General features: G+C 42.1%; 3 protein-coding genes across 14 annotated transcripts in view; 1 reads left to right on the top strand and 2 right to left on the bottom strand.

Annotated features, from left to right (window-relative positions):
- Window positions 1-617, bottom strand: part of LOC113020889 (zona pellucida sperm-binding protein 3-like) — a 2536-nt gene extending 1919 nt beyond the window's left edge. Inside the window, exons 1-2 of the mRNA XM_026165182.1 lie at window positions 155-617; window positions 1-77 (exon numbers count right to left, since the gene is read on the bottom strand). The exon at window positions 1-77 is cut by the window's left edge and continues 39 nt beyond it. Of these exons, the coding sequence (XP_026020967.1) occupies window positions 1-77; window positions 155-535 (458 nt within the window). The 5' untranslated portion in view covers window positions 536-617. The remainder of the gene's footprint in view (window positions 78-154) is intronic.
- Window positions 618-6156: 5539 nt separating this feature from the next.
- LOC113020888 (uncharacterized) lies at window positions 6157-10128 on the top strand. The gene is made up of 4 exons (XM_026165181.1): window positions 6157-6457; window positions 6751-7107; window positions 7178-7284; window positions 7929-10128. The coding sequence occupies exons 1-4, from the start codon at window positions 6409-6411 to the stop codon at window positions 8145-8147; spliced, it is 732 nt and encodes a 243-aa protein (XP_026020966.1). The 5' UTR covers window positions 6157-6408; the 3' UTR covers window positions 8148-10128.
- A 5277-nt stretch (window positions 10129-15405) lies between these two features.
- LOC113020886 (trinucleotide repeat-containing gene 6C protein-like) lies at window positions 15406-56059 on the bottom strand. Of its 12 annotated transcripts, none has more exons than XM_026165168.1 (21): window positions 55929-56059; window positions 47444-47545; window positions 46390-46411; window positions 37439-37795; window positions 25145-27565; window positions 23467-23661; window positions 22156-22322; window positions 21967-22044; window positions 21569-21787; window positions 21187-21327; window positions 20798-20917; window positions 20544-20627; window positions 20223-20463; window positions 19987-20139; window positions 19522-19698; window positions 19143-19307; window positions 18667-18777; window positions 17726-17944; window positions 17033-17106; window positions 16794-16933; window positions 15406-16695 (listed from the first exon to the last, which is right to left on the bottom strand). In XM_026165168.1, the coding sequence occupies exons 2-21, from the start codon at window positions 47504-47506 to the stop codon at window positions 16296-16298; spliced, it is 5547 nt and encodes a 1848-aa protein (XP_026020953.1). In that variant the 5' UTR covers window positions 47507-47545; window positions 55929-56059; the 3' UTR covers window positions 15406-16295. The 12 variants fall into 12 exon arrangements, with proteins under 12 accessions (XP_026020953.1, XP_026020954.1, XP_026020956.1 ...); XM_026165169.1 differs by having other exon boundaries at window positions 17033-17103; XM_026165171.1 differs by having other exon boundaries at window positions 19158-19307.
- Between the last annotated feature and the right edge of the window lie 16030 nt (window positions 56060-72089).

Raw genomic sequence — 72089 nt, 5'->3', positions numbered from 1 at the left:
ATTCGGATTACGCCATGAGGAGAGGCCACAGGAGCGTAAATGAGGAGGTTTGTGTAGACTAGACATCCTTCAGTCATCTGTGGAGAGCAGGTGTGTTTATAAGTAGACGATGTAAGATTTAATACGTGTATAAGCTGCAGCACAGATTAGTTACCATGTGTTTGGTGCCGCAGTCCGCGAGGCCAGCGTGGATCCTGTACTCATCCTCAGAGGCCGCTGCGGCTCTGCAGTCGTCGCTGCCCTCCACTCCAAGGCGGAGGTCGTCGCTGTTAACAGGAGCTCCAATAGCAAACATGTCTGCCTTGATCACGACCTCCAGAGAGTCCGGGTGGCAGATCACGCCAACGGTGTTCACGTGCTCCCGTTCTTTTTGCTCCTGGTGCGCGCTGTGAGTGTGGCTGTGGCTCCACGAACGCGGAGCCCTCTGGAAGAAAGCATGAAGCGGTGGCGGCGGGAAAACTAAAGATGACTGAACGCAGAGTCCCGACAGGAAGAGCCCAACGAGGAGGTCAACCCAAAAATGTAAAGGCTCCATAAAGAAAACAAAACGAGGCAACCAGCTTCGGACCGCGAGCGCTCCTGTCTGACCCACGAGACAGCGCTCTAGGCTGACACGAGGAGCGTTTTAAGCTTCAACCAATCAGCCTCGTCAGCGTACCCCGCACACCTGAGTCCACTCAAACACTAATGAGCTTCTACCTGCATCCACGCAGTCTCGGGGTTCCTCTTGCCTGCTTTCCTAAACTCCCTTCCTTCACAGAAACCTCATTGAGATTAAGAAAAAGTGGGTAGGAAAGACGGGTAGGAGGCTTCATATGGATTTGGGAAAAGATATAACTACGTACTTCATGCAGATCGTGTTAACGAGAGCAGTCTGTGAGAAATTGTTGGAACTGTACAAAGATCTAACACCGAAAAAGGGTGCTTTGTGTACCTCGTGGTTGTAGTAGTTGCTTCTATGTGAGTAATTTACTTGTAGGGGAGACCGGGGATAGTTGTAACGTGGGTCAGTTGTAACACTTCCAATTTCTCCAATCAGGGCTAAGTTTCAAATGATGTGATTCATCCTGTGCATGCCCAATTCAGTTCTGCTATCACATGTGAAAAATCAGCACATTTTGTCAAACACAGACAATTTAACATGAAAAAAAGTAATTTGTATGCCAAAAAGTAAGTTTTTCTACTTTATTTCAATTTGTAATAGCATTATCTGCTTTGCAGTTAAACTCATCAAACTTAAATTATGTTATTTGTATGTCTGTGGGGATATATTCTGTGTAGGTCTTTAGTGCTAATGTTTTAGCCGTTGGCTGTAATGTTAGCGAGTTCATGGCTATAGGAGTCTGGGTCAGTTGTAACAGCAACAGTCTGGGTTAGTTGTAACAATAATGCAGATGTTACAACTTACCACACTATTACTTTAACTTATATTAAACAAGTTGGGGCAACGACATCAGCAGAGAGGTTCACTGGTCGCATTTGTATATGCGGTAATGCCATTGGCAACACAATTCCTCCACTGTTTGTGTTCCCACACATACATTATGCAGACCACTGTGTCAGAGATGGACCAGTAGGAAGTACTGGTAGTGGAAATAAGTCAGAATGGGTGCAAGAAACAGATTTCCTCATCTTTCTGAAGCACTTTGCAAACCACACCAAGGTAAGCCATGATAAAAAGTAATGGAATTGCGATGCTGGTGAACAACTACATTTTTTCAGCTTCATTGTTATGTTCAAAATTGGTGCAAGAGTTGTAGGTTATAATGCCCACTGAGCCAATGAGGCCAAACTCAAGGAAGACCAACCAAAATTAATGAAATATTCAGTTGCAGAAAATTCCATAATTTGTCTTTTTTGGGGGGTTGGAATATGTTCAAAAGCTAGATTTCTGCATTCTGTCACACACACACAGAGCTACATAAATGGATGTAAGTGCATTCATGTGTTGAATAAACAAAGATTACATGTTAATGTTTTGTTAGTACCCTTATTTCATTGTGTTACATTTCACCCCAGGATATGTTACAACTAACCCAGACTATGGGGTTAATTGTAACATTTCACTCTTCGTGTTTGAGACCATACCATGCAATGGGTAATTGTGCTGCAGAGAAAATAACTGCACTATTTAATAGCAGAGACATGTAAATACTTTGCATTACATTTTGAATCCACTACCTTAAAAGAGCTCCAATTTACAGACAGAAATGTCAAAAATGTTACAACTATCCCCGGTCTCCCCTACTGAGAGGGAGCGAACGAGCGCGTAACTGGCACATTGGATGAGTGGCTCAAAGCTGTGAGCGAGGTGCCCACATGGCTCTGTCGTGAAACTCTTCTTCAGTGTTCACGATGAGTGTTTAGAGCTGATGCCCACTCACTGATGCTCAACGACGACACTGCTCAGATCAGGTGCGATTCTAGGATTAGAGCTTTGGGGGTGCTGAGCACCCAGAGAGCTGCCCAGCCAGGCAAAATAAACTTTACACGTCTTCCCTGTCTCTGTCAGTCCCTGCATCCTTAAATGTCTCCAGTTGTCCCAAGTTCTCTATGACTGTCTCCTTGGTGCATTTAAACCCCTGTTCCTCCCTGTCCTCGTCATCTGTTGTCTTCGTCTCTGTTATCAGTCATCATAATTTTACCATCTTTGTGCAAGTCTGCAAATTTCTTTATTAAATCATAAGATTCTTAAATTCATCAAGTCTCTCTGTGCCTGGATCCTCGTCACAAAACACAACATCACTGTTTTTGTTACTGTACATTTTAACACAATTTAATCCCCAAATTTTGAAAAGTCTGTAACAAAACCATCAAATCTGATAAAGTTTATTTAAATGCTGCAAAAGATGAATGGATTGGAATAGAAAAAAATACACATCCTAACCTTAATTACTGGGGGAGAATAATGAATGATGCTCATAGTGAGTAAAAAGTAAACTGAGTGCATTTTTGGACAGAGATTCACTTTTAATGAGTATGTATAATATAATACAGATACATACAAAAATACTCCCAAAACAGAATAAATTATTACAAAATATTAATAAAAAAAAATAAAAATGGAGGCAACTTTGCCTGTGGTAGAATGTATACAATGTATGAAAAATCTTTACTGCAGACACTAATTTGACTAATTTAATAATACTAATTTTGTGTTGTAAGATTTATGAGTTTCATGCTTTCATAGTGGTACTTGGGAGAGCTTGACATTTTCTCAGGTGGTACACACTGTAAAAAGTTTGAGAAACACTGATAAGTGTATGTGTGCTATTGGAAAACATTTAAAGCTGTAGTACAGAATCTTTGAAACAAGCTTAAAACATTTTTAGAATATAAACAGAGCATCTGCTTCTCTTTACAGCTCCTCACTCCACCAGGGCTGTTTGGCACTTTCTGATAGTGTGCAAATGTGATGTATGTACTGTGGCAGTCATACAGACGACTGGACGGTCCAAAAGTTGGCCTACCTATTACTGGCTGAGGTTTTAGTAGAGTTGTGGCTGAACCACATAAAAATATATCATTAATTTTAATCTCCCAAATCAATGATAATGTTATGTTGGAATGTTGTTAAAGAGGGTCAAAATGTTTCAACCCAGTTTGTTTAGCAGATTCTGTATAGCAGCTTTAATATAGGGAGAACACAACTTCCTGATTGTGTGAGTAAATTTTTTTTTCTTTGTCAGTTTAAACAGTTTCTGTTGTGCCTGTCACTGTTCCCTGTCTGTTTTCTTACCTGGCTCTTCCTGACCTTGTACTTTCTCATGTTCCCCTCTTTCCTCTCTCCCTCTTTGGACTGACAATCATACACAAATAGATTGTATTCAATTAGATGAAAAAATTAAATTAATATGAAAAAAATACTATTAAGATCGCTAACAAAAAGTCCTCTTTCAGTGTACTTTCAACCAAAAGGCAAATAACCAAACCACATGAACATCTAATAAAAGATATAAATATTGAAACACTGATCCAACATTATCTTTTATTGACGGATCATTTGGTACACAGGTACACTTTTACCTGAATGTTGCTCCTTTTTTTGAAAAAAACTTCCTTATATCCATTATGAACCTGGCTGTCTCTCTGTACACACACACACACACACACACACACACACACACACACACACACACACACACACACACACACACACACACCAGGAGTTATAATGTTAATGGGCATTCAGTCAGTTAGCTAGTTAGTATCCATTTCAAACAGGACAGTGGTAACAACACCAGGCTACGGACAATTTTAAGTTTTACATTTTAAATATGCTATATAAAATTCAACGGGAGCAACAGGACGGTCAAATGTCACTGATTCTACTACAGAGTAGGACGGATTGTAGGGTAGCAAACATCGTCGGAAAACACGTTTTCAACACTGCAGGTTACCTGGTGTAATGGTTTTCAGCTAAACAGAAACATGGTCTGACTCCTACCCAACTATATAAAGAGTAACTGCAGGTTAAATGCAGCTAACATGTCCTGTTTTCAGCCAGGCACTTACACCTCCGCTCCGCTGCGTCTCACAGTAGGGGAGAGACGAGCTGGAACAAACCATTTTTTTTGGGGGGGGGGGGGGGGGGGGGGGTAGCTATACTTTTGTTGTTGAAATGTTACGTACTGTATGCTTTTTATATTTTTAGTAATGTGTCACAAAAACAGCAAATATTGTCAAAAAAGTAAGAAATCTTTGGGGGTGCTTCAGCCCAAAAATGGGCTAAAATCGCCCCTGGCTCAGATCGTCATGAAACGGGGCAGAAATCAGCTGATTTGCGCTGTCTTTATCTGAGCAGTGCGCAGATTTCACTGTACTGATTTAGTAACGATGTTAGAGATTGAGGAAATGTTTGTTAGATGTTCATGTGTGAATATTGCAATGTGCAACAAAGAGACAAAACAAAACAAAAAAAACCCGAAAGCAAAAGAGATGAGCGCATTTACGCACGTGGCCCAGTAGCACAGTAACCTTCATTGTTAACAAAGGCAGAGCTGATAGTGAATAATATAATACAGGTCAACTGTTACACCCAGAGATGAGAAATATGATGCATTCAAATAAAATGCATCATATTTCTTTTTTACTAATGATTTATTATTTACATTCTTTGTTTATGTATAAGGTAGTTCTCTGGTGCTGTGTGTGGGTCCTATAGAACATAATTCCTATTTTGTCTTTCTTTGCTTTAGTTTCATTTACATACACTTTTAGGTGATATTTTATTTCTGAGGCTTTCTAATGAATGGCCCTTACTGAAAAAAACTTACTGAACAAATTCATTAAATGAATCACATCATATATATTTCCATGTACATGATGTTTTAAGTTATTTTTCTGTGTGTGGGTAAAGAGAATGAAAAGGAACTCTTGGAGACGAGTGTCAGGGATGATTTTGTTACAGAAGGGTGGCAGCAAGACTGAAAGGGAAGGTTTACAAGATGGTAGTGAGACCTGCTATTATGTACAGTTTTGAGACAGTAGTACTGACAAAAAGACAGGAGGCTGAGCTGAAGATGTTAAGATTTTAATTGGGAGTGATGATAATGGACAGGATTAGGAATGAGTACATCACACGGACAACTCAGGTTTGGAGACAAAGTTAGAGAGGTGAGGCTGAAATAGTTTGGGCATGTGCAGAGAAGGGACAGCTGGATGTTGAAGATGAAGCTGCCAGGAAGGAGGAAAAAAGGAAGACCTCAGAATGAAACAAATTTCCCACGTGTGGGACTAATAAAGGTTATCTTATCTTATCTTATGTAGTGAAGGGGGACATGCAGAGGGCTGCTGAGGTGACCCCTGAAGGGAGAAGCCAGAAGATAATTTTCCTGTGAGTATGTAAGTAACGTTCACAGATTTATGTTCTGTATTGTTTTACGTATGTTAGATCTTTCTGTGTTAAGGAAGCTATAAAACCACCTCCCACACTCTGCTCCACCAAGCATGGCCTCCTGACTGCAGGAACTTCACACAGTCACACAGAAACAAACTAGTTTTCTTATTTAATCTGTGTTTAGTTGATAATGTTGTAACCTGACTGTTGGAGGCAGTCAGAAGATTCGCATGTTAGAACTCTATATTTGTTTTTACTTGACTAATTAAAAAAAAAAAACTTCTTGAGGATGTTGAGGATTCATTTTCACTGTAGTTTTTTACTCAGAGGGGTGTGCACCCAGCACGTGACAACCTTTACAAGTCAGAAAATCTCAGCGTGGAGCTCGGAGACCAAGGGGAGGATTTTAACAGCTGCTCTCGCTTTGAAGTCGTCTTCCTGCTTCGAGGTGAAGAACAATAAATAGGGTGAGGCTGTCCACAGAGACTCACAAGAGTGTGAAACAAAGAGGAAAGACACATTATGACTGAGCTGCGGTGGATCTCAGAGCTTCTGTAACTGAACGGACAATGAAGGCGAGGCCGGCCTGGATTCTTATTTTCTTTCAGCTGTTCGAAGGTAAGAAATACGGACATTTGAATCATATTAATAATAATGTGTGTGTGTGTAGACTTAAACTAAAAGTTTGTGAGAGAAGGTTTGAAATCATAAACCTTGGTAATGAATAAAAGGAACATTTGATCTCATGATGGGGGAAACAAATCAACCTCCACAACGAGATGTAAAGAAAGTGGAAAATCTGATGGCTCCTTCTCCAGCTGTTTGGACATGTGATAGACAGAAGGGTTAATCCTCAGGGATGTTGAGACATATTTCCGTGTGGAGTTAACGTCTATCATTCCCTCCTTCAGCCAACGCAGAGGTGATCTTAAAACGTCTGACGGAGGGTCAGGCTGTGGTGATCTCCTGCTCCCCTTGGCAGGCCCACGGAGGCCTGACGGGCCTCCACCTGTACCACCGCGGTGTCCAGAGCCAGACAACCCTGGTGTCCGTGACTGAGGCCGGTGAGGTCACGGTCGCCACGGATCACAGAGCTCGCCTGGTGCTCCGTGGAGACCTGAGCTCCATGAAGGTCAACGTGACCATTTCTCGCTTAGAGCTGAGCGACACAGGGCTGTACATGTGGGATCTGAGCTACAGAGACACTAACAGCTCTGATCAGATGATCCTCTGCGCTCAGAAGACCTTCGTGCTGGTTGAGGTGGCAGGTATGTGGTTACACCACCTCACAGTGCAGGATTCAAGCTTGTTGAGATTTAACTGTTGTTTGTGCTGCAGGGAGGCCGTGCCACTGCTCTCCTGGTTACGCCCCTCTACTCTGGACCATCTTCACAGCAGCAGGGCTTCTTCTGCTGACCCTCACCTGGCTGGCCATCCAGAAATGTGTGAGTAGTTACCTCAGAGATGCAGCTTTAACTGTGCTCTGATAGTTTGGTTGCATAACTCCATCAAAATAACGGCTACAGCTGCACGAGTGAGTTACACGAGGCTAATTATCGATTAATGTGTCGGCTATGATCCTGGTCTGACAGTCATCTGTTTTTTTTTGAGGGAATCTTCTGATAAAGTGTGATGTGTGACTGCAGCATCGTTACTCAAAATGTGCAAAAGGTATTAGCAGACAGGAGCCCAAGTTAGAGGTGAACCACAGCAGGATCTGTGTTCAACAACCCAGACAACCTCAAATGACTGTACGCTTCATTTCCTGCTGCGTTATTATTAATACCATCAGTTTTGCACAAAATAGCCAAGGTGAAAAACCCAAGGACAGAACAGTTTCTAATGTAATTAGTATCATTTGCCTTTTTAAGTAACAAACTTTATTTATAAGGTCTGTGATCAGGTACTGGTGGAGTGAGCGTTAAAGGAGAGATTACTGGAGTATTTTGATATTTTCAGACTGAAAACCCCCCGAGGGATTTTTTATTTTATTTTTTTAAATCAAGACGACACATCCAAGCTACAAAAACAAAAGCTGAAACTTTTTGTTCTATCACAATCTAAAAAAAAACCCAAACATGTGTTGTAGGTGAAGTTAAGGTCTCATCGCAAACCACAACCTCATGCTCCAATCTATGAGGAAATGGGCAGGAAGCAGCAGCACCAGAGCCCCAGAGGCCCCCAGAATAACCACGAGGCCCCCTCGCACCTGGAGGAAGTCAACTTCCCCGTGTACGCTAACCCAAACATCCGACAGCTTCAGGACAACTACTACGCCTGTCCCAGACAGCTCAAACTGAGAGACTGACACCATCGGGCCAACGGTGCTGCGAGCAGTAACAGGAAATAACAGACGCCTTTGCAAAAATACAAGCGCTGCACACGCTCTGATGGTGATTTGCATTCAGGATACAAAAGGATGAAGAAATAGCACGAACCTCCACTGAGGCGACTCACTCTCTGAGCAGTATTCACTTTTAAAATTGTATTTTGTACACATGCATTTAGTTTACTTTGTTCTTTTTAAACATAATTTAAGAAGTTTTTCTCTGTTCAAAACCCTTTTTATATATGTGATCAAACATTTGAGTGGTGATACTTAAAAATGGTTAGTGATACTTGTAACTCATTTTGGCTCAACTTGAAAGAAAGGCAGACGTGAAAAGTAAAAATGAGGTCAGAGGTCACATGTGACATTTAGAATTCCTGCACACCATTATCAGTTAGCAAAACAAAAATAGCTCTTTATAACATTATTATCACTTTTATCTTCAGCTAAATCTACTGAGCTTGAAGGAGCAGTCAAGCTGACATTTTAAATCCTTATACCAGGGGTGTCGTTATATGGCTTGGGGGCCAGAAACAGCCAGGTAGAGAAGACCTCCCCCATGACCAGTCACACTACACCAAAGTAATTAAGTAATATATAAACAAAGTAACAGTCTTTTCACCATCTACTCTTCCATTTCCATTAACTACAGCAGCATTTCTTCATCACAAACTCTGATGTTCTGCTGAAATTGCACTTTTTTTCCTTACATCTGGGAGATTCAGTGTGTGGTTAAACTTCTTCACAATGACAGAAATGAGTTAAACATCGCTGTTTACACGATAAATTTTTACGCTGATAACACACCACACTTGTAAGAATCATAGTGTCTGAGTCAGAAGGCTTTTTGTCAATTTTAGACCAATAAATCATTGAGTCGACCTTAAAGACCTCGATGGACTGTTAACCCGACCCCGCTCTACACTCTGTGGAAAGTCTTTGAGCTATCGTGTTTACAGACAGGACAACACACATTAAACCTTCTTGGTGGAAGCAATACATGAGAAGGGGACGGCTTTAACAGCCAAGTAACAAAAAAATGCTATTTTTATTAATATTTGAAAGAAGCTCCATAGTTCATGAAAACATTTGTTTCGGTGCATGTCATTTAACAATCACATTCTATGAGGAGTAAGAGATATACAGAGAGAAACAAAATAAAAACAAAACATTACAAGCCACTGACTTCTCATTAACTCTCAGTACAGACGTTTTTACTTAATAATTCAAACAAAAGAAAAAAAAAAAAGCAGCCCTAATCCCATAACTTTCCCACCCACCCTCTGTAAAACCTTAACCGAGGAGAAAAACAAACAAAAACAACAACAACAACAAAAAAAACCCTTGGAGGGTGACAGGCTAGAATCCCACAGTGCTAAAGAGTGAGACGCTCATTGGTTTTTAGGAATACACAGCATGGTGATGTAGCGCTAGGCCAATCTGAATCAGAGGGTGGGGGGAGGAAGCTGGAGATGGAGGTCTCCAACCCCTCTCTGCCCTCTTTATCAAAGAAAAAAACAAAACAACTCAAACAAATAAAAACACATTGGATCCCCAAAACCCCTGCAATAGATCAGCCACCTACAGCAAGTAGGCCATAAAATCCCCACCTTCACCCCTCCCACCCCAAACACTTGTGCATAGTTTCATGATCCTTTTACAACCAGCTCACGTTTTACAAACATCCTCCAAGCTGTGAAAAATGCTCCACAAAAAGAAAGAAAACAAAATTCATCTATTATTAACATTAATACCCGCTGTGGGAGAATGAGAGCGAGAGAGAGACACAGAGAGAGAGAGAGAGAGAGAGAGAAAGAGATTAATGCACAATGTTTCCTGAATCAGTCAGGACGGGACCTCATTAAGAAAACACAATAAAGATTCAAACATACAGCATTTTGCATGTTATTCACCATCTTTTTTTTTTCTTAAACAAACTCAGACCATTTTTGTTTTTGTTTTTTCCATGTAAAGCAATTTTAATATATAGATTTATATATAAAGCACTCCATTTTTATTTTAAAGTCCATTATTTGGTTATTATGTAACTGCTACGGATTTAGAAACAAAAGGTATTCTCTCTTCTTCTGAAATCCATAACTTTCAGTGCTTAGAATTGTTTCTTTTAAGTCATCCTTTGTTTTTTTTTGTTTTGTTTTTTTCTTTAAACTCATAAAAATGTACATTAAAATGGCGTGGAGTTGGTACTCTGGAACCCTGGCCTTCCTGAGACAAGATCCACTTTTTCGTGTGTGTGCAAGATAGTGAGCAATTATGTCTTTTTTTGTCTTCTTTTCTGTTTTTTTTATATAAAAGGAAAAAAATATATATAATCAACATAAAACAAACAGGCTTCAGATAGTCCATGAACAACATTAACACAGAATAAAGAAGGTTAAACATAACAAGACAACACTGTTCAATCCCAGAGTTCTGAAAGTAGCACAATAAAATCTTCATTCTGTGAAGTGTTGCACTTTTTCTTAAAAATGGAAGCATTTGTCCTTTTTTTTAAAATCTTTTTTAAATTTTTTTTTTAGTTTCCCCACATGGTTTCATTCCTTTGTTTTGCTGATTTGTTTCTGAACTCCAGAATAAAAACTGTAAACTGTCAGTGGCCTTGCAGAAGAACAGATGAGTGAACTAAGAGAAAACCGAACGAAAGCTAACAAACCCCGAAAAATAAAATAAAAATAAAAAGGTAGGCACCTCTGAATGAGCCCTAGAAGCCAAGGCTCGGTCTGATGTCATGTCCTTCACCCTCCGTTGCTCAGATTTGGGAGAGCTGAAGTCCTTCTACCCCAATCTATGGCCACAGGTCTGCAAAATACTTTTTTTTTGCTGCATTTTTTTTTTTATACATATGATTTTTTTTTGATTTTTTTTAAAGTTTATAGTCTGAAAAATGGTGCAATACTCAATTATGATCCATACTTTCTTGGATTATTCCACAATGAAAGCCACTAAGGTAGATAAACATTACATTTTCTTTTTAAAAACACACTTATTTTTAGTCCTTGAGTAAACATTTACACATGAACTGTCCCCCCAGATACCTCTTCCCCCCTCCCCTCAGTACTTGTATCATGTTGTTCATATAGCTGGATGAGGGGTGAGGCTGACACTCAGTGCAACGCTAGAGGCTAGTAACAATTAACATCAGAATATAGTATTTGACAAGCAAAAAGAAAACAACAACAACAAAAATGATACTGAACTGAAGAGAAACGTGAGGCAGAGATCCCTCCGCTGTAATCACGAGCTCTCACGCATCGTTTCACCTCGCAGACATTCATTCACAACGTACAGTACAAGCAGCCTTGTGCAAACACTCAAATACGACTGATGTAAATTTGCCTTTTTTAAAAAAAAAAAAAAAAAAAAATCTTTTTAAAACCGATCTTTGTTTTTTTTTTTTTCACTCTGAACTGATGCTTAAAAATAAAATAAAATAAAACTCCAAAGTGAATGAATGAGACAAGAAAAAGAAAAACACTACAAAAAAAAAAAAAAAAAGTGTTCACATTACATTATTGGCGCTTCTTTTGATTCAAGTATTTGTTTTCATTATTTTGTATTACTCTGATATGTTTATGATCTTGTCTTCTGGGAAACATTGATGTTGGATACAGAGGGTAAGGAGCTGATGCCAGGGCAGAGGGCGGGGAGGTAAGGGTAAGGGTGTGGGTGGGTGGGGCGTTAGGCTTAAGTGGAAAACAGAAATCTAGCCATAGACACACATACACCCACAAATGTACGCTTGGTTGTATCCTGTGTATGAGCTAGCATGTGCATATTCAACCCAGACCTTTGTTTTTAGAGATTTGCTAATTCAGCTCTTTTTGCCCCCAGATCCTCGACTGATCCACGACTGAGAAGTAGATTTTACTCGAGCTCCAGTTGCCTTTGAGTCCGTGTGACTTAAAATAACAATAATAAATCGTAAAAAAATCAGAGGGGGGAGGGGAGGATGTGATTTCCAACACTAGACCGGTAGATAAGAGTGCAGACGAAGGCGTGGGAGAGGGTGGGGCTTCTCAGTGCTGGTGAAATCCCAGGGCACGTCTGAGACTGTCCTGGTCACCCATCCCTCCCACTCGGTTCAACTTCCCCCTCCTCCCGTTGATTCAAGTCCAGTGTGGAGCAAAATGCAGGTTTTTCAGGAACAATCGCACAAAAACAGACAGCACAGGCAATAGTGATTGTTTCGTTGAATGATGAGAGTCTAAAGTGACTCTGGAAGAGGGTCAAAAACCACCCCGCAAAGAGTTTTAAGACTTGGTACCGAACTTGAGGTGCGTCTCTTGTTTCTGCTGATACGTCAGATCCCCGCTTGGACCCCCAAAGTCAAATGTGCAGACATGACCTGTTTTCTATATATTCATATATATGCGTGTATACTGGCTGGCACAACCTTCAGGTTTGGAGGTCCAGAGTGAACCTCCAGGATACAGCTTCTCCCAGGCGTGGCTCGGAGAAACGAGCCCAGAGAGGGTGAGAAGGCGGCAGCTTGCAGAGAAACAGAAATCAGGCGTCTCGGCCTCAGAGTGCACAGCTGAAACAGACTGTGGTTTTTTTTGTAGTTTCTAGTTTTTGCAAAAACCTTGATGATAAAGGAAAAAAGAGAAAGAAAGATAATGTTTTTGGTTTTTAAAGAGATGTACCCGATGTGACCCATAAACAGTGCACAGACACATACAGGGACGCTCCCTCCTCCTCCTCCTACTGGTGAGTGACCAGCTCCACTCATCTGGCTTAAGCCTCCCACAGCTCCCACAGCCCTGCAGCGATAACATACACTCATTGTTGCTAAGGATAAATCAGGATGTGGCCAAAAGTGGATGTAGACTTTTAGAAATCTGTTGGCACAAAAACTCAACTTGGTGCCTCCAGCAGGTCATTTAGTGTCATCTAACAGCTCTGTCCACTACACGCCCCGCCCCCACCCTTTATTTTTTTCTATTCTGAAGAGAGGCTCCATCAGTGTCCCCTACATTTGAATCCAGGTGAGGTTTCAAGAGAAGCTGCCCGGTAATAAAGGTTGAAAGGGTTAAGTGGAAAATTGGCGGATGAAGGGGATGGCTGTGAGCGAACACCTCCTTGTCTTTGCATAGAAATGGAAGGCTGTCATCAAGTTGAGGTGGTTCTAAGTGATAACTGGGTGCTCCCAGAGTTAAAGCACCAGCGTGAGCGAGGCCCATCAACACTAAAAACGATGGGTGTGTTACGACACAGCGCAGTGGACGCTCGGTCACCCCAGGATGGACAGAAGAAGTTGGCTTGTCATCCTGGAGAACCTTAAACTACACCCCCCTCCTTTTCATCCTGATTTGACTCCTCAATTCTGAACCCCCTCCCTCCCTCCCTCAGTGATTCACGCGGCTGAGGCGTACCTCTAAACTACACGCTGGTTCTGCCTTGGAGGCAGCGGCGGTGGGAGGGACAGGAAAGAAGATGAACACTGCATAAAAACCATGAAATCATCAAATATAACAATCGTTCATGATAACAGCAACAATATCAGCAAACTTCTCACAACAAAACAAAATTAAAATGCACACCAGCAACTCCAATAAAAAAAAAAAAAAAGAAAAAAAGAAGAAGGGGAAAATACAATAAAACAAAACATCAGTCGACTCCGTCTCCGGATAAAGTGATCCTTGCAGGAGAGAGACGGGAGGAGAGAGTGGAAGTGGAGGTTGCTGACAGACTCTGGTGTAGCAGTAGTAGTAGTGAGTAGTAGATTCAATACAAGGTGGCGGGCCAGTTCTGAAGGAGCTGCTCTTGGGAGGAAAAGGAGAAGGAAGAGGAGGGAAGCTAGTCTGTAAGGGTCTGCAGGGAGGCAGCGAGCGAGCGTGGGAGATGGAGGGAGGGGGCGAGGGCTGCTGCAGCACTGCACTCTGCAGCAGGCAGGCACTCAGTGGCCACACTATCACACAGGTTGGCAGGACCTCCAACAACAAAAACAATCCAAAAGCGGGGGTGGGGGCGATCCTCCCTGCTGAACCCAGTAGAACATGAACACGTCGAGTGTTTCCAGACACCAAGGATAAAGATTTCAAAAGCTGCAATGTAACAGTGATATCTACTTTGATAGCAGAGGGGTGGAGTTCTCTGAGGTCTTTTCCTGCCACCACCCATCATCGCTTGACTTAGTTCTTCTTTGTGTTTCCCTTCACTTTGCTACGGTTTGACATCCTTTCTGGTCCCGCTGACTCGAGGGAAGAAGGACTCCAAAAAATAAAATAAAATAAAATAAAATTGGGGAAAAAATAAAAATAAATTCACATCCACGTCAAGTTCAAAAATAAGTATACAGAGAAGCCACTAAGCAGATTGCTTTTTTTGTCTTTTCAATTTTTATTTGCCAGTGTTGCTTCTCCTTTCTTCTGTTCGTTGGCATTGAGGGTATGAGGAGTAGCCGTGCTCTTGCTATGTGCTGTGATAAGACCACCAACTCACACAAATCGTTGATTCAGACATTTCTTGAAATGCAAATGTGGGTAAAATGGAGGGAAGGGGAGTCATCTGGTCTTCTTGTTTTGGTTTGACGCCATCACCCTGTCATGCACGCACGCACGCACACACACACACACACGCACACACACACATGCACGCACACCTGCCTGTCCTTCTCCCCAAAAATCAGTCACAAGCATAATCGTGGAGAGTCGGGTGGTGTGTGCGTCCTTGTGTTTAGACAGAAGGCCAGCGTGCTACTCTCCTGACACCCTGCTGGGGGAGACAAAGGGAAGCTATAGTGGCAGGGTTTTTTTTGTTTGTTTGTTTTTTGTTTTGCAATGAGGAGATGAGGGCCGGTACAGGCGGGTGGATGGGTGGGTGGTGAAGTTGGCGGGCAGACCGATCAAGTGTTTGCAGTTCATTCGTTACAGTCTCCTCTATTAATCCCGCGAGTAGGGGTGCTTGGACGGTGAGAGTCTGTGGCTATAATATTGCACGTCGCTTGAAATGGTTGCTTTGCAGGCGGAGTGGGCGCGCACGGTAGAGGGGGCGAGGCAGAGGCAGGGAACGACTTAAGTTTTTTTTTCTCCTCCTCCACAGCATCAGTGACTGGGTCTGAGAGACTGAGACCAAACTGCGAGGTGTCTCCCCGCAAGTGAGTTGAGGTGCATCGAAGTGTTTCATCTTTACAGTTCCATAGTAATAGCAGTGGTTCATCACTGTCGCCCATCTTAACTGTACATGCGACGACCCCACCCACCCCGTCCCTCGACACCACCACATAAGATTGACAGACACATTTTGAATAATATCATTTCTTAGCTTTGTTTGCAATGGTTCAAGAAGAGAAATTAAAAATAAAACTACAAAAATAAATGGCTTGAACAAGGCGAACAGAGTTGCATCATTCCCTTTGAGCGCTGTGAGGGGAACTCAATCTGCTTTTAAACAAACAAACAAAACTAAACAAAACAATGCACTGAAGTCGCGAGCTGTGGTTGCTTAAGCGGTTGTTAAGCCGCAGCAGCATGTACTCTCCACTCAGGTTTCACTGGCTCAGAAATAAGGGTGTGCAGGTGTCCGTATGCTTCTTCACCAAGTACAGAGTGAGTGAGGATAGCAGGGCAGGAAATAGTTTAAGGCTAATTATTAGTGCTGAGAGAAACAAATGTGGAGTCTGGACCAGCTGAAAGTTCAACAACCACTCTGATTGAAGGGTTTTTTAAACTTTGGGAATGACGCCTTTTTGTTTTCCATGGATCTCTGAGGTGCAGTATGATTGCCTCAAATAGGCAGTGAGGGATTAGTTTAAAGATGGCAGCTCGTCACTGTGTCAGTTTGACTAAAAGTACGTCTCGCACGGCAAAGTTCTCAAAAGTTCATTTCTGAAAAAATAAAATAAAATAAAGTTCTCGTTCCTGTGAAGAAAAAGCTGAACACTGTGATCAAAATATCCGTTATTGGGATTCACAACAGAACTGCAACTAAAAATGTCAGTAAAAACCCAGGAGGAGACGAGGCTGACGAGGGCGAGCAGCAAGGTGTTTCCTCGTCCTCCTCCGTCTCTCCTTTCCACCTTTACATCCACGCTGATTATCTCCACATTGATTTGCAAGGTTTTTGCTCCTGTTTGTGTTTGTTTTTGTAAGCCTAGACTCTTCTATCCTACATGGACTCCCCGCTCAGCAGGTCCCCAGGCAGCAGTGTATTGATTGGGGTGGGGCTCCCCATGACCCGTCCCTCCTCTCCACTCGGGGGTCCCCACAGGCTGGAATACTGCTGAACACCACCCCACAGCAGCTCTCCACCTGTTTTTGTTCCGCCTGCTCCCAGGCCGCCGCTGCTACTGTTGCTGCCGGCGCCGTTGTTGTTGTTGTTCCAGTGGGGCGAGTGCCCGATGGGGTGAGACGCTCCAGACCCGGTCCCGCCCATCCTTGTCTGATTGGTGCCTGGAGTGGCCTGCCAGCTGGTTGTTCCTCCGAGTGACTGGCCCTGTGCAAAGAAGCGGTTCACTTCCTCTTCCCCGGCGAACTCGGCCAGGATGGTGGTGTTCCCGAGCACGCACCTGCGTGGAGATTGAAGCACAAAGACAAATGATTCATGGTTAAATGCCCTAAAATTAACTGAGTGAAACACTTTGAACCAATGCGCTGATGCACGTACATGTGCAGGGACTTTTGCGCCTTGGCAGCTTCGTCCTTGGAGCTGTAGCGCACTACAGCATTTCCCTGTGTCAGGTTGAGGTGGAATGTGATGAGGGGGCCGTGTTGCATGCACAGTGTTCGCAGAGTCGAACCATCAATCTGAAAAAGAAAAAACAGCTGCCAATGGTGAGCCAGCTCATTTAATTTTAGCTACAAAGGGGCGTATTTTCAAAAACTGTGGAGAAGCAAGCCTCTTACCTGCGGAGTGAGGTTCCTCAGCACGAGCCAGCTACTTGTTCTGGTGGAGCTGTCTGTACTCCATGTGGTACCTGCTGTGCACGAGAAAGAGACAGCAGTGAAAGGAAGAAGTCTGTTGGCATGTGGTTCATACTTCCCAAGCTTATGTGAAACCAGAATCAAGTCAGTTAAGCTCAATGGGTGGTGTCAACTTCACCCACGAAAAAAGAAAAGCTGACCAGAGTCAGTTGATTTCAACGTTCAACCACAACAAGATCTTCTCGAGGCGTTATTCCTGCCTGTGCTCTACCTGTACAGCAGCCCTGCGGTCGTAGGCCACATCAAAATGCCTCCTCCTATGAGAGTATACTGACAACCACGCTCACACATAGTACTTTAAATACACTAACCTCTGCACGGCTCACAGAATGTGAACTTTTCCTCTTTGCTATACGGTTTCATTTCTAATTATTCCACTGTTTTCATTTTTTAAATGTCCAGTATTTTCACATGAATGCTGTTTTCTTCCAAATCACCCATGGAAACAATTCCTATTAGAAGTGCATTGTCTTCCAAAAGTTTGAAGCTCTGTTGGTTTGTTATTTTAACAGTTATATCTGTCTTTTGGATTAATGACATGACAAAATTCACGTGAAGCATTTGAAGAGGAACATGACAAACATTAGAGACACAATAACCTCTTTGTAACACTACCTGTGGTGTAAGAGCTGCTCCAGCCTTGTCCCAGACCCAGAGAGCTGCCCCCCCAGGTGGAGGAAGGCTTTGTGTTGGTGAGGCCAGGCGGGGGGCGGGAAGGGGCTGTGGTGCTGCTCCGAGGGCCCTGTGGGACCTTCCACAGCTCGTGGGACAGAGAGGCCTGGCTGTGAGAAATGGGGCCTGGAGACCAAGTGGATTTCATCTCTGACAGTTTACCTACAAGAAAAAGAAGATGGCAAAGGTTGGTCTGCAGAATCATTCGTCCGAAAGACAACCGCTCCCGCAGGAAGGAGTCCTGCAGGATGAAATCGCTGAAAAGTTCTGAGAAACTGTCCAAAGGTGAATATGAATAAGCAAGTAAAGACTGCATTACAAAGTACAGCCTTCGCTGGATTTTACTCCAAAATAATCTCATCTTGTGTCATGGTACAAATCTATCTTCTGTTTCTGTGAAGCACACACTTTACATATAAACCAAAAATAACTGAACTTGGTGGCCTTCATGCACATTTGTGTGTGGCGCAGGAGGCACAAAACCCCACAGTGTGTTAGCGTATGCATGAGATGTGTTTGAGAGACACACAAAAGGAAAATTACTTCTTTCAAACAGACCAGTTAAGAGTCGCTATAAAAACGGGAAACACGACAAGCTGTACTCTCCATGCCGCACACAGAGGAGGAAGGAGATACACTAACATCGCAGGGAGGGGATTATGCACTGCATGATACACAAAACTGACAGGGATACAGCTCAAATGAAGGTCACGTTTAATCAGGGGCAGTGACTCGTATGGAAAAGAAGACACGTCTCTCCAGTGAATGGCTGAAGCTCTGGGTGTTAAAGTAACAGGAAGGAGAGGAAAATGCTGACTTGCAGTGAAATTAGCCACTGCAGTGTGGCGAGGGGGTGGGTGGGTGGTTGTGGATAAACCATGTACCTGCATCCTCCATCTCCGGGGACGAAAGACTGAACGAGCTAGTGTAGCCACTGACTGGCCAATCAGTGGAGGGAGGCAGAGCCTCGTTCTGAGATGAGGTGGGAGAGGAGCCTAAGCCGACGCCAGCAACACAAACAAATAGATACAAAACAAATAAGGAAAACGCAGCAGAGAGAAAATGGCATAAAGAAAAACACACAACAAATGATGACAGTAAGGTTCTTTAAGAAGAGAAGAATATAGAATATGACAATGATTACAGCAGCAGTTAAAAAAGTAGGAAAATGAAGAACGAAAGAAAAAGAAGCAGGCTCTCAGGTGGCAGAAATACACCGGATCACGGCTGATTCATACACCTTTCTTTTTTAAAATCATCTCCAATTCATCTCTTTACTTATTTGACTTTAAACATCAGAACCAAAACACTCAAACTGAGCATCTTGATTTGGAGGCGACGTGGTCCGGCCTTCACTCACTTCTCCTGTTCTCACCTCCGCTCCTGTCCCGGAGCAGGTAGCGGTTGACATCTTGGATATTTGTGTTGATGGTGGGTCCGCTGGGGACGCTGCCGGGGGTCACGTTGGGGTCAGTTTCAGGGTCGATATTCTGGAGGCCCTTCCACGGTACACCAGGACAAAACTCTGAAAGTAAAAGGAACACGTGCGCATGATTTTCTTACTTACGGGACACCAAAGAAACTTATAACAGGCATGTTTCACAGGTAAAGGTTTTTCTATTATGCTCATTTTCTGCACATGAATTCAAATGCCTGTCCTGAAGATATGACAAAGCAGTTTTTGGCAGACAACATAACAAACTTAAAGCTGACAAACTGAGAACATGAGCGCTGCTCACCTGGTGGCCAGTTGATATTGGTCCCATTGGCCATTTTGTCACTGCTGCCTTTGCTTTGTCCCCAGCTGTCTGGAGGCACCAGAGGGCTGGAAGGAGACTCTGAGCTGGATATCAGGCTGTAGGGGCTGTAAGATTCATCCAGCTGAGTGGGCTTTCCAGGAGGGCCCAGGTTGGCACCTAAGAAAAGCACAATGAGACAATGAGACATCTAAAACCCAAATACATTAACAGTTTTTAAATAACTGGCAGAAACTGCTGAAACAGTATTTTCAACACGCTCAAATACAAAGGGATTTTCAAGCTGGCGTTGGGTCTCGTAAACATATTGTTTGAATATATCATGCTGGATATACAACTTCCAGTCCACATTTCAGATCTGCATTTTACACATTGAACACTCGTCTCCAGTGTCAAAAGGCTATTAGGTGAAATAATCATGACAGTGAGCCCCGTTTTCTTTCTCACCGTGCTTGCCCAGGTTGGGCTCCAATGGAGAAGAGTTTCCAGAGAGGCTTTCGATTGAGTTTGGGTGTGTCCACTGTGACAGGCGCGATTGGGGTTGGGGGGGTTCCTTCATTGACAGACTTCCCACCTCCATGCAGTTTACATTCAGTCCAGCTGAGGACATTAAGGAGATGTTACTTCACAATCCTGCAAGGACTACTTTTCCACATTCAAAGAGCAATGCTGATACTACTCACAGAGAGAGTAGGGGCTGTAGGTGTTAGGAGATGACTGCGGCTCTTTGGTCTGCAGGTCCGGGAGGCCTGGAGCCTGGGGATGACCTGGAAATGAATCCAGGGAGGATTTGGCTCCACCAGGATGCAGGCCTGAGTGGGAAGGGGGCGGTTGCTGTTGCTGCTGCTTCATCAGCAGGGCCTGGGCCAGCTGACGCTGGTGCTGTTGGATCTGCTGCTGCATGTTATTGATTGTACGTGCAACCTAGGGAAAAAAATAAACATGATGGATATTCAATGCGCAGGTTTTACAGATCCAGTAGGAGAATTAAAAAGTGAACCTACTTGCTGCTCTTGTTGTCGAATGGGGCCAGAAACATTGCGCTGCGCCTGCAACATCTGCTGCTGAATTTGTAAACGCTGGTACGCCTGTGCAGGCATAAACAGGATTAAAAGTTTCTCAATGCCACGTACAATAAATGTAGATTAAACAATATGACCACATGTCCTTTTTAGTTACGTATGAGGTTAAAGATGAATTTAAAATGCTCAGATGTATCCAACAAAACTGAAAGCAGATAAAACTAAATGAGACTCACCAGTTGCAGCTGGTAAAGTTGATTTAGAAGGGTCATATGTTGAGGGTTTATTGGTGAGGTTAAAAGTGCAGGATTCAGACCAATGTTTTTTGCTGCAAACTGTAAGAGCTGTGCTTGAACCTGTGGAAGAAAAAGATAAGTAGGCAACGACTTAACAAAATGAAGATGCAAATCTGAGAATCTGCCTTATGTATAGTCTGCACCTTTCTCGTGTTAGACTCTGAGACATTTGAATTGAAATAATAAATGTAAGAATCTCACATGGCTGCTTTTAAAGGTTATGGTACAAGTCTGAAGTATTCACCACTGTATACATACAAACTCGTTCTCTCCTAATATTTAGACAGGAAGTGTTAAATAAGTTCATATGTTTGTGTGTATGAGTGTACCTGAGGGGAGAGAAACTGAGGCACTTGAGCACGTAGACTAGGCTGAGAGGAGCTGAGAGGCGGCACTGGTGGCTGAGGAGGCGGCTGCGGCATGGCCCGGACTTGTGCTGCTCCACCACCGCCAAACATTCCACTCTGCACCTGCCGAAAAGAGGACATGTCGATCATTTTCTTTAGCATTTACTCTACTGAAGTGACCTTGTTTTAATGGAGACTATTTACATTTGTGGCTTTTAAGCATCATAAGACCAGCTCAGGTATGATGTACTACAACGTGCAGAAATCCCAGGAAACATTTAGACACTCTGCTGTCATCAGCAGGGAATTTAATACTGCACATGCAGAGCGTATTTAAATATGGATTAACAATGGAGTGACTCACCTTATCCATGAAGGGCAGGCGGGGATCTGCTGAGGGGTCTTTGGAAAGAAGCGGAGGCCGAGGGCAGCTCATGGGCTTGTTGATGAGCCCGTTGTTGTAGTCGTGGCCAGCTATCCCCATCCCACGCTTGTCAAGCTCCGTCTTCTTTTCCAGCAGGGCACTCATGGCCTGATCCAGGTTCATGTTGTTGCTCTTCAAAGCCTCCTCTGCTGGATCCCTCTGAAAACAGAAAAGAGATTAATCCCAAAATGTTCGGATCAAAATTATGCTGTTATAAGCATTTCATGATTAGCTTTATTATTATTAATTACTAGTCTTTTAATAAGAAGTTTATAAAATGGCTATTGAATGTTTTTTTTTATATATATTTATATTTGAAGAAAAGACTAAGCACTCACAGGGAAGCCCATGTCAGTCAGCTGCTTGATGAGACGATTCATGATCCAGACCTCATCCTGCTTCCCTGGGATCTTCCCCTGTAGGAGATGTGATCAAAAATGACAATGTCAGTGCAATTAACTGATTTCTTATGATGTCAAATAAAAGCATAAGGAAGTGTTCTTTATCCAAGCATTTGTGCTGCATACCTTTGGTGGGGGCTTTTTATTTGCATTGCTCCAAGAGTTACAGGAAGAGTTGCTCTCCTGGGAGGCAGTGCTATTCCACATGTCTACCTCCTCTGCATCCCACTGACCACCTGACAGGCTCAGGTCTTCACTTCCACCTCCCCATCCATCTTGCATAGGTTTGGGAGCTGGAAACAACCACACAAAAACGCATAACAACAAATAATAAGGGCAAAACAGGTACCTTATGTGGCATATTTGTGATGTTTGTCATTATTTAAAATAACATGCTCAAAGTACTACAATATCTCACATATCAACAGGATGGATACTGAAACCCAGTATTGGAACAATGACTGGGCCAAAGTATTAATAAAAAAACAAACAAACCTTGATTAAAGCAGAGTTCTGTTCTGTTTTTAATACCCATTATCTCTCTTTTAGAGCCTCTGAGTGTGAGTGCAGCTGTCTCTTACAACCATGGCTGCACTGTGCATCAAATACACAGACTTGCTCGAAAGTGTGGTTTCATTTCTGAAGAGTAAATGCTCACAACACTCAAAGCCACACATGCAACAAGTTTTTCTTTTTTTTTTCTTTTTAAATATAAATATGCCAAGACGGAAACATGAGCAATATGTCAAAACATTTAGCAAAAGAGTAATTTGCCTTAGTTAAATTAACATAGTTGAATCACTAAAAGTAACCATTAGTCAGCTGAACGAGGCATTTTGGTGGTTAAAAAAAAAAAAAAAAAAAAAAAAAAGTTAACATTAAGAACATGAATGTAAGTTATGTTACCATGAGCACAAAGCTACTATTAATTCTATTGTTATTGTCTTTATAAATAACAAGAAGTTAATTATTAAAATAAGCAGTATGAATAAGAGCAACAGGTAAATTCTATTCTATTATCTACTATTCCCTGGTCCAAGTTAATCTCAACTATATGGGTAGGATGTTTGAACCACGCTTGACAACCTGGCTCAAAAGCACTGGGGATGGTTGGGTAATATGCATGAGTCTCTTAAGCTAGTAATGTTTATAATGCACAATTAAAAACTTGTTTGTACAATGTTTTACATCTAGTAAATGTGAAGGTTTTATGTTTCACATAGAGACTACGTCAAAAACATAATATAGCCACTAGGGGTCAGTGTAGATTTATGTGCAAAACCCAAGTACTCCTGCTTCCCTTGTGCCATATTGATGTCCTTGACTTGACTCACCGGGAGAGAATTTTTAAACTTCTGTTTTTAAGCAGTATAGCAACACATACAGTATGATTGTATCCCAAAGCTATCCACACTTGGACGAGACTGAGCCATTTACCAGGTTTACAAGATGCAGGTGTCATTGTCGGGTTGCCCCTGCCATAGCTCTCCGGATTGCTTTCCCCCCAGCCCCCACAGTTCCCGCTGGGTTTGCCCCAGGCAGACGTCCCATTATCCACGCTAACCGGGGAAGATGCAGGTTCCCCCCAGGAGCTCTCCGATTTTGTGTGGGAGCTGGATATCTCTCCCCAACCTGGAGGACACACAAACACAATCAGTACTACTCAGAAACCAATCAGATCATGCGGCGTTTTTTTTCCAATATTGTGACCACACAGTGTCAAACTAAACTACAAAGATTTTGTTGTTACGATACGCCATTTGTTCATTACACTGACTTCTGTTTGCAAAATTGTGTGTTTAAATGACAGTTAAGAGACCAAATCATTATTTCTTGCCCTTCATACAGAGCAACAATAAAGGCTCTTTGTGCCATACAGCACGGCCTGGTTTACTTTGCTAGCTAAGTTTAAATGTGCATGGTAGATGCCCAAGACACAGAAAATGGGATGGAAATCTAACAGTGATGTATGATTGTGTCTTGACCATATTCAATGTCTATATATACATAGAAAAACCAAACATTTTAGTATTTGATCCCTAATAACCTGAGGCTTAAATATAACTGAGTCCGGTTAACACCACTAAACTGATTTAGCCTTCTGCTTTGAAGTGTGAAATGCCAGCCATGCAGAGAGGCAGAAACCTGGGTTTGGCTTAGCAGGAAGGTTGATGGAGGGAGGAGATGCCCATTTAAGATTTGGCATGGTCCCGTCCCTTTTGGCAAGAAAGACAGAGTGCTGTCTCTAGGCCTGCAGCAGCGCCAAGCTCAGTTTAGCTCTCTCCCCAAGGAAAGGTCAAGTCCCAAAGGCTGCTTCAAAATTATAGTTAACATTCAACCCTCTTGTGTCACTGGGTAAGAGGTGCACTGATCTAAACAAGATATAATCTCATCTGAAGAGTTTGTTTCTATCCATCGTAAGTCACTAAAACTCTATATTAAACAGCCAGTGAACAGCCTGCTGTCAGGATTGATCCAAAGGGTTCAACATGAAGAGTCAAATGAGGGCCAGCAGGAGGCTTCTGCCCAGTGCATAGTGTCTTGCTCCTCCTCCTCCTGTTCCTCACTTCAACTACTGACAGATGGTGGCTCCTATAGAATTACACACTTCCTATCCACCTCAAACAGTTTGTGGTGAATCAATATTTTCACGAGGCCCTTTGTAAACAGCATTCTTGTGTTTCCTCTGCCATGTGAGGTTGCCAGGGTTGCCCCCATAGTCGAGCCGAGAGTTGTGAAGTGTGAGGGCGTCACTGAGGGACAGGCCTGGCCCTACCCACCTGATTTAGATAGTTGATTAGAGGCAAATCCAAAGAGAGTAAACTAGGTTAAGATATTACCTTTAAGTGGATCAACAGCTTGGAGCTTAGCAGCGGACAAAGCCAACCACCAAACAAGCTTTTTAGCACCTTTTGCTTTGAACAGTGAACAAGGATGAAGAAACTAGGAAACCCAGGCAGGCATTATAGTTTACCATTAACTAGATTAAACTCATTGAAATCAAAATTTGAATGCTGACTGTGTATATTAACTATACATTGTTAGCATTCATAAACAGGGAAATCTGAGCAAGTCATGTTACAGTCTGCATAATATATAGTTTATATCACCTTACCTTGAGCCATCAGGGGACCTCTGCTGTGAGATGCTCCAGGCTGGTGTTGCACAGTAGGATCCAAAGGCCCACTGGTGGGGCCTGAGTTCTGGCTGTTTTGGCTGTGGCTCTGTAGGGGTGCAGGTGGCCCGTGGTAAGGGTGATTGAGAGGGTGGGGATGGTTGTTGTTGGTGCTGGGGGGATTATTGCCTCCAGTAGTAACTTTAGCTTGGGACGATCCTGAATTGTTCCTGTCCCACAGATTGACTGCCTTGTTGTAGGTACCGGGATCGCCCCAAGCAGAGGTCCCGTCATCGATCTCCATCTTGCGTCGGATGGAAGGAGGGGAAGGCTCTTCCCAGCCTGTAGGCTCAGTTGTTGAGGATTCCTGCTTATTTCCACCCCTACCTGGACCTTGTTTCACTGAGCCCGATCCCCCCCAGGACCCCATGCTCCCTCCTCCATTGTTACCACTAGGCCCATCTTGAGGCTTGCCCCCCCAGCCTTGAGAGGGACCACTGGGTCGCTGAGGAAGTGACTCTCCCCAGCCACCATTACCTCCAGGTCCTTGAGAAGACATTCCCCAGCCTCGTGGTTCTCCTTCCCAAGCAGTAGTGGGACTCTTTTTACTCTCTTCTGAGTCCCCCCACTCTGCTGTGTTATTGCTCACTCCACTGCTAGCCCAAGTGTGAGATGCTTTGGGCTGTTCTCCCCAGTTCTGGGATCCTGACTTGATGTGAGAATCTTCCCACCCACTTGGCTTCTCTCCCCAGGACTGACCACCATTTTTGGGTATACTGGTGCTTGGACCTCCTGGTGGAGGGTTTCCCCAACCACCAGGGCCACCTGGGGGCTTGATGTTGCTGGGTGGCTCTCCCCAACCAGAGCTTGGCTGGTTGGTAGCTGCTATGTTACCACCCCAACTAGAAGTGCCCTGAGAACCAGGCGCATCATTTTTGCTCCCAGAGTCAGTCATCTGGCTAGGGCCTGTGTTAGTGTTGGAGGGCCCCTGGGCATCGACTGGAGTGGTTGAGCCAGAGCCCCATGATCCAGTGGCTACATCACTCTTACGTTTGGTATCGTCCATGTCCCAGGAAGTGTGCTGGCGAACGGGAGTCTGTCCCCAGCCACTGTTGCACAGCACCCTGGGGTCCAGATCCTGGGCAGGCATCAAAGGAGCTGATTTTTCTCTGGATGACCGGTCTTTTTGCTGGGGATGGCCTTCCATGCTGTCACTGCTTCCTTCACTAGCCGCAGCTGTGCTTACAGCCCTGCTCCATGAGATGGACTGAGAGTCCTGTGCGGGAGAGCTGGGTGTATCCCATCCTCCCTGGGTCTCTTCAGGGTGTTCACCCCAGCCTCCAGAGTTCCCTGTTCCATCTCCTTCATGGCCCCAGCCAGGTGCCTCCTTAGATGAACTTGCCTTTGAGTTGCCACTGTTACCCCATACTGAATTACCATCTTCACCATTGACCTGTGAGCCTCCTGGCGGTGGCTGGGTCATGGAACCCAAGCCTACAGGTGCACTTCCCCAGCCAGGCAAACTGCGGATGGGGCTGGGGGGTTCCTGCTTATTAGTGTGATTTGGTCCATCAGTTTTAAGGTTCTGAGGTTCTGAACTGAAAGACACATTCGTGGACGGGGAGGGGTGTGGCTCTGCATCAGAAGCCATCATGGTAATCCAGGCATTGCCAATCCCCGAGGAGTTGCTGTTAGTGTTGGCTCCGGTACAGGTGCTGGTCTGGGCTGGTGGGGGGCCAGGTGGATTGCAGAGGTTGGGTGTAGAGTGAGGAGGTGAAATGGTGTTGGCTCCCCCTGAGCTGCCTCCCCCTGTGCCACTTCCGTCATGCCCCAACATGGGCCAGGCAGACGGGTTGGCATTAGGGTTTAGGTTCAAGTTAAAGTTGGTGCTGGAGGATGATGAAGGACCCCAGCTCCTAGTACTGCCTCCTCCTCCTGGGCTGTCACTCTTCGTTTCACTCCCCATTGAGGACTGAGGGGGGCAATGGGAAGATACAGCCCCAGGGCCCCAGCTGCGACTGGCTGCAACCTGGCCAGAGAGCATGCTGGTTCCAGTATGATTGGCAGGGCTGGGCCCACTGTTGGCTTTGCTGCTGAGGTGGTTGGCAGGGAAGTGGCCTGTTTGGCTATTTGCTCCCGTGGCCATACTCACTGTACTACAACTACTGCTAGTACTACTGCTTCTGCTGCTGCTGGTCAGGTGACCAGAGTCAGTGTCCAAAGGGCATCCTCCTGGAGGGACCTGGCTCTGGCTGAGTGTAATAGAAGGCCAAGCCTCTGTGTCCTTCTGGTCGATAATTAGTTGATCCCAGCCACTGAGATTGGTGGAAGATGCAGCACTCGTAGCACTTCTGTTGGCTGGCAGGTGCCCCCAGAGGGGATTATCATACTGGGCTCCCTGGCCACTCTGTGGGGGCAGTTCTGTGTGAAAGACACACACAAGGAAAATAGACACACACACAAAAAAAATCATGAGCCATAAGCAGGAGCAACAGGATGACAGCAGAGAGACTAAGTTGCATACGTCATCACACCCACATTTGCTTAGTAAGATTGAAATACCATGGCAACATGCAATGTGTCTTCACCATGCTTTATAAATGAAAATACATACCACCCACATAAAAATAAATAAATAAAAGGAAAAATTACTAATATGATAACAGAGGGGGCTTTAATTAGTAAATGAATAAAAATTATGTACTTTATTTGTATACTACACATTTCTAAAGGAACAAACACTTTAAAATATGTCATTTATCAAAATAAGGTGCCGTGCATTCAGTACGTTTAAAGAATTTGTAGTAAAACATGATATTATATTTTTCTCTCGTCTTTCCCTCAAATGTTCAATTAGTTTAGTGCAATTCTTTAAAAAAATGGCAGTGATAACATTGCTTTTCTAATTGAAAATGATTGAAAAGTTATGAGTATTTAAAGAAAGGAACAACAGAAAGATTGGAAACGTGGTACAAAGCTAGAATACTATCTTGGAACCTTTTAAGCTAATTGGTAACATGATTAGATAAAAAAGTTTCCAGAGAGGCTGATGGGAAGAAGTTCATACAGACTGCAAGAGGAAGTATTTTATATTTTATCATAAAAAAAACAAACAAACTGCTCTACGTATAATAATAATAATAATAATAATAATAATAACTATTATTATCATCATTGTGATTATTATTATGTATTGTAGGTCATAAAAAGATTCAGGCTCAGGAATACTTGTCAACATTATCACTGCATTCATGAATGCAAGTTAAAACTACGCTACCATTTAAAAAAAAAAAAAAAAAAAAAAAAAAAAAAAAAAAACTGCCTCATTCTATGGGCCTCAGGTAATTTAAGATTGACTGAGGAGAAGTGGAACAATGTTCTGTGGTCTGACCAATCAAAATGAGCAATTTCTGGGAGAAATAATGGAAGTGGAATGCTCCAGACGGAAGAGGACAGGGACATTCCAGCTTGCAATCAACACACAATTCAAAAGCCAGGAACCGTGATGCAGAGGTGCTTTAGTGGACATGGCAAGTCTCCACCTGTGCACCATTAATCCTGACAGATATATGTGCACAGGCTTTAGAGCAACATATGCTGCTATCTAGGGAATGTCTTTTTTAGTGAATGACTGACCCATATCAGCAAATCAATAACAAACCAAATTCTGCATGTATTTCAAATGCACTGAAATGTATTTATTTTTGTAATACCTTCAGGTAAAAATAACATAGTCTTAATTTTTTGACAGCTTTGCTCTTTATTTTACTGTGCATGTATACAGCTCAAGCATCAATAATAAAGTTTTCAGTTTCTAAGGTTATTTATAACAAACAAGGTTAAAAATAAATCAAATTAAAAACATTTGCATGTAAAATATTTTTGCTGAAATAATTTAACACACACTGCAAACAGAAGTCATAACAGATAGATACTGCACCTTTCCAACTAGTGACGCACAGATCTGATATGTGATATTCCTTTATTGTTGGGGCCTCTCTGTTTACTACAACAGTTGTCAGCACACAGAGCACAGGCTGAATTAATGCTGCGCTCATTTTACCTCTGAAGTTGAAGCTGGGAGTGATGCCACTGCTGTGGTAGCAGTAGTAAAAGCAAGAAATAGCAGGATTTATTTTGGTCTTTAGCAAGGTCGAACCATTCATCCATCGCCAGCAATAACACACAATACCTTGGTCGTTTTTCTGTGTACAGCTTGCTTAGCGAGTCACAAATACACAACATTTATAGCACAGATTCCCAGTTTTACTACTGTTGACGTGCACTGCCACCATCTTGGATTATGAAGTCGGGGTTGGCGGGGCTTCTCCAACTTTCTGAGTGGAAAAATCCTACAACTGGAAGGCAGCATAACACAATATGAGGGAGCTATCAATTCAGCTGCACTGTCTCCCCATTAACTCCAGAGTTAATTTTAAATAAAACATGCTTTTGGGCAAGTTTTTGTTTTTTAATGTTCATTTTTGTTGTGACATTTATATTCAAAGGTGCTAAATAAACAAAAATGCTTCCCCATCAGCGTCTCTTGTGTTTGGTTTAACACCTGTTTTAAAGCCTTCGTTTCACTCATGGTAACACAAGTCAACTCAGTTATTTCAGATTTCCTGTTTCTTTTGAGCTCTACTCCAGCTGAGATACAAGTGTGTGACTCAACACATTCCTGTTGTGAGCAGGGCTATATTAGAAGCTAGCGTTATTGTAAAGGAAAACAGTAAACAGTAGTGATCCTCACACTCAACTTAAATAACCCTAGTGCAAATAATTATTATCTATTAAATTTTTTAATTCATTTCTGTGTCCCAAGTTATTTCACTAATAAATACCAATTTAGTACAATTTAGTACCAATTTAGTCCCCGGGCGCCTGCTTAGTGGGCTGCCCACTGCTTCACTGAGTGAATGGGTCAAATGCAGAGAAAAACAAGTAATTTCCCCATGGGGATCAATAAAGTATCCATTATTATTATTATTATTATTATTATTATATATATATTAAACTCCAGCATCTTAATTTACAAAGTTCATAAAGCAACAATTAGGCTAAATGATGTTATCTTACATTATTCTTTCCATCAGACTGTGGATTACAGCTCAAAGTTGTCACAGGGCCTGTACTCAGTATTGGCAGTTACCCAAAGCCATTGTAATGGTGTAGTATAGGAACTGGAAAAAGCTGGATTGGAGCATCCTTATACCAAAAAGTCAAAAAAGGAATTCCATACTTGGGAACCATGTTGCAGAATGCAATCAATGACAACATCTTTTACTTACGACCTCTACACCTCAGAAAACATCCATCTACCCATACAACTGCATGCAAAAATGCTTCATCTTATTTCTCCGAGAGCGAGTAGAATGGATCAAGCAATCCGGCTGCGATTTTCAGCACTGAAACAATAAACTCTACTCCAATCATCAACCTTGCGCCACCTCACTGGCTCATTTCTGCTACATCTCAAACTGAAGCCTCTGTTGTTTACATGCGCCCTCACATGCGTGCATAGTTTGTATGCAAATACGGCGACTGTCACAACAACAGGAGGGAAGTGATAGGATGCGTGCACCAAGATGTTTTCAAGCTTACTTTAATGCTTGCAACTACAGACAAGGGAGAGAGGGTGCAGAAGAGAGCAAGGGGGAGAAAAAAAAAAAAAAAAAGAAAGAAAGAAAAAGAGGGCAATGTATTTCTGACACACACAGCGCCGTCGTTCTGTAGCGTCACTCGACTGAGAAGTGCAGGGCCGCCATTTTCTCAGTCCTGAACTAGAGCCAAAAAGGCTCTGATCTCCTGTCTGGATAACCAGTGCTCCTGCTTCAACAGCACACATGCTTTCCTCACAATAACACACACAGAACATCGTAACACGACACTGCATGCTCGACAGTGTACTGTCGCTTTAATATTTAAAAGTGCGCAAACGCAATCAGCCGAAACAACACAGGGATGGGAGGAAAAACAGAGAGCAAGAAGAAAGTAGAAGAGTGTGCAACACAGTAATGAAATACCTGTGGAGAGGTGCCTCCCGACCATCCTGTAAAGAGCTAGGTTGTGTGCAACGCAGCGACCATCCTTGTCTCAATATGTCTGCTCGGCTCGCCAAGCTTCTGAGGCTCATATCTGAAATGCTGCCAAGAAGTTGCACAGCTCTTGCACGGCATGAGACAACCCCCCCCCCCCCCCCCATCCTCCTCCACCACCTCCCTTCCTTCCTCACCCCTCTTGCTCGGCCCCTCCCACTAACCCTGCTCTGACTGGGTCTTTCCTCTCCTATCTATTGCTTCTCTCCGGCTTTATTTATATCGCGCTCTATTCCTATCCTGATGGAGGATATTCTCCCTCTCTGGAAAAGCACCGAGACGCGGCCGACTCAGCGGGGAGGGGGAGGGGATGAGAGTGAGAGAAACAGAGGGGAGACTTTTATTATTCACTCTCAAGCCATGATGTAAAACAAAAAAGCAGGGCTCTTCTCTCCCGCCCATGCCCTCACATCTTTCAACCTTTCAAAACTGTCACTAAACATTTAGCTCCGTCTGCAATTAGTGCTGCCGCCCACGACGGAAAACCTCTTGAATAGCGGCAGCAGGCGAAAGAGAGCGAGAGAAGCCCTTCAGAGCTGGAATGGCAATTTTCCTCACACATGAACAGACACAGGATAAGAATGCACAGGATGACAAATGTCGATTTTTGTCAAAATTTATGGCTGCAAGTCGGAAATGCAGTAATCAAAAACAGAGCTGTCACTTTGGGGAGATGGTTTCTGGACACATGAAATAAGCAAGGTTGAAGGGATCTGCTAATTTGTGTGTGATTTAGTCTGGTTCAAAACATGGTGCTGGAGTGACGCACACAGAGACAACAGAGGAAGATACCCATGAGATAGAAGGCAGAGAGGGAAGAGGATAGGAAGAGCAGGGAGCAGCAGCTCCCTAGATCAAGGCTGCTATTGTTTACAAATGATCCCAGCACCCACACAACAAGACAATAAGTCAATGTTTAGTGGAGAACAGAGTCCCTTTATGGCTGAAGTTCAGCCCCCTGTGCCTCTCGGCTGTGAGGTCCTAATGCACGGTGAGGTCATGGCCACTCGCTCGCTTTGTGTGCTAACTTACACAAAGTACAGATGGTGCATCCAAGTAGAGGAAAAAACAAACAGCTTCCTGACAACAACTCGGATGCTTCGTTGTATATCTATTACTTTATCGTGCAGCAAACTGTAAAAGCAAAAGCTACAGTTTAAAAGAAAGCTAAAGCATTCGGATATCCAGTGGTGGGATCACTAAAATTTGAAATGTTCAAGTATTTAGTTTGTGATCCTTTAGCTTGGAAAGCTAGGTGGTCTGTGTGATTCAGGTCAAAAGCTGGTGGAGGATTGTTTGCTTTAAAAATTCTCTTTCAAAAAGCGGTTAACACACTTTGGGTCATTTTGCTGAATGCTCATTTTTCTTGATTGTAAAATGATGCGGTCTGATCTGGTACTGGACTGCCTGTGTGCCTTCTGTTCTCTGTCCTTCACTTTAACATTTGTACAACACACCTGACTAGAGGCGAGGGAAGCTCGAGTTTCCTTGCTGAAGTGGCCTTCTTTGTGCAAACAATGCTTTAACGTTTCCCTTTTCACCTTCCCAAGAAATGTACGGCATGCACAATTTGCTCAACTATGCCTTCTATTTTCTGTAAAGTACTCCTATGAACTTGACGGATGTTTGGTAATAGAAATCTGAATACTTTCACGGCCAATGTATTCTCAGAGGGTGTACTTGTGGAGGAAATGGAGATGAGGGTAGAACAAGGGAGGGATCCAGAGGAACGAAAACATAAAAGAAAGAAGTCAGAAAATGAAGGACAAAGATGGATGTTGAGAGATAGGAGGAGGAAATAATCTAGGAGGGCTATGTGGGCCTCAGCTGTACTGATCCTGGCTTAATGAAGTCCCTGAGGGGCACAGAGACTGGATGGTACAGAGCTGACAATGCATGCTGCCAGCCAGATGAATGAACTCTCTGATAAACACACAAACGTGCACCTCCCAGGAATCTGCTACCTCTGCCTATGATGGTCTCAAACGCCACACTGCGTTTGATTTGATGCATTGTAATCAGTGCAAAACATTACAGCAGCGGCAGCAGGGGTTCGTTTTATCAAACTTATTGATAGAATGGGTTTGATGCAGAAACATTGCAAAAACAATTGTTCTGCGTCATGCTATACTATTTTGAAGTCTCAGTACTACAAAACAAGACAACTAAAAAAAAAAAAAAAATTGTCTTTCCTACTTTGATATTTCCTGTTCTACTTCTGCACAAAGCAACAAAAATAACACAAGAGGGACTCAAAAATTCGGCGAATTTGTGATGTAGAAACTGTTGGGAAGTTGAATTAACTAGTTTAATTTTTATTACAATGCAACCCACTTACTGACCTTAACTGGGGCAAGTTGTATCCAACATTTCATTGCTGATATTATGGAGCATCTTCGCTCTACAAATCCTTTTAGGCACTTTTCAGCTCAGCTCACATGAGCTGATTTGATGGGGGTTTTTTTCCCCATGAGACAGAAAAATGTGTAAATGTGTTTGCAGTTTTGCACAAATTGTTAGAGGAATTGTAATGATTTTTTAAAAATTACATATCAGCTAGAGATGATGGTTAATCAAAAACGCTATTAATAGGGTTGGTAGCCACTAATGTGACACATTTTTGTTATAAGCATTACAATTCCAGTTGATAGCACGCAGAAAATGGCCCTTTTGCACACCCACACCACAACAAGATGCAAGACAAAGCTATTTAGTCACTGCATGCTGTGTTTGGGATATTCTGCAATAATGGCAAGTTTTAGTGTTACAGATTTAAGAGTTAGAGTTGAGGCAGGGTTAAACTGTATGGCAACAGTGACCCGGATATCCTGACAAGGCAAAGTGGAACAGGACACAATGCCAGCTGTCATCAACCACAGGCATAACCAGCAGATTTGTTGAAGGCAAATATAACACTCCTCAATAGATATTTGCAGCGCAGCAGTAGCAACAAAGCCAAAGTGGCACAGATAGCTTGCTAAATTCTCTGACAAACAAGGGTGAGATAAGGACAGGAGCTGTGCGTATATACATATGCAAAACCTGATTTAATGGATGCTTTCTTTGCAACTGCTTTGCCGATAATCTCAACATTATCTCAAGGGGAAAAGAATGGCAGAAGGACAATCTGTGCCTTTTAAAAAGTACACAGCAAAGACATCTGGCCATCATGTTTGGCTGTCAGTATCATCTTTCTCCTCCCTCTCTAAAGGATAAACCAGGTCAAGGTCTTTCTTCAACATGCCAGTCTTAAAATAGCTCGGTGTCATGCCTTCTCTACATGAAAGGGCCTCGGGATATGAATTGTTGCAAAGCAAAAAAAACAAAACAGCAACATCAGGGAGAGAGTGATAATAATGGGAAGACTCACAGTTACACATATAATATAGTATGTGGAGCCTGACTAATCACGGATACTTTACATTCTTTACTTACAGTATGTGTGAGCATGTGTTTTGGCGTGGCAGAGGTTGAGGAAAAGAACAACCAGCACACCAGACAAAGTCAGAAGAGCAGGGACACAGTGTAAGAAAGACAAGATAGAAGAAAATAAAGTTTTTAAAAAAAAATCAGCGAGAGCTGATGTTTAATCACATCACAAGATGTCCCAGTCCTCTTTGAGGGGATTCCCAAGGCTCTTTTACAGCATCATCAGCAGACTTAAAGAGCACATCAAGTCTAGCAAGCATGTACTCACTCTCTCTCTGCTCCACCAGACAAGCCATTAGCACATTAGCTGCACTGTCCTTTCACTTGACAAAGACGGCTCATACCACAATGTTATGCCATTTTTGTCTTAATGCAGCTTATGGGCATAAAAAACCTGATCATGTTTTAAGGGCTTTTCCCACAGAGCATTACACAAATACAAAAAGGGGGTAGCTATAAATTTTAGCACTTTCAACCATGCAGTCATAACAGTTCACCTAAACAAGTCAAGTCAAAGGGAGGCCAGGATTTCCCTATGTAATATCCTCACATATCCCTGATAGAGACAGCCGTTTAATCCAGAGAATAGCTAATAATCTTTATGACATACAATCTTAACTCTTGCCCTGAGCCTGGACTATTAAACACACCAGCTGTTTACTGTTATGAGTCAAGTTGAGCAGGGACATTCAAGTTATGACTGTTTACGTTAACATACATTCGCATGTATACACAGTGGTGCACACAGAATTACCTTTACTGCTCGTCAAAAGGCCTCATGTGGGCAGGTAATGAAATACAGTGTAAAATGAGATGGAAACATGATAAAACTAGAAGAGCAAAAGGGAACTCAGTGAAACTCGACTGAAGTTAACTAAAGAGACATATGACGAATCACAAGGGGATATGGCGCAGAGTCATGCTTGTGCAAAACTGTCCATTTGAGCTGCCTTTAGTGTTGTGAGGTCGTTCTGTCTGTCTGTCATAATGTAATCAGTCCGTTTAAAGACGCAGAGAGAGCAAAAGCAGAGCCGAACCAGCCTGCCAGAGAGGGGCGGGGAGAAACAGCAGCTTTTACCGTAAGCCATGAGTCACTTCAGCCCACAGAACTGGATGTCTGCCATGCTAGTTCTCTCCTTCTTTCTTTTATTCCTTCTCACTCGGTCTTTCTATCTATGCCAGGTCAGGCCCACTGAGGCAGCCAGCTAGCTTGCTAGCTAGTGCAGTGTTGCTCCGCCTACAAAAGCAGGAAATACTGAAGGGATGGTCAGGAAAGCTCAAGAAAGAGTAGGAGGAAGATGATAATGGAGGAGGTGGTGGAGGTGGAGGCGGAGACAGAGACGTGGACAGGATAAACATCTTATCACCATGGAGATAAGGCTGCACTCAAACAGCAGACGACACATTTATGAGAAAGTTTGTGCTGCTCCTCAGGCATTGAAAAGTGTCCAGTGCCCCTAAAGTGTCACCAAAGAGCACCTTTTTAGGAAATAACCGTTCCCTGCCGCCACTTAAAAACACATAAGAACCTGATTTACTGCCAAACATAAAACCACAGGAAGGAGAGTACACAGACACACAAAGATAGCCAGCTGTGTTTACTTGCCATCCTTTACCCCAGTATTCCTACATCCACATCCCTAATTCCCAGACAGGCTGAATGAAAATAAACAATAGCCAGCGGCACCTGTGCATTTGCACAGCCTTGCAGGTACACTGCATGATTACCAGCACAGTGCCTTACAAAAACAGGAGTGGATACAGCCATTGCTTTTTAAGAATGCCAGAACTCTTTGGCACAGCTGAGATAAGTCAAACAGATATTAGTAGAGATCTTTGAAGAACCAACACTGTTGTTGTTGTGGCATGACATACTTTTTGACTAAGTAGCTGTAGCCAGCCAAAGTTATTATTGGAGTAGTGTTCTACATGTTGCAACTAAAACTGCAGACTTGACAGTGACTGATGGGATACACTCAAATTTGCTCGAGTACAGACTGAACCAAGAGTTTACATCCTGCAGCAATGAGTACCTGCACTCTCTAATTGTATTAAGTAACGTCAACTTTATTTTGTCTTGTTTGATTAAATTTTAGTGATGCAGACAGTGAGAGCAAGAAAGTGTTGTCCATGCAGAAGCCTGATTAAAATGTGTAGCATCTTACTATAATACACAATCTGTATGTGTGTTTGTTTCCTTGTCCATTTACTCCTCTTACAAGACCAGGATGAGGGGACACACAGGTACATTTTAGGTCCCTGAAGGTTTTTAACTATATCAAGTCTTGTGACCATGTCATGTTGCCAAGCAACAACCTAGCAACAGGGCTAAAATCAACTGTTTTTAACATTTGTGCACCTATAAAAAGCATCATCCAATTTTATTTCACGATATCTAATTTGTATCCACAAAACATGTATTATATATGACATGTTATGATGCCATCAGGTTACCTGGCAACCACCTAGCAATGTGCTAAAACGAAGAAGCATTGCTGCTCCCACAACACATTATAAAAGCAGCGTATCATTTTTATCCCATCACAAGCAGGTCAAACAATATTATAGGAAGTGCATCATCTATATGTATAACATAATGTAACTCCACTGAATTTCACTCCTCATTCTCAATTTATATCCACTTCATGTGGATAAGCTGAATATATCATCAGTAAAACAAGTAATTCCAAATAACCTCTTACGATTTATTAAACATCACAAGATTTTTTTTAGAAAACATTAAATGTACTTATTCAAACCAACAGACCTGTGGGCAAGCTGGCTGCAGTGGAAGAGGAGCAGGAAAGAGAGGCGTGTATGGCTACTGTTGCTGCTGCAGGTTCACTAGTGGTGGGACGTCCCGTGGTGATGAGAGGCAGCGTCCCCAAGGGAAGAGGCTGGCCCCGCTTTAACAGCTGCTTGTGCTCCTGCTGACGAAAGCGTGGGGGCACCTCTCTGGGCGGGTAGCGCTGCTGGAGCGGAGTCTGGGACTGCTGTGCTGTCTGCGGCTGACCTCCGGAGGGGATGCGCTTGCCATTTCCACTGCTTGGGGGTACAGATGGGATGGCACTGGGGTTGACGGGGGGAAGAGGAGGGCTGGGGTTGAGCTTGGTAGAGTCTGGCACTGATGAAATGGGTGGGGATAAGTAACAACAAGAAAACAGAAATGCAGGGATGAGGAAGGGTAAAGCAGAGCTGTTGAGCACACACTAGTACTAAAATACTATATGATTAGTTGCAAATGGACTGGTCCATATTCCAAATAAATAAATAAAATCACTCGCTAGAGACCGTTTATATGACTTATATCTGACACATAACACATTTAAAGAAAACTAAAAGGAACTGCTGAATACTGCCCTCTTCCTCTATAAATTACTGTCAGTAATTCATTTTAAATGTTTTCTGTAAAGCTACTGTGGTTAAGCATTTCCTTCACTGACTCTTTTCAAAGCCCTGGATACTTTTGGAAGATTTCTATGAAGTTAAATTCAGAAAGGCTAAAGGAGCAGAAATCTATAAATGCACAAGATTTACTCAAGGCAGTGGTCAGTCCAAACAGATGGTTGTTCTTTGGAGAACCACAGGACTGTAATAACCTCGGGGTGGCACTATAAAAGAAAAAATGATGACTTTAGAGATGGCCAAGACACCCAACTCCCTCACAGCCTGTCATGGTGCCGGTTCACAGATTATATGTGTTGAAGAGGTCAAGTACCAGAAAATGGACTTAGACCTGCCTGCTACATTATTGTGGGCTATTGTCTCCATCAGGACGGTGCTGTAAAGAGCGCTGAGCACCATCAACATAAGCTGTTCATGGTTTGTGGCAGGTTATGGCCCCTGAAATGATCACCTCTCAGCGCTCTACAAAAGCCGTTAGTTATTAACTGCTTGCACGGCTGCTGAAGCAAAGTGCTCTTATCCAACTAGCTTTAGTTACCCTTAGCAACAGAGTGCGAGGCTCTCTCTGCTCTGACCAGCCATTTCTCATGGTCGAAGCCCTGCAGGGTTTCACATGAGCAGCGAAGCCTAAGAACTGCACATAATTTAAAAAACCTCCAATAACATTTATTCATGCATTCGTATTTTTATTTTTTTTCCAATTGAGGGACATTAGAAGTTGGGAACAAAACATTGGTATATCATCACTATAAAACTGGTGTGTTACAAAAGAAAATTAAACTCCAATAGTCACTCTCTTACTCCCCAGAGGAAAATATCTAGCCTCTCTGCAGCTTAAAAATGCATCATCATATCTACAATCTTGGTGTCAACTGTTGCATGCAGCTACCAGGCTAATGTGTACTTGAGACGTTTTATTGGGGATTCGTGAGAGCATCTACTATGTATTTAAAAAAAAAAAAAAAATGCAACCACTGTGAAGCCTCCAGTTTAGTTTTACGCTGTCACAATCTTCATTTCCAAGAGACAGAAGAGTGAAGGGCCAAGTTAAGGCTAGCAAGCTTAATCCATATGCTGGATGGGTGCAACGCATATATGATGCTCGCCAATTAGTGAGAAGTAACAGACTAACAAATTACCAGAATTTCACAAAACTGGAGTGCAAACTCACTGGATTGGTTGCATCTTATAGAGAGTCGTGTTACCCGTGAAATCATTTGATTAAAATGCTGCAAAAACCCCCAGCACTGCAAACATGGTCAAGAAGTGACTTGAACTACTGGTAAAGGGTCTAAGACTACAATCAACTACAGCTCCAGATATCGTCACGCCTGTCAAAGAGGCGATTTGCTCTCATCTTTAAGCGTTCACAAAACACAAATTAGTTAAAATATTTATTCCCATTATAGATTTTATAAAAGGGAGAAATTATCTACAGTGACCAAAACTGTGTTTTTACCACATGCAGGTTTTAGTACTTTTGGGGTAAGTGAAGGTGTAAAGCTTAATAATGGGTGATGCATCCCTTGTTTGTTCATCACTACCTAATCACACCTCTCTAAAATGTATACACTGAAATAAGAGTTGTTGCTATAAAAAACACGGCTGCTATAACCGACAAGATCCACTTGTCAAACATCAGAGCCGTGAAGTCCAAAACACCCCCAGGATGCTAATTTACAGTCGCTGAATTTGGAAATAGGCGGTCGGAAGCCACCACCAAATCAAACATGTTGGTCAGCTTGGGGTCACGGAGCTGCTCCAGAATGAGATGGATCATGAGACACAAAGCGCACTGGATAATCTCCTCAGCACATTTTATTACATAATAAAATAAGCTGGTAAACTAGAATGCAAACAGGATGCAAAAAAAAAAAAAAAGTGCTTAAGAGCTACACATACTGTACAAGAGCAGACCCCCAAACACCAGCTGACTGGACATAATGTGCACTGAGCCACAATGGCATTTGAGCTCTTGCTGCGGGGGAAGGGGGGTCTTTAAAAACCACCAGCCAGAAGAAAAAGAAAATCTTTGTGCTGCAGCCTAACTGTATTATAAAGAGCGGGGCCTTGCGATTGGCTGACAAAATGAGTGTGTGCAAGGCAGCAGTGAATAACTTGCACACATGCGGCTAGTCCGGCATCACACACAAAAACAAAGAGTTATGTAATGCTGAGGCCCACACAGAGGGGAGAGGGCGAGATGGTGTCGTGGAAGCACACTCAGCCTTGTAAATACTCAGACATGTTCGCTCACACGTCACAAATGGCAACATTTTTCTGTGCACGTTTGTTTGTGTGTGTGTGTGTGTGTGTGTCAGTCATAGTATGATCCAGTTTCACCCAAATCTGTCCGAGTATCTCCCTCTCCCTGCAGCTCAGCAATGTTGCGGGTGGAGGGGGGGGGGGGGGAGAAGAGAGAGAGAGAGAGACAGACGACACACGCTATAGTGTTGGAGCTCGCCTCTCATCAGATCTCTCTACATCTGCTTCATTTCCTCTTCATTCTTTATCCCTCCCCACCTTCCTGTGCTCCCCTCTCCCTTTCTCCTTCACTCCCAGTGATCTACCATTATCCTCTTGTCATTATTACTGTATTAAAGGCGGCAGATGGACACGATAATTCCTGCCCAATTCTACCCGCTGAGTTTAAGAGGTGATTTCCTCTTAAAAAAAACTGAAGACTGTTGTAGGTTATGCCACAATGTGCAATCGTAGTTATGAACATGAGCATTACACAGTTGGGACTCCATGATGTGACGTAGATTCTTCTGGAAGCTGAAGAGGGGGGGAGAGCTGGCTGCCCTTTTAGCCAATCAGAGGGAAGAAACAAGGAGGGGACAGGGGAGGGAGGGAGGGAGAGCGAGCGAACGAGAGAATCGACATTCGGGAGGAAGGGAAGGAGGCAGGGAGCGAGGATAAGTGATGAAGAGTGTAGTGTGTGTAAGAAAGTCTCCACCCCCTCGTGCACTCCTCTGTTAGCTCGAGACTCACTGCCTGAAATCAACTTGGGTCCAAATCCGCTTACAACTGGATCACCATTTGCCGGTGCTGCTTTGGTTTCTTCAGATTGCATGAGCGACACAAGTCCTCCAAATTCAGTTATCCTGATAAACTGATGATTTAATGTAAAAATATCCTTTTATTCTCAATTAAAATTCAGAGACTGATCAAGGCAGGGCTTAATAAATGTTTCTGGCAGGTGTGGTGTACAGTGCTTGTATCTCAGGCAGTACTTAGCAGCGAAACAGTGAAATAGAGTAAGAAGAGACGAGACCGACTCCTGCTGACAGCCTGTTTGCAATAACAGAGTCCTCAGCTGTGCCACTGCACAGGAGAATTCCCACTTCATCAAAGATGCACATCAAGCCTTGGCCTTGGGGCTGTGTGTGCTTCATGCAGAGGAAGCCATCCCATTTTCTATTTTAAAAGGGGTCTTAATTTCCTCAGAAACAATGATAGTATGCTTGCCTGGCTGTTTAAGAGCTAGAGGTTGTGGGCTGCCTGGTTAGGATTGTCTGGGGATATATTAAAAGAGTTGGAAGAAGGTGGAGGAGAAAGAGAGTGAAAAGCATTGGCAATCTCTCTGAGTGGAAGGGAAAAAAAAAAGGTCTGTGACCTTGCAGACAAAGGATACTTCTGTGCAGGTGCTTGGATAGCAATGTGCAGAAGAACTGAAGACTAGCGAATGCAAGTACTCATCACAAGGTAAGTTAGTTTTAAAACTGTCCTAACAACAATACGTGATGAATGAATGTTTTCAAATGATGTTCCTCTGAGTCGCAAACCAATTTTCAAAAACATAATTAATATATTAACAGTACTGTGCAGCCTGTACAATATTTACAAGTATATATTAAATACTATCAGTATTCTCCTCCCCTATATGTACAATAATAGCATGCTAATAATCATTCTCACTGCTCTGTTCCTTCATTGAAGTGGTTCGTCTCGCTCTTGGACAGAGTACATACTGAAATGCAAGCCTTCTATAACTGAGCCTTTAATCCCACAAGTTAGGCCATGAATGGAGCTTTATAAACTAGCTAAAGAAAATCTCGCTGCTGTAAACAGGATTGCTGTTTGCTTATTGTCCAGTATGTTACATGTGTTCAATCTAACAGCCAGGCCTTCTTGTGACTAAGAGTGAAATCCTGTTTGATGCCTTTGCATCATTTGCCTCCAAACTGTCACAGCACACCACTTTAACGGAACTGAAATAGAAGAAAACACACATGCTGCCTATTTCTAGAAAAAAGTAGCAGAAAGAGTGAATCGTGAGGGAGGAACGGCGGCATGTCTTTGAGGCTCTCCGTCTCATTTTTCCTGTGGGCTTTAAAATGTGAGCAGCGAGCCTCACAAGAGAGAAGATTAAAGGGTTTAATTAGAAGTGAATAAATACGACACTGTAGTTAAGAGGGAAACCCGTCACTGCATTACATTCCACACAGAGAAAAATGCTGTTTAAAAAAAAAAAAAAAAAAAAAAAAAAAAAAAAAAATATAATAATAATAATAATTATATATATATATATATATATATATATATATATATATATATATATATATATATATATATATATATATATATATATATATATATATATATATATATATATATATAAGATTTTTAAAAAATATTTAATATCTGACAGCACAGTGCAGAGAACGCAAGGTTGTGATGGTCAAAGCGTTAATCAAACGGTAACTATGGGTCTGAATATATAATCTCAGGATCGACATTCACTTCCAGCTCTTAAGTGTTTCTCTCCAGACCTACTCTCCACCTGCAGAAGAGCTCCACAGGTTGAAGTAGGGGGGATCTCAGAAGACAAAACAGCTCTTGTGCCAGCAGCTGCAGGCAGCCCAGATTCCAGCGTGTTATGATTTACAGGAACCGAAGTGTGAAAGACAGTGGAACGTCCTGTCCTCCTGACCTGGGCAGCCCCTGCTGAGCCCGAAAAATGGTTCAGTCTCACATAACAGCGTCAAACTGAAACTGCAACAAAGAAATGCCACTTGGCACTTATGTTACAAGTATCTGTTTCGCCACATTCAGGGGCTGAAAATGCTTAATTTGTCAAACACATTCTAGACATTTTTGTTTGCCACAGACTTGACCTTTGCAACTTCTCCAATAAAGCTTCCTTTCAGATTGCAGCTCACTAACCAACCAGTCCACATCCACTTTTTGACAGGCTAAACTCAGCGTGTGGGTATATTTCAAGAAAAGACACACACATACACAAAAAAGATCACGTGTGAATTATATAGCACACAAGTGTTTTATCAAAGACCCTTTCACATCTGAGTGTTGCTAATTAAATTGTACCGTAATGTCAAAACCCAAGCCCATCTGTCAGTTGTCATAAATATAATGGCTCAAGTGACAATATGCAATGACAACAGGCTCATATGCACAATTTATGGTGTAAATACAGCTGAACACAGCTGTTACTTGTGTTGTTCCTTTAAGTGCAGCTTATCATTACCAGTACTGCATTCATTTAAGCTGTGCTGCTCGGGATAAGACAAGCAGTGGTATAAATTTCCCCCCTGATCGCACCACAATTTATGGCTCTCTAGCACAAAGCGCTGGGCGTAATTAAGCGAATGTGAAACGGCAAATTAATCTGTTATGAAATTACTGCCACGACACTACTTTGTAATAATGTTATCTTTTATTGCACTATGTAAATGTGCGCCTTGATGTGCATGCATGTTGTCCCCAGTCTCTGATAGGGACAAAAATGCACAGCATGGATAGGCACACAATAGCTCATTAACCCCTAGAAATGAACTCTAGAGTAGCTTGTTGATGGTGGATGTGCACAATGCTTATTACTAATAGACTCTTCTATTATTTTTCTTTTTAGGGTGCGTCGCTGACACCATGAGTGCGGCCCAGCACACACTGTGATAAAGGTCTCTGTGATACTCACATCACAGCGTTGCTGCCATGCTTCATGGCTTCCCCACACCATTAAAGCTGTTTGAGCATCTTTAGTTTAAAAAAAAAAAAAAAAAAGCCACATGCCAGTAGATACATCCTACACATGTTACACGTGTATGTTTTAGGCTGGTTTCCTGGGGTTATGCAAAATTAATCAATCATACAGTAGGACTTTAAATACTGTAAAATAGAGCGATAGATATAGAGACAGACAAATATAGATCTCTCTCTCATATCTCTTTTCTCTATATATCTATGTGATGCCTTCTTGAAAGTATAAAAATAGTGATTTCTGTGACTGATATTAGATACTGAAATGGTGTGGATATGCTAAAATACCTGGCATTGTAAATGCTCACATTTGGTTCTCATTTTTCAAAATCATAGAATTTGCCTACAAGTGGACAGACCAGCTTTTCAAGCAGTCTCAGCCCAGATATTTTATTGTGTTTGGTCATCTGACAGCTTATACTCCAACCCCAAATGTCCAAACAGGCAATCACACTAGATTGTTTTAACTGAACCTATTGTATCTGGAGGTAAATGTGATACATTTAGTTAACAAATATTACAGCACTTTCAAGGATGCTGAAGCAAAGGAGTCTGTAGTAGCTGTGATATAAAACCATATGCGTAACGGTGGATTTGCACAGACACAGAGCATATATATGCTGTTTGTGTTTGCAGGTCACATTAGGAGACTGTAAGAGTGAGAGCGTGTGTGTCATAAAAATGAGCCAGTAGAAATATCCTACAAAGGGGCCCCTCAGCTGTGCCGGCAAACAGGAAACGGGAGTGCATTCTCACAGTTTCACATAGCTCTGCCCATTTTTGTGTGTTCTCAAACACTGTTTTCCTGCACTCTCCCAAATCAACCAGAGGCACCAGCCACCTCTCTACATTTCACACAAATAAAAACCACAACAATTTCTTCCATCTCTGTTCCTTACAGCCCACCTTTTTCTCTCCTTCCTCCTTCTCTGGTCCCAGGGCGGGCCTCAGTGCTAGACCAGACAGGAGGTGGTGTAGTGTTACTATGGCGCTTGGGGTCTTCCTGGAAATCTCCTGTGTATGAATGCCTGTTTATTCAGCCTCCGCACTAGCCCTGCTCTCCTAATTAGCTCCCACTGTACCTTACACTAGTATCAGGCACAATCTGCCTCTTTTAGTTGATTAGTCAATTAAGATTCATGGTGTCTTTCAGAAAAAAAGACAACTGTTTCAGCCCCTTTTCACAATCTTTTCCAGTCATTAATAGATAATAACTGCAGTGCCTCGTTAACTGCCACAGTAATATTGAGGTAAAGACAATCTATAATCTGTGTGATCTTCTTCAGAAATGATCAACATGAGCACAGTGCAACAGAAAAATATGTAAAAGGTGCTAAAAAGTCAAGTGTGATAATAGAAAAGCCTGTTATAAATGGTGAATTTTAGATCTGGTACTTAATAGGGGTTAAGATAAAGAGTTGAAGTGTCAAATAAATACTATGAAAAGAAACGGCATGTTATATGTGCTAACACTCACTAATAACTATTCTCTTTCTACCCTTCAGGCCATCCTGTCAGCATCTTTGAGCAGTTCTAATCAGATTTCCCGCTGCCTATCCCTCATGACACATTAAGTCCCTCTCCCATCTGCTTGCTCATGCCGACATGAAGATCTGCTTCCAGGCTAACTGACTGTCCACCACATCCTACCTGCTTCCCTCTGATTGTTAAAACCACTGGCTTGGGGAGACAGTGAAGAGAGTGGGTCTGTAGCTGCCACAAAGCAGGAGTTAAAACCTGCAAGCTAAGTGCAGTCTTCACTACAAAACTACATTTCTAGGCATTTTTATTCAGATGGTTTATTTGTTGGGTTTTTTTTCTCCTTCAGATTTTCTTCCTCTCCTCTACCCTCTGAGGTAAGCCTGAGGACCCCTATGTGGAGGCTTTGAGAGGAGATGGACCATTCTTATGCTTCTTATTAGGTTGTAGGTAGTAGGCTCAGGTAGTACAGCAGAGCTGGTGGCCAGTAATGTTTTCAGTTGCAATATATTTTTCAACTTTAAAAGCAAATCCTTCATAATCAACAGCATAGCAATGAGCTGAGAATCAACTGACGCCTAGTGGCAAAAAGGTAGAACTGCATATACTGTGTGGTTCCCCTTCTGACAACAATGTAACACCCTCACACAGTCAGTGTCCTTCCTGCTATCACAAGATATCACACAGACTCGCAGCAAAGGTCTACACTGACAACTCCAGTATTAAAACATGCATAACAGACGCTCCTTTTATTCTGTGGTAAAGAAAGCAAATGAGTCTTTCTTTGATGTTGTGCATCAATTGTACAAAAAACAAGCAGCAACAACTCACCTTTGGTAATCTGCTCTGTGGCCTGAAAAAACAAACAAACAAGTTAACAACAGATCAAACTTAAAATGATAAGATAAACATGTAATGCATTCCATGTAAGATCCAGAAAACAGTATGCGGTTTTGCATGAAATAATTTTTAACATTTTTGCTCATGATCCACGGAAACAGTAATGAAGCAAACTAGTCAGGGCAATGCTAAGGGACAGGTAGTGCTCGTGTATTTAAACACTAAATTGATTAACGCTCGACACATTTAAGAGCTCCAAACAAGATTTCGTTTGCCGTGGTTTGACTGCTGGCACTCGCCTCATTGCAAGACGGTGGAGTTAAGTCCATCTGACAGATGAGGACCTGATTATTGCTGTGTTATTTAATTGAATAGTGTAAACTGTATTATTTATTAAGTTAATGAGGGAAAACTAGCCTGTAGCTTGTACTTTTTCCAGCACTAGCAAAAAAAAAAAAAAAAAAAGCTTAAGCACAAGCACAACAGATCGCTAGAAGAGGACTTAAGGTTAGGGGATATGAATATATAAATGTGCTGACATAGGAGCTCTATACACCGAAAACACTTATAATGTAGAGCTGTGCCTGGCCTTGTACTACATAGCATACTAGCATCTAAAATACTACAAATGCCAACAAGCTTGTTCTTTTCACCATAGAATAATCTGTAATTATTTATGATTGCTTTAGTCTATAAAATGTAGACATTTTATCCTAAAATTATAATTAGAACTAACAAAAAATATTTTCTGTGTAACCAAAACAAGCAGCACAACAGGTCAAATGTTGCTTGAGCCCTCGTAATGGAGACTACAGACAAAGAGGAGTCCCTGCATTAAACACAAAGTTAACTGGAAACTGGTTAAAAATAAAACATTAATAATTATAAAATCACTCCAATCCCTACCCAAAATCCAGCTGACTGCCAGTAACTGCTGCAATTAGCTGGAGTTTACAGTATCTTATCATATGATAAAGAACAGGAAGGAACAATTACAGCAACATGATAAAAGCATGTGGGTTTCAAAAACACTCTGCAAGCCTACCTTTTTTTGAGCAGCCTCTTTCTTTTTCTTCTCGTCTTGTTTTTTCTTTTTCTTATCTTCCATCAAATGGTTCTCTTCTTGTATTTTTGCTTCTTTTCACAGCTTAAATAAAAAGAGAGATGGAGAGAGATGGACAAGGTTTTACCCCAAGAACCAGTCAAAGAGAGGAGTACTTTGGCTCAGCAGAGTGAACACAGATGAAAGTGATTTCTTGACATTTTCTTTTCAGCTGAATGGTTCATTTTATCAGTCTTCAAGCTGAAATCAGTGTGTCAGTAGCTGCGTTTGTAACACGTGACGATATGTGGACTAGTAACACACTGAAATCACTGTCAGCTGAGGTGAATAGTTTTGATTATCGTCAACTCCAAAATCCAAATTCAATCAACATCTGTTCAGGATCTTCCAGAACAACCCCAAACCAATCAGGGTTAACTGCAACCCACAGCACTCAAAATGATCCACTGCCAAAGTTCTAATAGTACCTACTCAGCCCTACCTGGTTTCAGTTGTTTCCTAATACAATTGTGAATGGGGTCATTACAGCAATGTGGCTGAAAGATGTGACGTCATTTGGATAGAAAAACAAAACAAAACAAAAAACCACAAAAAATAAAAAATAAAAAATAAAAATATGGTGGATGTCAAGGTTATAGTATACCTGCTTCTCAGTTTATGGCTTTTTCTCAGACTCTGGGACATTTCTCATATACTCGGGTTTGAAAAACTGAAGTTTTGATTTTCATGAAGCCACTCTCATGACTCATTGAGTGACGCCACTAACTAGCCAATTGGTGGCGTGCAGTCTGTTAACGTCACAGAACCCCAGCTGAGTAGGTACTAAACAACCACCTGGTACCAAGTACTCCAACCTAATGTAAAAACCCTAAAAACCAAAAGTCTTGTCATTTAGCTTCAGCTGACTAAATGTCATAAGATTATGACAGAATAAATCTAAAGTTCATTCACTTGACTTAAGAGTAAAAGTTTGTTGTGATTTTATAGGTAAGAGTTACTCGGCACGTTTACAGATTGATATCAAGAGAAATAAAACAAAAGCAAAATGTGTCCATATGTCCACTCTTCTCTTCTTTCTCGCAGTTTTATGAGAGAGCATGGGAGCTGGCTGCCACCCTGTTTATTGGGATAGATCAAATGTCCTTTCTAATCTTACTGCACAAAAGATTGAAAGTGATCCAATCAGAAGCAAACTCATCCCGCCTTTCTAAACAATTTAATTTGTTAATTTGTAACTGATTTGATCTAGTCTCTCCAGAACACTTCCATCTTGTTTTTATTCATCACTGTTTTTGTACTCGTGCATTCATTTTTATTTAGTCATCGTCTTGCTTCTGTTAAGAGAAAGAAAGAAGAAGAAGAAAAAAAAAAAAAAAAAAAGGCTGACAAAAACTATCACAGAAATTATTGGTCAATGAAATTAAGACTGGACCCATGTCCATGGCACTTGTTTTGGTGGTAAACATGAGGCAGGTGCTTGTGAGTGACTCGTCCACAATCCACAGACGTAAGACTGTGAGTTTATTTCACATTCCACTTTTAAGCAGCATATTTCTTTAAGTGTGCAAAGATGTGTGCATACGTTTTTCAGTTGTCTTTAGGTTTTTTTCTGGAAGCTATTAGGAAGGCATTGTGGGTTTAGCATGTTGGTGCTCTTAAGTTGAGCCTGCCGCTCTTTAGTCTACACACACTCTACAAGACCAACAGATTCTAACACAAATAATGTGTTCGCACTACATCGAAACAAAAATCTCAAAACCTCGGGTTGTACCCTGCACTTTTAGTTTACGGTCTTGAGGATTTAAATGTCGACAACTCAAGCTGAAAACCATCTGCCAATGGCCTATTGTTTCACACTAGTTCGGTGGCCTTTTCAAAGCATGAGTGAAACAGGATGGAAATGTGCACTGATTTCATTTCAACCTTCCTGATTCCTTAGGTCCCCAGCAACACACCCGGCAAGTGTCAAGATCATCAGATAAACGGCTGGTATGAAAAAGCAAAGATGACACTGTCACACAGACATACACACAGAGATTCCTTCATTTCTTATGAGCTACAAAAGCATCCAGCATCTATATCCAGCCTACACTAAGAAATGAATAAATAAATTACAGCTAGAAACAGTGTTTTAAAAGAAGGACATAGTAAAAATGAATTGGCCTGGGAAAAAAAAAAAAAATCATATATACATTTGAAAGTCAAGTTGCTTGAACCACAAATGTGAAACTGCACATAAAACCTTCAGCTTTTTTTCCCCCTGCCAAGCCTAAGCTGCTGCAGGCGACAGCGATATGAGCCACTGCCTGGCAACAAGCGCTCCCGGAGGCCCGAGGTGAGCAGTCAGGTGGAGATAGAATGCGCCCTGAAGTGCTGACAGCGCTGACATTAGTCTGGTTGTAGAAGTTCAACAATAGGACTTCAAAAAAAAAAAAAAAAAAAAAAAAAGAACAGAAAAAAGAAAGATGAGCTTGGGCAAGTAACACATAAGTTTCCAATTAAGCAGCTAAGTGAGGATTTTAAAGCATGTCTTTAAACCATGGGTTCAAGAGTACTTCGTAACTATATAAATGACTTGCTTATTGCCTTTACTGAATGTTTTTTTCCCTTAAACTCTATGTCAAAAAAAAAAAAAAGTACCAAAACATAGAAAAACAACAACCACAGTGCCGGAGATTATACCTAGGTATGTAATTGTGAAACACAGGTTTTCTGAGCTCTCTTTCAAATATTGTTTGACAACAAAACTTTCTTCCCTTTCATAACAGAGAGAAGAGAACTGCTGTCTCATCTCACTTCAGAGATCTGCATTATTTTTTTTTTTAAACCACAACAGCCACAAGTGAAATAGAAGGAGCTGCTGTGAACATTTTTTATATTTAAAGAGAGAAAAAAAGACAGTACATTTGTCTTGTCAACAGCAGCCTTCAAAAACATCCTGCGATTAGGTAACGGCACACTTTAATGAGCTAAACCTCAATATCATGCAATTTTTATAAACTCAATTGCCAACAACTTCAATAATATCGCTCAATCAGTTCAACACATGCCCTTAGCTGACTCTGATGCAGGCAGGCTGTGTCCAAAGAGCAGCAACAAGAAGGCCCCGTATTATAAACTGTAGCTCAGATTGTGAGCCTGACCAAACCATGCAAACACAGAGCTCCCATAAACTTGGCTATTAATTCATAACTGTAATCACGTAATTTTTTTCTCTAACTGGCTGATACGGAACCTGCTGAGTACAGCTGCCGAGCTAAATTTAGCAGGTGCTGCTTGTTTCAAAGGCATCAGTGGGACTTGTGTCACGTAGGATCATGGGAGAAGGGAGATGCTCCAGTTAATGTGAGCTGGTGTCAGCCACCAACCCACATGAGGAGCAGAGCGAAGCGTCAAAATAAAGTAAGTAAGAAACATTTGGTCCCTAAGCAGGATGAAGGATGTCTCCCTCAATGAGAGCTGTCGCTTAGCATCTTGGGCTACGTCCACACTAATAGTTTTCTCTCCGTTTTGGCCTCCCGTCCACACTGAGACGGCGTTTTTCCCGAAGGAAAATGCAGCATTTTCGACTTGTGCGTCGCAGTTTGGAGAGCAAAAACTGAGACTTTCTAAAACGATGATACGTGTTAGTCATATGGTGCAGTCATGTGACCAATTAAACTAAGATAGCAGAGGGCATTATACAGCAGTTGTTTTGTTTTGTTTGCTCTCAATTTTGACAGCCCTATTAAAGAGGAATATCAGTTTGTACATGCTTCAGATAGCTATGATGCAAAATTCAGAGTTGATTCTCACTATAGGTGTGAATGTGAACATGAATGGTTATCTCTGGGTGTCAGCTCTGTGACCGACCTGTAACTGGTCTAAGGTGACCTGCGACTTTAATGTGCGCTAAATAATATTTGTATTTGATTTAGGGCTGCACGATTTTGCATAAAATGAGAATCACGATTTTTTGGCTTAGAATTGAGATCACGATTCTCTCACGATTTTCTTTTCCAGTATAAATATTTATTGCACTTATTAACTGCACATCAACTTCGCAACAGTTGAGACTGAACATAAAAACAATAAATGTCTCACGTTTTGTTGTTGCTGCAAAATGTTGTACTGCTTGAAATTCCGTCTCCACCGTTGCTCGACGCTGCGTGTATAGAGCAGGTAGTGCAACAATAGAAAAATAGTTGCGGGACGGCACTGTGTAGCGTTTGTCTAGGGTGTTGATCATTTTCCTAAATCCCTCGTTTTGCACAGTGTTGATGGGAGCCATATCTTTGGTCAGGTGATAAGTAATAGCCTCCGTAATTTCTTTGTGCTTGCGGGAGTTCAACGGGTATAGGGAAGCGCTGTATAAGGTTCCCGTTATTGATGTTTGGGTGGTTGACCGGGACGGATTTTCTCCTGTCACTTTCTCGTCATCCCTGACGTGTTCTCCGTTGTTTTTTACCTGCTAATTTTAGCATCACACGGCACAGCTTCTGTATCACGTGGTATAAGGCTCCGCCCTTGTCATTTGTTGAGCAGGAAGGGTGAGCGCTTGTTTTCATGCAGATTACGTCCCGGATCAAAATGCGGTACAATCACCGTCGTCCTTTTTTTTTTTTTTTTAATCGTTGTCATTTGGAAATGAGATCGCACATAAGTATGAATCGAGATCACGATTTTCTAACGATTAATCGTGCAGCCCTAATTTAATTCACTGCTGAATTTGTAAGTTTGCTCACTTACAAAGATATGAATGGTCTGTAATTTTGAAAACATATCCTCCAAGGGTTACAAAGTGGTAAGATGTTTCCTGTAGTTGGTCACCATGTTTGCACATATCTCCAGGGGGATTTTGAACCACTCCTCTTTATTGTAACTCCTCAAGTCCTTTATCTTTCTTGATTTTGCTAATGTTACTATGACCAAACAACTCTTTCTCCTCATCTCTGCAAGTACATAAATTCTTTGTGTAGATGTATGCACTTTGACTACGAGAGCTATCTGGAGATCCGGGGATGAAATATGGAGCATCTTGAAAACTTCTCTCTCTCTAATCTATTTCCATGCTGCAGCAGCTGATCCTGAACAAATTGGGAACTGCCTCAAATCTTTGAAACTTGATTTTCTTTACATTTTTTTTTACCCCACTTACTTTCAAGATCTTTAAAAAAAAAAAGAAAGAAAGAAAGAAAGAAAGAAAGAAAAAAATAAAAAAAAAATCACAGGTATCCACAAACTTATTCCCCATGATGACCCCTGAACCTGGTAAATCAATAACAAAAACAACAGCAATATTAAGCAATGAGATCAACAGATCCTAGAAGCCAATTCAGGTTGCACTTGTCACTGCTTAAAGAGACTGCAATCACTCACCTAATCTGAAACAGCTGATCCTAATTTTAGGGATTTGAAGGTGTGAAACTAGTCTGTGTATACCAACTTATTTCAGTGTGACTTGTCAAATATTTCTTCATTACTGTTCATTTGAATGAAGAAAATGAAGTGATTTTAAGTCTCTGTTAGTGTATAGCACCTTTCTTAATAGGCACTGATTCAATGAAGATCTGGATCAAATAAATCACAAAAAAAGCAGTCTTAATGGGATGTACTTTTAACAAATGTGCAACACGAATATGCTATGAATCTGTAGTGGCAAAGCACTGCTCATGATAAGGACACCGTTCAATAAGCTCAGCTCTGTTGTGGAATTACACCCTCCTGTCAGAACAACAGGATTAGAGCTTGGTGTCCCTCTTAAAACCAGACACACACTCAGACACAAAAAAGGCAACACACACTGCACATAGACCAAGGGCAGTCTAACAAAAGCAGGTGTAAAACTGGTTGAAAATGTGGAGTGGAGATGGAGAGGAAACTCAATAGATGAACTGTCAAAACTGCACACGCTGCTGCCGTGGATGTGTAAATGCCTCACTGCCCCTCACTGTACCACTAAAGAGGAGGGGGGTGCTACAAACGATGAGGCAGGCTTGTGCGTTGTGTGTGAGAGTTGGGGGAAGGGGTGCTAGACGGCAGTCACTGGGCACAGAGCCAGGAATGCCATCGCTGCAAGCCAAACAAGAGAACAGCGAGCACTCGGGAGAAGGCTTGCTAACAACCGCAGCAGCAGCCGCAGCAGCAGCAGCCGCAGCAGCAGCAGCCACAGCTATGGCAGCGCGTGTAGCGCCCTCTGCTCGCCTGCACGCCGGGCGACGCAGCTTTTCAAGCCTGCTGATCAGTCACCGCACTCAGGTTTTCAAATGCAAAAACCTCAAGCGCATTGGAAAGAAAAGAGAGAAAGAAAAGGAGCAACTTTTTGTCAGTAATGCGCTCAGATTGTGTGAAGGTTTAAAATCTGCTGGGTAAGCACTTACAACGTCTTTGTGCTCTGCAAAGAGGATTGCACTCTGTAAACTACTTGAAGCTATTCTCAGTGTAGCCATGTTAATGCTTTCTGACCCGGACTAATGACGGGGGAAAAGAGAAACTTGTGCTGCACTCCTGGTGCTATGTAGAGGCCCTAAAATAACTTGTATGGACAAACTCCAAAAGCACACAGTGTCAGCTGCTCCAAAAGTAAAGGGAACACGTTCATAGGGTTAGGGTGCATGTTGACAATTTCTTTTCTTTTTCCCCCCCCAACAGATCAAAGAAAATCCTCAACAAATGCTTAATTAAAATGCAATCATGCAGCTCTGTCACAGTTTTTTCACATTGTTTCAGATTTTTATTTCTGAAAGGGGCAATTAGGAAAACACTTTCATGCAGTATTTGTCCAGAAAACAAAACAAAACAGCTACTACTTCAAAAGAAAAAAAAGAAGAAAAAAAAAGAACAAATGAACGAAATAGAATAAGAGGTTGTTTCTTACTGAAAATGATAGAAATAACAGAACCAAGATATGATAATAATTTCCTCTGGGATACATTTCTTAAGAAATTCTTGAACTCAAGCAAACCAAATATGTGGGGGGCTTTTTGTTTTTTTTTTTTAAAGGGGAGATAAAATTACTCAAAAACATCTTGCAAGACAAAAGTAGAGTTTTGTGTGTGAAATCAATTAACTGCCTTCATAAGAAATCAAGCTCATCATTTCCACTGAAGACTCCAAGCGAGCATCTGATCGCTGACACAGAAAACAAGCCGCCAAACCAAATGACATAATCTGGCAAAAGCAACCCCTCATCCCTCCAGTCCAGCTCTAAGCAAAATAACCCGTGAAGACTTCTGAACTGAAAGTGAGGCTGTGACCTAAGCTGTATAGTAATCACAGCATTTAGTAGTCTGTTTTTGTTATCAAGCCCCCCTTTGGCGCCTCTCTGTGAATACACACTGCCTCTTTCAGGAGGACTGGGTGCTGACCGGGGGCCCCAAACCTGGCAGGGACAGAAAAGACCTCCAGCCCGCTTCTCTTAACCCTTTGCCAGGTCCAAACACACACACACAAATTAAGGACTCCAACGCATTAGTAAAACAAGCGGACCTCAAAGCTTGCATCAATCTGCCCTCTACATGCATCGGGGTACTGGTATCCCCAGCATCAGCCGCACACACTGTCTTCTAATGGAGAGTGTGTGTGTCCCCTACAGGATGTCAAGCTGCAGGAAAAAGCCAGGTACAGATAACTGGTGCATCTTAAGGGTTACACTGGTCTCTGATGGGAAACAAAGAACTGAGAAGAGATTTCCAACACATATACTGTATAAATTATTGAGCAGTCTGGGAGCAATTTCAACCACAGCGCCGGGGTTATAATCAAAGCATTGAAAGGGGGAGAGTTTTTGCATCTAAAAGTAGGCAGAAAGTGAGGACCAGCAGTTACCAACTATTAAAAAAAAAAAAAAAGCCGAGCGGATGAGGATGCATGAGGTGCAAGCAGCAGTCCTAGTAAATGAAACAGAGAGCGGCCGTACGAGGGCATGAGTACAATAGGTAAAACCCTGGTGGCTAATGCGTTTAAACCCAGTCAGGTGATGCAAGCTAGATCCAGCCACCTCTCTGTGCAGCACCGAGGATATTTCGGCTTTAATGCTCGTGTCAACTCTCTTGCACGGCAGCGCAACAACAAGCGTCCCACCAATGTCTGCCAAGCTGCTACACATACGACAACTCGACAAGCGACAACACAGGGCGCCCTTGAATCACCGCAGCTGTGCAGCCACGGTGTTTTAATGACGAGCTAGCTCAAGTTAGGAACATACTATGAAGAAAACCTCCGTGCTAACCTCAGCGACCGCGCTAGAAGTTAAAATAAGCTCCAGTGTGCACTCGACAAATGCGATATATACAAAAAGGGGGGGTTAAGCAGCACTCACGAAGAAGACAGCACTGATGTCAAAGTGGGCTGAGCTGAAAATATTTTGATTCCCAGCTGCCATGTTTGCTATCGAAACTCGCCACATTTCCCCCCCAACAAGAAACAAAAACGCGACAAGGCACATCTCCGTCGCGGTAAACCTCACGGACTCGGTGATAAATCCTACCGTGAAGCGTTCAGTCGGTTCTCAGCAGCGGCGGAGCCTCTGCAGCCATTTTGTAGTAACTGACCGGAGCAGGAGCTCGAGACGGTTGAATCGGTGGTAACGGGGAAGGGGGGCGGAGCTCCACCTTGCCATGTGATCTTCAACAACAAAACAAACTGGTCCCACTTCACATCGCTCCGCCCAGGCGTTTCCATGACAACTGCAGCTCCTCCATCACTCCCCTCTCTGTGCTGCTCGCTTCAGCTCGCAGCCGTGCGTGGACTCGCCTCCCTTCACCTCCCCCACCTCTCCTACCTCCCCTTTTCCTCACGGTATACGGTGTAGATTCAACGAAGAAAGTACGCACATATAAAAGTCAGTAAGCTCCGTGTAAAACGTGAACTGTTGGGGGGGGGGGGGGATAATAAGAAACATAACAGCGTTTCAGCAGCGCTGGCACCTGCGCTGTGTTTTAACGCCAACAGAGGGCACAGTTTGTTTTACAACGCAGATAGCCTCGTCATAGTCATAATATACATTCGCACTATGAAGCGGTGAGAGTTTTATTTATTTATATATTTTAATCTTTCTGCTGTTAAAACCAGTTCAGCAGGGAAACGTAACAGAACATGCAGTACAAATGATATAGGAATGGATGTGTCCAGTTTAAGCAACCAAAGAGAGAAACACTGTGCATCACAGCATTTATCTGAGAGCTTTAAGATTTAAGCTTGTAATAGGTTTGTGAAAATATGCAAAATCTCTTTATGAATTATGTTTTTTTATGTGCATTTCAGGTTTGTTTTTCGTTAGTAAGTTTCCAGAGAAGATGGGTGTATTCATCAAGGGTCATAAGAAGGTCATAAGAAGAGTTAAGATAACATTGTTACAGAGGCATGTAGACATCTCTGTCCGAATAAACATGTGCACTAAATGCAGTCATGCATTCCTTTCCTATGCAAGCTTTTCCCCACTGGGAAAAAAGCCATCCATAACTTGAAATTTGGGGTTGCTATCTCAAACTTTTAACACAATAACTTAGAATTTTAAGCCATTTTCTCAATTTTGAGTTATTTTCTCAAAAGTTTGAATTTGTAAGTTGAAAAGTTGAGATATCTAACTTGAAATTTTGACTTGATGGCAATTTATTTGTTTTGTTTTTTTGTCTGTTTCTTTGTTTCTTTGGTGCTCAGGAATCAATCTTCCATATTTTCTGCCCTATCTTAGTCTTATCTTAGTTAGGCATAATCTTTTTTTTTCACACTTAATACAATAACTTTGGTACTTAACAACCTGTAATGATGAGAAAATTGACCTTGCAAGACACTCAATGAGATAAACAGCATGTTGTAAAGGGAGGTTTTAATCTGTGTAGACTGTGCAGACTGACAGTACCCGTTTTTAAGAAATAATTATAAGATTAATAATAATAATTGTTCCTAGTCAATACTGATTGACGCAGTTAAAATAAAGTGATTAGACTACACTGTGCAGTTACATGAGATGTTTTTATTTACTCTATTTCTAAAATTACAGCATGATTTGCTTTCCTCTTTGGGATAAATTCAGCAGCACTGAAAATGTGTGTTTCATTTTTAGGGAAATAAAACAATTGTGGCTTAATTTGGCTACATGAAAACATCAAAATATTAAGTAAGGCTTTGATTAAATATATAGTTGTAATGCGTAAATCAGGAGAACTTGGAAAGTTTATTATAGACATTATTTTTGAGGTGAATGACAGTGATGATTGATAATACAAATGCACTAGAATATAGATCTAGCATGTTTATGTTGCCAATTTTGAATGTTTTTCTAATACACAGCCAGGATTTTGGTCATTTAGTGTGAGAAATTCCCCGTGCGCGTGACTCAAAGGAAATCTTATGTTTTCCATCAAACTGAAGAGAAACAAATATGACTGGAGTGCCTTCTGAGTCAATTCGTCTCCACTCAGTAAGTCAGTTCTGGGCCTGAATAAATGCCCTCCTATCTCACTTGCAGCCACAAAAGACCACTCCGCTTGAGTATCTGTGGCATCTGAAAAGAGTCTGAAAACATCAAATGGAGAACGCCCACATGAACTAACCATAATTCTGACTACAAAGCAGGTTGATCGCCACCGTGTGCTCACAATTACAGCACCATCTGTACTTGCTGTCAGAGCCATATAGATTACAGTGTCACCCACATCTGGATAATCGCAGAAAAATGCATTACAGTGACGGTGGCAAAACACAATTAGTCAGTCTACAAGATGATCGAGTGCAAGGGGAGTATGTGGAGAGAGAGACACTAATCACACGCCATAGTGATGAATCTTCTGTGTGTCATGGCAGTAGATAATAATCCATCGCCTGAATCCTTTTCCGAGTTTGTGCGTGGTGTGTGTGTGTGTGTGTGTGTGTGTGTGTGAGCATGTATGCATGTAAAGAGGGGAGATCTCCTTGAACAGCTGCCACAAAAAAAAAGTTTATGCTCCCTGTGGGAAGATATTCTCACCAATTATGACATTTAAAATGACTGAACGATTTCTCTAACAGTATACTGTCACCCTGCTTTTATGCCATGCTTGTTCCTCGTACTACTTCCTAAATTTCAGCACAGTGCCATGAAGTCGACATCTGCGATTTGTTATGAAATGTCTTAACCAATAAAGTATTGTAGATCATAGATTCATGCAATCCTTTTAGTTGCTTACTAAACCAATGCAAATTAAGATGGCGGCCGTAAACACGATGGCTACCAAAAGCGAGCATGTCATCATTGCCTTTTTGAACATGTTAGTTTAAAGTAGCATCTAAGTAGATTTGCAGAACTGCTAGCATAACTGCAGAATCAGCAGGAGTGCTAATAATTAATCAGGAATGCTCAGAAAGGGGCGGAAACCTTAAGCATTGCTCAGGGCAGTGGTTCCAAAAGTGTACATGGATGGAGGTTATGAAAAATAAGAAGTAAAAAAAAAATACTTTGGTGCACCTTTGAGCAGAATTCATGCCTCATCCTTTATTAATTGGTAATAATTGCTAAAAAGTTATGGGAAATTGGGGGTAAGCTTCTTTTTTTTCAGTTTCTACAGTGAGGCAGGCTGCAAAGTCACTTTACTCTGACATTTGAATACTTCAAGCATGAACCAGTATAAACTTGGCATATCTCAGCGTGGCATGCAGTGTGTCCTAAAAGAAATATGAGTGAACTGGACAAGCAAAGGAAAAAAGAAGGAGTGACACACCACTAAATTTCTATACTAGATAAAGAGTATCTTAAAATCATATCCTTAAGAAATACAACAAATTTGCAAGTTTTGGTTCAAACTGTTGTCAGTATCTGTCATCAGGAGGTCAGGAGAGAGGTTCAACAGTGTGTGTATACAGCCATCTATGAAACACAGTGGAGGCTCTACCATGGTTTGGGGCTGTATTTAACCCAGTGGTATTGAGTATCTTGTCAAAACTGATGGAAGAATGAATGCAGAAAAGTACAGTCATATTGTGATCCATCATGGAATGCATCTGATTGGCAGCATGACAATGGACGATGACCCCAAACACACTGCCGATGCAGTAAAATCATACTTGGATAGAAACACACAGTCCTGCATTATGAGCTCGTGTACCACTGCCTGTTTTCAGCTTAGCTTGTTTTTGTCATGTCATTTTGAGTTTTGTATTCCACCTAAAATCTCCTATGATTTCATTCTCAGTTTTAGATTATCATTACTGTTTATTGTTAACTCCCCGAATCTTAGTTTTCCTGCTCACCTGTGCTGTTGTTGTCTAATCTCCTTTTCTGTGTTGGGGGTTCATTTGTTTTTGATACTTCCTGTTTTACTTTGGTATCTTCTGTCTCTTGTGTCTTGTTTTCCAGTTTTGTGTCCCCTGTCTCATCATCTTGTATTACTTTGTGTGTCTCGTTTCCCTGGTGTTTCCCATATCCCTGATTACCTCATGTATCCATTTAAAGCCTCAGTTTCCCATAGCTCTTTGTCAGATTGTAGTGTTGCCTACTAATGTATTTCCCCTGCTGTTTGTTACTTTGGATTCGTTTTCAGACTTCTCATTGTTGCATTTTGCATTTGGGTCCATGCCCACACCTATCCCTAACAAAATAGAGTTTGTACAATGATTTTCAAGTTCATTGTACAAACTCCGTTTTTGCCTAATGTAATGTATTTCTATTTATTTTTGCCCGTTTCTCATTTCCCTACTCAAAATATTTTTACACAGTACTATATGTGCTGTTATGCAATTAGCAGAATACAAAGAAAAGAAAAACAACAAATGCATCTCAGTATGTTGTGATCCATACAAGAGAATCTGACCTTGCTGTCTCTGCATTAACAGCACTGATCAATACACACAGACAGGCAGTGTGTATGTGAGAAATTCAATTATCACCTCGGCCAGCTGAGATGGCCTGTCTGGGTGCGACTGAAGTTCAATGGTTAGACTGTTACCAGCCTGCCCCTGTGGGAAAGGCGGAGGGGTCAATCAAGGTGTCATTTTAAACTATGTGAAGAAGCGGGACTTTGAGACCTCCAGGGAGCAGGGGTTAGAGGTTTTACTTGAATTAAAAACACAACCTAAGATGTAGTCACATACAGATGGGTCGGTGTGCTGTCGTAAAAGCCTTATTCATGTATTTGCATGTTAGCACAGCAACTTCTAAACAACTGCACATTTCATGCACAACAATATTACATGTTTTCTTCACGATTGTGTAAGACAGCCATTTGTTTTTTATGTTTTTATTCTGTGCTTCTCCCCAGTGCTTTCTGCATCCAATAAAGGAGAATTAGATGACTCTAATGAAGGGATATTTTCTCAGAATTTATTTTGTACATTATCATTAGAAAAATACCGCAAACGCAGCTTGAACCAAAGCTTGTTCAGACAAGCATGGCAAATCAGTTTGTTGACAGAATGAAGGTCTCTCTTTAAGAGTCGCTGTCGTTTTAACACTTCTGTCACTGATGCTTGTGTCCCAAATAAGAAAAGGCTGCGATTAATTTACGGGGGGTATCTCTATACTGCATTTCATAGACTGTAATTGAACGAGAGACAAGTGATTGTGCTATGCAGCTAATCAGATGTGTGCTGTGTGGGTGGGCATTAACCCCCCGTACAGACTGTATTCCTTTTGCAGCTCGGCGTTAATCAGATTTATGGCGTGCGTAAACATAATTGTGTGTCTTTATGGATTCAAATGATTCAGCTGAACAATTAATCTCTGGTAAACATTAATTTGCTTTCTCAGTGCTGTTTGTCTTTGCTGTCTTTCTTCTAACCCCCCCCCCCAACGTGGCAGTTTCTGCATTCACTCGAGCCCACGAATATGGCGCGCAGGCTCTCTGTCTCGCATTGGGGAAAGATGGAGGGGGAGGAGAAGATGGCACAGCGATATGCTATGAAAGCTTGTCAGTTCGTCATCCTTCAAAGTCAGTGCGTCCCATTGCTGCCTTCACCTGCCAAGGTCACTCTGCTGATGTTTCAGGTGGTGGTGGTGGGGGCGGAGAGACTCACAAAGACCATTACCCCACCAACAAAGCTATGATTACTTCTATTTTCATTTGAGATGAGATTAAAGTCCTTGGGAGGTGGGGGTATCAATCTGTTGTAACTTAATGAGTCTTCTTTAGTGAGCAAACAGACGCTCGGGCCAACAGTGGCCACGGTCGATATCTGTCCGCCACTCATGATTGTATGCACAGAAAAGAGAGACTACAGGCTTAGAGAGGGAGGAAAGGAGAAGGGAAGGGACAACCCGTCTTGTTTTTAAAGCTGTCATATCGTAAACTAACTTCCAATTAACAAAAGTATTACACGAAACAATGATGTAAACACATTATCCATTACTTCAGTTTCTGCTTTATTACTACTGGGACCACGAAAGTGTTTAGTTTGGTGGATTAATACTGTACACATGCGCACGCATCATCTCCTCTTTTCCCCGCAGCATCCACACGTCAGAGTGATGAATGTCTCCTTCCTGCGAGTGACCTCCAAGGTCAGCAGTAGCGGTGGGGGGGGAAAAAATGCGGCCCATTTCCCTCCCGGCAGCAACAGCAAGGTAACAGCTCAGGCATAATTCACCATCGCTTGGCCGCTGCTCTAATCGCAAATGTAATCAAACTGGCTGGGACTCTGCAGGCTCTGCTGAGCTAGGCTGGACTGCGCCCGGGTGGGGTGGGCTGAGCTGAAAAAACAGGGAGGGATGTTTTTGAAGCTGGAGCACGCTCTCTGTAGTCTTCTGATGGAACAAAGAGTATGCATGCCGGTGTAAGGTGCACACAGAGCCGTAACACCTGTCCCATTATTGACGCAGGCAGCACGCTGATCGATCACAAGCAGCGGGAACATATCAGAGCACTGCAAAGCAAAACACGTGCCACACTTGTGCCACCTCTGCCTGTAAATGAAACACAAGCATGCCATCGTGCACAGAGCCAGCGATAGTGGCCTAATGAATACAGGCAGCTTTGCAGTCGGTAGCATCCCCTCACCGGAGATATATTATCTAGGCCACAGCATCAATCTTCCTGTCAGCAGCCACTGCAGCCGCTATCTGTGCCTCACCATCATAAACACATATATTATTCATGAATTAGCATTATTGTCCACTTAATTATTCATCAGGTCTTAATTATCCGGCAGATAATCTATTCCAGGTCGTGGGAAATTAGATAAGGAAAGATAACGTTGTTGCTAGGCTCTAACCATCTTTAGTGCGAGTGTGGAGAGCTTTCCACTCGAGTGGTTTTTATGATGGGTGCATTAAACGAGTTTTGGGAGCATTATTGGTAAAATTGGGGGGAAAAGAGGGATAAAGCAGGAGAGTCAGTGAGGTGAAATAGTCTGAGATGTATTTAGATTGATGGGGCAATAAGAAGTAGTTTTTAAAAAGGATGATGTATTGCAATTAGCACCCTGAGGAGTGCGTGATAATGAGACCATTAATTTCAAAGATCTCCTGTCACCTATTGTAGAGACTATAAACGGAGTGTACAGAGGGAGCCTAAAAAATTTACCTCTCTTTGTACTGCTGTAATCAAAACCTCATCGCTTCTTCATGTGCTTCCCCTTTCAAAGTCAACGCTGCTGTCCACCAGCTCTGGCCATGTTCTCACTCCTGTCACCTCATCTCCCCTCCTCCTGCAGACGCCTACCTTACCCTCTCCTTCCCTCCTTGTTTTCTAGTCAAAGCACACACACACCACAGAAGACGATGAATCATTCATAGGAGCACATAATGCCCTCAGCCCTCTCGCCAGAGACAGAGAGAGAGGGGAGGGCAGACAGAAAGACAGTGGGAGAAGAGGATTATGAGAGTGAAGCTGGAAATGAAATGGGTTAAGATGTAAGACAATACAGTGTGCGATAGATTAAGCAGATGGATTAGATTAAAAGCATGTTATTGGGAGGCCGGTTAAGACATTTGACAATTTAATAAGCTCTGACTGACTGATATGGATGATTTTCATAGGGTGTATAAGACAGTTTTTCTTTCATGTATTTTTAATCATATCTGGACTAAAGCACTTTTCCTTTTCTACTTAATTGACGTGTCTGTCTGCTTATGTAGCTACAGTGTTCATGAACAGAGTAAGTATGAAGTCGTTTGATCACAGAGCTGCAGCACTTTGTAAGTCAAAGAGGGACCACATTGAATAAAGACAGTAAAACAAAAAAGATGTGCAGGGGAATAATGATGTTATCCCCTGCTGAAAATTTGCTCACTTACAAAGAAATGAAGAGTCTCTAACCTTTATAGTAGTTTCATTCTAATGAAGAGACAGAATAACAAACAAAATTATAGAAAAATGTGTGTTACATAAAGTATTAAATTGATTTTCATGCCATTGAGTGGAATAGCTATTTGATCTCAAAGCAAAACATGACTTGCGGTAAGATGTTTCTTGTAGTTGGTCACCAGGCTTGCAGATCTCAGGAGGGATTTTGGCCCACTCCTCTTTACATAAACTCTCTAAATTCTTAGATTCTTAGATTTCTTGGCTGCTGTTTGGCAGCTTGAATCTTCAGTTCCCTCCACTGAGGTCTGGAGACTGGCTAAACCCCTCCATGACCTTACTGTGCTTCTTCTTTAGCCACTCCTTTGTTGTGTTGGTGGTGTCTCATGGATCACTGCAATGATGAAATATCTATTTACAACCCATCTTCAGTGTTCTGGTTAAGGGAAGGAGGTTACGGAGGAAGGAACTACTAATTAGTCAAACATGCTGAGTCAGCTGTTTTCATATGAAATATATGAATAAATCATTTTGTTCAAGGCATTTAGAAAATGTTCAGAACACCGCACTTCTAAAAAGATAAAACACTTTATTTAATGTAAATTTTATTTAAAAAAAGAGCAACTAATGTTCAAAACCAGGAAGGTGTTTTTAAAAGTTCATATTAATGAAATATATTTATTAAATGTAGTTTTAAAGTAATAGAAGCATTCTTCTTTAAATATCCTTGAGATTTATCTGTAGCTTGAGTGGTATCCATATCTGGCAAGGTATGTTTGATATGAGGTCCAGGAGTTGACATTGTATGTCTCTGTTTATCCATGACTTATTTATTATTTATTTATATTGTTTCATAACAAGTAAGTACTGTGAAAAAAATCTTGAGCCACATCTTATTTCTTTGTGTTTTAATGAGAAAATGAGAAAAAGGTGCTGCGATTTATTGAAACTTCTGCAAACATACTTGGAAATACGGTATATAAGGCAAAAAGAGAGTTTGTAGGATTCTCACAGTCACAATGTGAGCTCTCTTAGGTGAGCTGATCCCATACTAGTTCAATAATGTTGATGTCCAGGGCTCTGGGGAGGCCAATCCATGACTGATAGTGTTCAACTGTGTGTTTTTCTGTTTTTCTGTCACTTTTTCTGACAGTGTGTTTTGGATTACTGTCGAGCTATTGCCGATCAAATGCTTTCCAGATGGTTTTGCGCAGTGGATCAAAATCTGATGGTACTTTTCTGCATTCATAATTCCACCAATTTCGACCAGATCCCCAAAACCACTGGCCGAAATCCAGGTCCCAAACCAAATACTCAAACCAGATTTTCAGTCCATTTCTTGTGAAATTTGGCACACCCCAGCCTTTTCTCCCTGTTTCTTTTCCTTAAAAATTGCTTCCTGACAACCACACTTCCACTGAGACCATTTCTGATGAGGCTTCAGTGAACAGCGGATGAATCATCTGAAGGGCCAGTTGCATCTCTCAGATCCTGCGACAGATCTGAATTTTTCCTATTTCATAGGGACATGACTTTAAAATAATATTCATGTGCTGTAAATACTTATTTAGGCCCGTCACTTCGTCTTTTGTCTGCCATTTGTCCAGTTTCTTTGAATATTTTGAGGAAAAACTGCACAACTTGCTGAGATATGACAAGTTTTCAGCTAATAGCTCTTTGGGAATCCCCATGTCGGTGCAAAAGATTGATGTTTCTGAAAAAGGTCGAAATCTGCTGGCTTATAAGCCTTATAAGACCTTAACTCTGGTCAGCAAGTCTCTTGATCACACATGAATCACTAGTAATGCATTCATTGTTCCCTGTGGCTGTGTGGTGCAAGAGCTGAGTGAAACAACACACAAGTATGTACTGACAGAATAACCACAGACACACATGCTCACAGGGAGGTCTTTGTTTTGTTTTCAGCGGAACTCTGATAATATAAGCAGCAGTTAGAAACTCGAGCCAGACAGGGAGGATTGGATAAAAGATTTTTTAAGTCAACCTTCGTTCATCAGCTCTGTGCGGACTTTCCACTTCTCCGCTATGAAAACCAGGACATCTAAAAAAAAAAAAATGAATCCAACAGAAAAATGCCAAAAACTGCTGTTCCTAAAGTGGCCACTTGAGGCTGGTTAAAAAAGGGAGTCAATCCTCGGTTTAAAATGTGTGCTTTTGGTGCAGACATAATCATGCTTACTATAGCTAATTTTCCTCTTTGTAATTATTGTTTGGCTATCATTTAGTCTGTACTGAGGCTTTAGTTATGCAGTTTATGAGACAGGCTTGATTTGAGAGAAAGCTAAATACTCTGTAGGAGCCATTCTTGGGTTAATACCTTATGTGGTCACTAGAGGTCACCTTTTTCTGTTTTGATTATGTAATGTAAAGGTATTTAAGGTAGACGCACGTAATCGGCGTCAGGTGACCGTTGCGCTGTTATGCTAAGTCGATACAGAATAAAGACCAAAAAAAAGGACAAGATACATACTGCTGGATTTATTGGACTGTTAACTTAATTCATGCATACCAGTGACATCGCGTCACCCCCCGTTAACGACCACCTCAGTGGCTTCAAGCGTAGGCTTAGCCTCTACAACTCAGTTTCTCCTCTACACCTCACCCCACCTCCCTTACCCCTGTTTAATAAACAGTAAAAAAAAAAAAAGAAATAGCACTAATGCTTTATCAATTCAGCAGCTGCCGAAGTGTTTGTTGGAAAAGAAAACCCCTTTGGGCCATGATACTGTAAGATATCCTTACAAATCACTGAATATGCACACATGAAAGCACAAAATGATGTAAAAATTAAAAAACACTATATGAGGTATGTCAGTTATCGCTGTACAAAACACTCAATTATGGTTGTGCCACAGCAGGAAAACAAATACGCTCGCAATCAGCAGCATATGTATATCATATGAGGCATTCATATTAAAGTACTGCATGACATTGGCTGCTAGGGAAATCCAGTAGCTTGCGTGGCAGGCAGGACCTGATGAGTGCTGGAAAGTACCAGAGAGTTACAAGGGTAGAGCAAAGTATGTGCCATTGATGGCAGTGACAAATAGCTTTTCTTTTGGAGCACCCTGAAGCCATTTCAGTCATGGCTTTTTGCATGCCGTCCATTATATTCCCACTGATACAAAATTTAACAGCTTTTTTGTTTAGTTTTTTATGGTTGCTCATCGTGTTGCTGCAGAGAAATGTGTGCCCTGTTAAATCATATCCCATGGAGAGCGACCGAAAAGTGAAACCCACAGTAACAAATTACGCCATTAAGCCACAAAAGGCCACAAGATGACAAACCTCGCAGATATCAGAAGGAACAGGCACTGTTCTGCTGTTCCATTATCCTCTCACCTCTCCAACCTATGCGGGAGCTTATTTTTCCATCTCAAGGAGCCCGAGTGTTTGTCTGATAATGCACCGACTCACCGAGAGCTCAATCCTTCCTCTCCTGCTTTCCCTTCTCTTACGTGCAAATGCATTTGATGTCTTCATTGGAAGTCTGGGGGTACAGTGTGTGTGTTTTGTATGTGCACATCAGTGCCACTGTTATCTTGGTAGTACCTCTTCAGCTCCTAATTGCCGCGCTAAAACAGGGGCCGTGGGGACAGACGCTCTAAACCCTCACCCCATCTTCACTCTTTCAAATAGAAGTGGGAAAGAAAAAGAGAGAGAGAGGTGGAGACACTGAAGTAAGGAGGGAGAATGAAGGTACTGATGCAAGGTGTAAGAGGCAGAAGTAACGAGCCTCATGTGGGAAAATCCAAGAGAAGAAAAATGTGAGAGGACAGAGAAGAAGATTGATATTGAAATATGCACAAAAAAGAAAATCTGTGAGACATGTAAGTAATGGAAGTAATTATTGCCCCAATGCTTTTACGATGATTAACGTCATCGTAAAAGCGCGTGCATGCCATCAATTTAAACACACGTTTTCATATCAGCCTGGGGGAAAATTTGAAATCCACTCGACTAGTTATCTGGGTATGCTACGTACGTGGTATCATCGCATAAACAGGATAAAAAAGAAGTCACCTGAAGGATGACTTTTACTCCAAGCAAAAGAGGTTAATCTTCATACCAAGAATAAACTGCCTGCACTCTCAAAGATGCTTGTGTACTTCCTTGCAACAAACCATACAGCTTTAATGATATTTGGTGGATTAGCACTGCTGGAAATCTGAGTAAAGTAGATGCGTCCAGGTGTTGAAACTAGTGTTAGAATAATTGGCTTACAAACAGAGGACTAAATAGGTTTTAGTTTTTATTAAAGTGTCTGAGTATTCACCTCATTAAATGGGCAGTAAAATTATTATTAAAAAAAAAAAAAAAAGTCCCCTGTGCTCTTTTGTAGGCTTTTTCGAAGCAGGCAGCTGGCTAGACGCCTTGGCCCAAGGGGAGCAGCTAACTCACTCAGCTAAGGCCCCCACTGCTGGTTGCCATAGAAATAACGGGAAGAAAATACAGAACCTGCCAAATGGAAACTGTCAATTACTGTAGATATGTAGATACAGGCCGGGAGTGTGGGGTAGACGTCTTCTGAGCACAGCACGCATTCCTATCTGTCTCTACCCACTGTCTCTCTCTTTCTCTCTCTCTCTCACACACACACACACACACACACACACACACACTCAGACACAAACGTGCCTCTCCCTCTTCATTTCTCCCTTTTACGCAGCAGTGATAAGGTGCTAAGTCCAACTGTGAGGGGTTTGGGTGGGGTGCGGGGTGTCTGGGGCAGCACTGAGGAGTCAACTCCCCTCTGTAATCCACATATTGATCCTTTTACTCGGCTTGAGTCACAATCAATACAGGCAATAAAACCAGACGTAGCAGCCTCTCTGGGGAACTGTGACACACCCTCAGACAAGCTGTGCATGTGTACAAACACACACACACACACACACACACACACACACACACACACCTCATGACAGCATAGTGTGTGTGTGTGTGTGTGTGTGTGTGTGTGTGTGTGTGTGTGTGTGTGTGTGTGTGTGTGTGTGTGTGTGTCATCACAAATCAGTCCGCTGGACAGCTCTTGGTTGCTGTCATGCGAGGTTTCCCTCTCGAGACACTGTGAACATTTAACATGACAAAACAGTTGCTGTGCTGCATAAGTGATCAGACAGAGCTGCTGAGGCTCCAACCAGAGAGAAGCTGCAGCACAGCACACACTAACATCAGTCATGAACACACGCCTTGTGCATAAATGCACAGTTGCGAAAAACTGCAGATGCAGATTTATACTAAATGAGTGTCACGCAGTGTATTGATTTGTATAGACACACGCACAGTGAGATACACTGCCACCTGCAGGTGTGCCAGTGACAGGGGACACCCAACTGAGGACCACATGCACTCACCAGACCCTCTTTTTTTGTCTGCAGAACTGCCTTAATTCATCACAGTACAGATTCTTCAGAGCTTTGGTCTATATTGACATTACATTACAGAACCAACAGCAGCGTGAAACATCGATGCAAGGCAGGATGGAGCCATGCTTTCACGATGTTTATGACAACTTTTGATTCTACCGTCTAAACGTAGCAGAAGACATCAAGACTCGTCAGCTGCAGCCCATCCGCTTCAAGGTTTGGTGTGTTTTACATACAGAGATGCTCGTCTGCATACCTTGGTTGTAATGAGTGGTTATCTGAGTTCGCCTTCCAATCTGCTTGAAGCAGTCTGGTCATTCTCACCCGAACATAATTTTAACCCAAAGAACTGCAGCTCACTGGATTCTTTCTTTCGTACTATCCCCTGTAAGCTAAACATGGATATGCAGGATAATCTCAGCAGATAAGCAGTTTCTGAAATACTAGTACAGCCCATCTGGCACCAACAACCATACCACGTTCCAAGCCACCTTTCTTTCCCTTTCTGATGATCAGTTTGAACTTTCACTGGCTGGCTTGACCACATCTACATGCTTACATATACTGAGTTACAGCCATGTGACTGGCTGATTGGATAGGTGCGTTAATGAACACTTAGAACAGATAGAGGGGCTAAACAATCCATGGGCTGGGTGTGAGAGGTCCCTCATGATGCTCAATACCCTAATATAAATGCCCTCTAAAGAAGGGAAGCTGCAGCTGAGAGTGAGGCTGAGAGCTTATTTAGAGCTCAGGGAGTGAGTTCTCCTTACCCTGGAAAAAAAAATACAGATTAGCTGTGAAATTACAGCAGGGAGGATGTTTATAATTTACTCTACATCACAGGGTCTGTTATTGTTACTACCCCAATCCCTCTGGTAATCATCATTACTTTTATTGTGGCTGTTAGCATAGCATCATTAGCATACAGTATTGCAGATGGGTGAGGGGAGACCTGAGGTGGATTGTGCTGCTCATAATACCATAATTTCAGACCAAAGCTATTGTTATAGAGGCAATGCAATTACGCAATTTTGCATCTTTTAATATCTGTTGGAAATTACACCGTTCCAGCTTCAATCAAATTCATGAGGTGTGTGAGACGCAGTGACAGAGTAGATTATATTTATGGAAATCAGCCCATGAAAATCACATTTCTGTGATTAGACATCTCCCACAGCAGAGTTAATACTTTTAGTTGCAAATATTATGCGTTGTTTGCATGCATAATCTTGTACAGTCAGTTTTCCTGGGGACAGATTTTTGCAAACAATACATTCTGGGGGAAAAAATAGGTATGAGACTCCAACTGATGACTGCAAACTAAGACTGAAATTGGGCCTGGTAGCGGATTCTCTGCCGTTCACTCTGATACTCACGAGTAGCATCGTTGCAGAAAAAAAAGAGAAGCAGTTTTAGAACAACAATAAAATGTGGTCTAAAGTAGAGGAAAGTAATGGAGAAATAACTTTCTAATAAGATGTGAAGACAGACAGAAGCTGCAATATTTAAGAGTAGCACCGTGTCGAGCTGGGAAGTCAAACCAAGCCTGCGATAACTTGACAAATCCCAGCACTTGCGCTCTTGAGAGGATTGTGCTTCATTAGCAGATAAAGAGTGGAGGAGACAGAAGAAGAAAAAGAAAAGGGCCAGGGGAGACGGGACTGCTCTTTGTTCCTCAGTCTATACTCATTTCACTGTTATCTGCTTTAGGGAGCTTTATTTGATGACATGACCCATAAGTTGCAGGCCCAGGAATTAACAAAGAGCACAGGTTGCATACGTAACTAGGATGCTCTCTTATCACATTCCCCCACAGTGCGGAAGGCAAATAAACATGTTTGAATGAGCGAGAGAGAAAGAGGAGTTAAAATTTATGAAACAGACTTACTCTACAGAAAAAAATAGCTGCATGTAAACAGCATTTGGTCTTCAGTAGGGATTCTTGTTGCAATATCTGCAATATCACATCTTCAGTGTCCTTGATCAGCTTAAAGATTGATTTAACCATCTAATTTCAGGGAATAAGTAATCGTTTTGGGAAATATGCTAAATGCCAAATGCTAACTGTAAAGACAGTAACTGCAGGCTAGCTAGCAAAAGACACTGGTTCTCAACGCTAATCTCAGATAGCTGGCTTCCTGTTAGCTGCACAAAAACCAAACACGAGCTTTCGTTTTTATTACTAGTGGTTCTGGCACGTCAGAACCGTTTAAACCAGGGGCTCCCTGAGCAATTTTTGAACAAATCCCCCAGCTGTTAAGAGCTGAAAATATGTTTGAGCCTTGAGCTGACACAGACTTAAACTAGCCACTTAGCCACCACTGTTGAGGTTCATCAAAATTAAGAGGATAAGTAGACATACTGTTGAACTGTAGCTTTATATTTAACAGACAGGGGGCGTTGCCTCACAGCGAGAAGACTCCTGCTTCAAACCCCGGCTGAGGCCTTTCTGTGGAGATTGCACGTTCTCCCCGCATGGGTTCTCTCCAGGTTCCTCAGCTTTCTTCCATAGTCGATAAACATGCTTGTGAAGTTAATCAGTGGTCCTAAAGTGGCTATGGATGTAAGGTAGTTAAAATGATTAAATGTTGCTTTGAGTGGTCAACTAGTTTAACTAGAGAATCATTATATAAATGTCAGCCTACTTCACAGAGTAGTACCACACATCTAAACCAAATAAACATAGTTATAAAAACGTTCAGTAATTCTTTTTATAATGATACACACAAGCCAATAAAATCAATTTTTCATCCTCACAGCTGTAAACTCCCCTGGGAACTCCAAGGAGAGTTCAGAGGTCAGGGTTTCAGACTACATCAGGAATGACCTGTGACATTATAACCTTCTGCTTCTGCTTTTCAGTGACCAGTATGACTGCCCTATAAGCCTCAGCCACTCCCAAAGACAAAGCACATTCCTGGAATTTACGCCGTAAACATTTTTATCTTGCCATTTCACAGCCCAGGCAACCATTGAGTACATGTGCAGTTCAAAAGACTCTTTTAATTTAACGGTAAAAACAGAAGAATGAAAAAGAAGAGA

This window comes from Astatotilapia calliptera, chromosome 4, assembly GCF_900246225.1.
Source record: "Astatotilapia calliptera chromosome 4, fAstCal1.2, whole genome shotgun sequence".
Taxonomy (NCBI): domain Eukaryota; kingdom Metazoa; phylum Chordata; class Actinopteri; order Cichliformes; family Cichlidae; genus Astatotilapia; species Astatotilapia calliptera.
Note: the sequence above shows the minus strand (reverse complement) of the source record. Positions and strands in the feature narration are given on the sequence as shown.

Coding starts and splice junctions, on each gene's coding strand:
- LOC113020888 (XM_026165181.1), top strand. CDS start 6,409: ATGAAGGCGAGGCCGGCCTGGATTCTTATTTTCTTTCAGCTGTTCGAA. Junction 7,108..7,177: donor CGTGCTGGTTGAGGTGGCAG/GTATGTGGTTAC, acceptor TTTGTGCTGCAG/GGAGGCCGTGCCACTGCTCT. Junction 7,285..7,928: donor GGCTGGCCATCCAGAAATGT/GTGAGTAGTTAC, acceptor CATGTGTTGTAG/GTGAAGTTAAGGTCTCATCG.
- LOC113020886 (XM_026165168.1), bottom strand. CDS start 47,506: ATGGAAGATAAGAAAAAGAAAAAACAAGACGAGAAGAAAAAGAAAGAG. Junction 22,045..22,155: donor ATAAAAAGCCCCCACCAAAG/GTATGCAGCACA, acceptor CATCTCCTACAG/GGGAAGATCCCAGGGAAGCA. Junction 16,934..17,032: donor TGAGGAACCTCACTCCGCAG/GTAAGAGGCTTG, acceptor TTTCTTTTTCAG/ATTGATGGTTCGACTCTGCG.